The sequence below is a fragment of the Peromyscus californicus genome, unplaced genomic scaffold (genome assembly GCF_007827085.1).
Source record: "Peromyscus californicus insignis strain IS unplaced genomic scaffold, ASM782708v3 Scaffold_7__1_contigs__length_154581171, whole genome shotgun sequence".
In the NCBI taxonomy this organism is placed as follows: domain Eukaryota; kingdom Metazoa; phylum Chordata; class Mammalia; order Rodentia; family Cricetidae; genus Peromyscus; species Peromyscus californicus.
Genome location: NW_026294595.1, coordinates 96,414,988 through 96,487,076, shown reverse-complemented (window position 1 = coordinate 96,487,076; position 72,089 = coordinate 96,414,988). Strand labels below are relative to the sequence as shown.

Genomic DNA, 72,089 nt, shown 5'->3' with positions numbered 1-72,089 from the left:
TCCTAATACATAAGTATAATTAATTTGCTGTGCTAGGGATAAAACCAAGAGCTTCTGCAAGCCTTGCACTACCACTGAGCTATGCAACCCCCAACTTCAGTGAATGAATTCAGTGAGAAGAATTCAAGCCTAAATTAAGCTAAATTAAATGATGAGGAAAGAACCCCTATGAACCTAAAAGGAGCAGAATTTTTTCTGAAAAAAATATTTAAAGATCAAAGGCAACAGAACTTAGTGATTGGACTGATTAATTTTATGTATCAGCTTGACTAGACTGTGGTACCCATGTAACTTAGTTTAGTCAAACACCAGTCTAGTTGCTGTGAATGTGTTAGATGTGATTAATGCTTAAGTCAATAAGCTGAGTAAAGCAGACAGATAAAGCACTGTAATATATATGGATCCAGCCAGTAAGTCCAAATTAAGACAAGACCCTCAGGAAGGAAGACTTGTGCCTCCAGACCATAGCATCAGATCTCCCTTACGTCTCTATCCTGCTTGCCTGCCCTGAAGATTTTTGGATAGTTGTGATCTAAATTCCTTAAATTCTCTTTTTATACATGCATCACATTGATCTGTTTCATTCGAGAGCCCTAATATAGTGACTGAATGTATTGAAGCTCTGAGTAGGAAAGGTTTGCTTTAGGAGACTGAGTGATGGTGACACTCACTGAGATGTATAAATCAAAACCTGAGAGCTATCCTTTATTTCTTGACCTCTTTGACCCCCCTTAATTCCATTTGTGACCCAGTTTTGTAACTCTTTCCATAACTGAAATTGAAAAATTACTACTACCTGAATCCTAAAGAGTTTTGTAACTTCTCAACTGGTATTCCATCTTCATCTCCTTCTCCACAATCCATCCCCTACACAACAGTTTGCTTGCTTAAAAATGTAATTTATGCCAGGCAGTGGTGGCACACACCTTTAATCCCAGCATTTGGGAGGCAGAGGCAGGTGATCTCTATAAGTTCGAGGCCAGCCTGGTCTACAGAGTGAGTACTAGGACAGCCAGAGCTACACAAAGAGAGAAATCCTGTCTGGAAAAACCAAACAAACAAAATAACAACAAAAAAACTAATGTATTCCAGGTGTGGTGATCCAGGCCTGTATCCCAGCACTCTTGATGCAGAAGCCAAAAGAGCCCAAGTTTCAGGCCAACCTGGACTACATATCATGACCCTGTCTGAATAAAACAGTAAATAATATTACTTCCTTCCAAGTAAAACCTCCTTAATGACTTCTTGTTTATTTTTAGAAAAACATCAACTTCTTGGCCTGGGAATGTAGCTTAGTTGGCAGAGTGCTGGCCTAGCATGCACAAGACCGTGAGTTTAATCTCTAGCACCACATAAATGACGTGGTAGCACACAGGAGATGGAGGCAGGAGGATCACAAGGGCAAGGTCATCCTGAACTACACAGTGTTTGAGGCCAGCCTGGGTTACATGTGACCCCATCCCAAAATGACAGTTCAACTTTTTTCATGACCAATAAGCCCTCGCACAGACTATCCTACCTCCTTTCAGACATATGCTGATCTCTTTCTTTTTCTCCTTCTTCTCCTTTTCCTTCTTCTGCTCTCCTTCCTTCTGACTCCCGGCCCCTCCATCCTTTATTCACTTCATTGCTGAGGCTACTCTTTTCCTCTAGGAGCTAGCGTCTCTGCTGTTTCTTCCTGTGGTGCTCTTCTCACACTCTGCATGGATAGCCCCTCCTCCTTCACATCAAAGCTGAATGTTACCTTTGCAGAAATTCCTTCTGTGAGCTGAGCATGTAGCTCAGTTGGTAGAGTGCGTACCTGGCATGCAGAAGGCCCTGAATTCAGTCCGTAGACCATAGAGTCTGGTGGCACATTTGCAAAGGACCTTCCTGTTCACTCTCCACCTCATCATTCTGTTTTCTGGTTTGTTGCAGCATTTATTCTGTGATTATCTTGTTTTCTATATGAAGCACAGGGTCTTGCCTGTTTCCTTTTGTTGTGAGGTAGCAAAGGGGGCATGAAACAAGGTCTTAGACTATGTAGTCCAGGCTAGCCTGGAACTTCCTAGGTAGTTCTTGACTTCCACTCTAGATTCATCCTCCTGCCTCTGTTTCCCAACTAGATGGGGTTGCAGGCCTGTATGCCACCACATGTAGCACTTTTGTGTTCTTTGTTGTTATATTCCTGGTACCTAGCACATAGTAAATGCCCAATAAGTTCTCTTAAAAATGACTCAGTGACCCCTCTTAAAGAATACAGGGAAAATTGTTTGGCTACACTGTAGTCAGAATTTTTCCTGTGTCCTGCCTCGTCCGCAACCGCTCAGACCCAAGTAAACACACAGAGGCTTATATTAATTAAAACTGCTTGGCCATTAGCTCAGGCTTTCTACTGACTAGCTCTTACACTTAAATTCAGCCCATTTCCTTTAATCTATATGTTCCCACGTTTTCCGTGGCTTTACCTGTGTGCCATTACATGCTGCTCCCTGAACAGCAGGCTGGCATCTCCTGTCTCAGCCTTCCTCTTCCTAGAATTCTCCTTTTCTGTTTATCCCGCCAATACTTCCTACCTGGCTACTGGCCAATCAGCATTTTATTAGACCAGTGTACAAAAGCATCCCACAGCATTTCCCCTTTTCTGTTTAATTAAAAAGAAAGGTTTTAACTTTAACTTGGTAAAATTACGTATAACAAAGTTATCAAGCAAGAATTACAGTTACAATATCTAGTCTATTTTTATTTGGCAAAATTAAAGAAAAATTCTATATATCCTATATTTATGAGTCTAAAGTTTTATATCTAATTTATCTTTTATCATAACCAAGGAAAATTGTAACTATCTAGTCTTCAACTACATCAAAGACCTCAGAAGGATACAATGTTACCTAAGTAAACAGAAAGAGCATTGTAAGCAACTTCTAAAAATCTAGAAGACAGAGACAGCTGCCTGCCTGGACAGTTCTCAAAGTTCTTCTGTAACGTTGGGTCATCCATCTTTAGCCCATAGGCCTAGTCTCTCAGTCATTTTTTTTTTCTGTGTCCTGTAGAATGTTTGACAGTTTCTTCTGCGAAGCAAGAACCTGAAGGACCATCTCGCCTTGCAAAGTTCACTGGTCACCTTCCTATGGGTTCTGCATGTCTAGTTTATACAACATATCATCAAGCAGTCAACACAGAGGCACTTTTTTGCCCAGTGGCTAACTTTTGCCACAAAGAAAGCAAACTCCATAATGAGTTTCTTCAATACCCATTATCTTCTCCTAAGTAGATTGGTGCTGCCAGGAGCAGACATGTCTCAATGTCCAGAAACTCAAAGTTCTTAAAATATTTTAAATGCCATATACTGTGGGTCTTTGAAGTGTTTGAAGATTACCTACCTAATTGAATTATATCTATGTATATCTAGAAAACTTAACATGACTATAAGTTTGACTATCGTAGAAGACTAATTATTAGTCTGTATTTCTTAGTTGTCCATTACAATTTAAATGAGCTGCACAAACATATCTTAAACAAGAGTAGAAATATACATACAGTATAACAAAATTAACTTTAAATTTGTATCAGTAAACTAAAATCTATATCACTGTAAAACATTTTAAGCAAGTTGCTCTTTAAAAGTAGGTTTAACAATCCACCCTTTTATCCTATCATATCTACATCCTGTATTTCCATGTCATATCTCCCTTTCTTCTTTTAGAAAGATATTGACTATGACCAATAATAATTTGTAACCAACAACCTAAGTAAAGACAAACATCCATAATCCATTTTTTGGGAATGTGGGTATAGTTTTCTAGGCTACTTGCTACTGATAGAGGGCACTGGTAATCTTATGGGAACACAAAGAAAAGTTTAGGATTATGGTCAAGTCCTGACTGGAATAATTTGTGAGGCTGTATTCTCTGAGCCAGTTGCCTTGAAGTTGATTTTGGATGTTGGATGATCTGGGCCATGGTGTCATTGGAGACTTTTCAGGGGGTCTTGGCTGGTCAAACCATATTAGCCTGGAAGCAATCCACAGGTTCTCACCTTCTGTGGAAACAAAAGCAGAACCTCTTTTCCAAAGTAACATATCCTTAGACATAAATTTTGAAATCAGGATATCTTTAAAATATACATATTGATTTAACTCAGCAGCTTTTACAATCAAATGTCTCTCTGCAGTTAAAAATCCCAGAGACAACATAATCCAGATTCTCTGTGTAATATCCATTTTTACGTGACTTATTTTTTATATTACCTTTACTATCTCTTTAAAGACTTTATATAACTGTCTATATTCCTTTTCCTCTCTCTTTCAAGCCTACGTACATTTTTACACATACCGTAAACCATTTAGAGGTTTATTTAATCTGAATCTGACCTATTGTGAATCTATTGCTTTAAATTTTAGAATGACTAGGGCTGAAATGACAGTTTGGCTGCTGGCTCTGCCCACCTCAGCTTCCCAACGTGGTGGAACTACATTTACAGCCAGCTCTGGGAACCATGCTCACTGCTGACTCTGGGAAGCAGTGGTTCTATGTTTCCATCCAGCAGCATGTAGCACAGAAACATTTTTTTTTGTACTAGTAAAAGCTATATCCATCATGCACCATATTGCACGGCTTGCAGAAACCTCAGTGTAACTCAGTGGGAATCTGCCATGCTGTAGCTCCAGCCTGCATGCCCCAAACCCGCCACAGCCAGGGTACATATCATTGTACCTAGGCCCGCCATGGCGACATGAACTAGGAAGGTGCTCTTAGCTACATTTATAATCTCTTCTTCAGCTCTCTCACGTTTTAGGTGGAAACTCTTGCCCGAATTGGGCACCATTTGTAATCAGAAGTTTTCCTGTGTCCTGCCTGGTCTGCAGCCACTCAGACCCAAGTGAACACACAGAGGCTTATATTAATTAAAACTGCTTGGCCATTAGCTCAGGCTTACTACTGACTAACTGTTACACTTAAACTCAGCCCATTTCTGTTAATCTATATGTCACCACATTTTCCATGGCTTTACCTGCTCCCTGAACGGTAGGCTGGCATCTCCTGACTCAGCCTTCCTCTTCCTAGAATTTTCCTTGTCTGCTTATCCTGCCTATACTTCTTGCCTGGCTACTGGCCAATCAGTGTGTATTAAACCAGTATACAAAAGCATTATTACACAGCAGCTACACAAATATTGACTAAATGTCTGCTATTCTTTGGATTGTTTTTGTATTCCAATTCTGTGTATTTACAATATGTGTAAATATACAGTGCTATAGGGTGTGGCATGCTCTTCTAGCCACTCAAATGCTCTGCTTTCATTGAGCTGGCCACTTGTGCAATGCATATAGGAGCACATGAAGTTACTTTCTCCTTTTCTGGAAATTGCTGTAATATACAACAGCCGATGAGATCCTCAGAGCCATGTCTGCTGTTTTACCATAGCAGAGACTTTAAGCAGATTAATGAAAGCTATTGGACCTGTAGTTCAGACTCCCTTATGCCATGGACCTCTTCTCATTTTCTAACAAGCCTTCCAAGGTAGATAGAGTTGGGACCTGTCCCTATGTGGAGTATAAGCAACCCAGTAACATCATCCAATGTGTGGCAACTCCTTTCCAGTGTTGACTCCCCAGGGAACACTATCTAAGCCTTAGTGTCATTGTCTTCACTTGAATCTGGACCCTTATGGTTTCTTTTTGAACTACTGAAATGTATAGAAACATACCCAGTCCTATGCCATAAAGTGACTTGAAACATACCTATATTTCTTAGAGTGCTCTTGTAGATGCCAACTGCTCTTTAAGAAGTCTGGTTTTTGTTTTGTTTTTTTGAGAATGGGACTCATGTAAACCAGATTGGCCCCAAACTCACTAAATGTAGGTAAAGATGGTCTTGAACTATACAGGTCTTTCTCCCTCTATTGCTCAAGTATTTGGATGATAGTTATGCACTACCATACCCCCAACTCACATAAGAATTCTTTTTTAATTTTCTTTCTTTTTTTTTTTTTTTGGTTTTTCAAGACAAGGTGTCACTGTGTAACAGTCCTGGCTGTCCTGGAACTCACTTTTTTGTAGATCAGGCTGGCCTCAAACTCACAGAAATCCACCTGCCTCTGCCTCACAAGTGCTGGGATTAAAGATGTGTACCATCGCCGGGCGGTGGTGGCGCACGCCTTTAATCCCAGCACTCGGGAGGCAGAGCCAGGCGGATCTCTGTGAGTTCGAGGCCAGCCTAGACTACCAAGTGAGTTCCAGGAAAGGCGCAAAGCTACACAGAGAAACCCTGTCTCGAAAAACCAAAAAAAAAAAAAAAAAAAAAGATGTGTACCATCATTGCCCAGCACATAAGAATTCTTAATGCTGGGCTGGAAAGATGGCTCAGAGTTTAAAAGCACTGGCTGCTCTTCCAGAGGTCCTAAGTTCAATTCCCAGCAACCACATGGTGGTTCACAAGCATCTAAAATGAGATCTGGTCCCCTCTTCTGGCCTGCAGGCATACATGTGGCAAAACTTTGTGTACATAATAAAGAAATAAATAAAATCTTTTTTAAAAATCATAATACCTTGAGATCACCATGCTTTGAGGAAGTTCAAGTCAACTACATGGAAAAGCTGTAGAGGAAGGAAAACTTAGCCAGACCATGACTAATTCAGTTGAGTTGCCACACATTGTGAAGAAGCCATCTAGTATCCATCCTAATTGAGCCTTAGATTATTTCATCCCTAGTCACCATTTGAACACAATTATGCAAAATTCCAAGCAAGAACAGCCCAACTGACCTCATCAGTCTTCAAATGTGGGAGAATCAAATTATTTTAAACACCTCTGTGGAATTGTTATAAAGACATAAGTAACTGAAAGATTGATTCCCCCCAGCACATTAGAATTTGAAACTTGAGTTCCTAGAGCCTGGGAGTTGATGGCTGAAGGTAGGGCCACAAACCTGCTTGATAATTTCTCAAGCCACTTCACTTCATCTTTCCTTTGTTGAGGTTACGATGTCTGCTCTCTCTTAACACGGCCCATGCCTGTCCAGTGAATTCTTGACCTCAGCTAACAATCTTAATACACAGTAAGGCAGTAATAGCAGTTGAGACATCCGTACAGGCCAGTGCTTGGCTGTAGCTAGCAGGTCCTTAAGTGACCTCGAAGAACTGGGGCCTTTAGCTGGGCATAGTGACTGAAGCAGGTAGAGCTACACAGAGAGCCCCAGCCCAGGCTAGGGCTACGATGAGAGCCCATCTTAACAAAGGGGGAAAAGGAACTGGGTTTTTGTTTGCAAGAAAAACCTGCCCACAAGACCACTATTTTTCTTCCTAAGAGGTAACCTGAAATGAATACAGCTGAGGCCCAAAGCAGCAAACGTTTTTATTATACAAGCTGGCAAAGCTGAATCTGTAATTAGAACCAATAAACAGGCGGCTAAGAAGATGTTGGGACCAAATAATCAGCCCAACAGGAAGTCTCTAGAGCGGCAATGTAGCTGGCTGTATGTACGACCCGGACCCAGGGCCCCACATCAGCATGAAACATGTTCTGAATACCCTCAGTCCCACTTGGCTGGAAATGTTGACTGTGTTTTTAAAACGTTAACTGAAAAAAAAAAAAAAGTCAAATGCCGGGAAGGTAAGGCCAAGTAACAAAACTGATTTCTCACCAGAGAAAAGGTTAAGCTGACACAGGGACTTGTTTTTGTTTGTTTGGCATAGAACTTAGGACCTCATGGGTGCTTGCTGGTATACTCTTAATAGTGAGCACACCCTGTACCCCTGACCTGCAGATTTTAACAGATATTTATCTAGTAGACATAATAACATCCTGTTAACTGGGTATTAGCAATAACATTCTTTTAGTAGCTGGGTGTGGTAGCAGAAGATTGAAGGCAGAAGGATCAAGAGTTCAAGGCCAACCTCAGCTATATAGCTTGAAGCCAGCCAGGGCTATCTGAGACTCATTCCCACCCCCCAAAAGAAAACAATAATTCCTTTAGTAGAAGTATTCTTTAGTTCTATTCAGTAAGAGGTATCCAATTGTGAACTCTTACAAAAAATAAATAAAATTGATATTTAGACTTAAAAATTAGTATGTTGTGATTTTGTTTGGTATGAACCTGTTTCCCTAAGTGTCATCAATTCCAGATGCAAAAAAAAAAAAAAAAAAATTTCCAGAATTAGAAGTCCAAATTTTGAAATGTGGACTCATTCATTCATTCCTTTATCAAATAATTATTTGGTACACCAACTATTCTTGGTTCAAAAGCTATTAACTTAAAGGTTTAAACTACATGCAAAATTCAAATTAGGTTTAGGGGCTGGATAGAAGGCTTAGCCATTAAGAGGACCTGGGTTCAATTACCATACTTGTTATTTTTAGTTTTTTTGGCTCTTTTGTGGGGCCCGCTACCCAGCTCTCAAATAAATCACACACAGAGGCTTATTCTTATTTATGAATGCCCGGCCTTAGCTTGGCTTAGTTTCTAGCCAGCTTTCCTTAACTTATCCCATCTACCTTTTGCCTCCGGGCTTTTCCTATTCTCTTACTTCTGTACCTTACTCTTACTCCATGGCTTGCTATGTAGATGGGTAACTGGCCCCTGGAATCCTCCTTCTCTAGCTGCTAGATTTTAGATCCCTCCTCCCAGTTTTCTCCTTCTATATATACTCTCTGCCTGCCAGCCCCGCCTATCCTTTATCCTGCCTTGCTATTGGCCAGTTCTTTATTAAACCATCAGTTTTACATAGGTACAGTAACACAGCTTCACAGTTTAAACAAATGCAACATAAACAAAAGTAACACACCTTAAAATAATATTCCACAACATTTCCCCCTTTTTGTCTAAATAAAAATGAAAGGGTTTTAAACATAGTAAGACTATATACAATAACAATTATCAAGTAAGGATTACATTCACAATATTCTGTACTTAGCATATTCAGAGAAAATAATGCATTATCTATCCTATCTTAGTGAATCCAAAATTTTATACCTAGTTTACTTTTTATCATAACTAAGGAAAACTGCAACTCTATTTAGTCTTCAACTCCATCAAAGACCCAGAAGGATGTAATATTATCTAACAACAAAGACATCTGGCTACCTGGAGAGTCACTCAAAGTTACTCTACAATGTTGGGGCATCCATCTTCAACCTACAGGCCTAGAGTATCTGGCAGACTCTTTTATGAAGCAGGAATTTTGGACTGTCCTGTCTTGTTTTGGCAAAGTTTGTCAGTCACTTTCCTCTGTGTCCTGCAGAATATCTGGCAGACCCTTCTGTGAAACAGGAATTTTGAAGGACTGTCCTGCCTTGTTTTGGCAAGTTCAACAGTCTTTTCCTGTGTGTCCTGCTCGTCCAGTCTGCACAGCACATAGTCAGCAGTCAAAAGCAAGAACAGTTTCTCTGCCCACTGGCTAACCTTGCCACAATAAAAGCAAACTCCATAAGGAGTTTCTTCAATGTCCGTCATCTTCTCTGAAATAAATTGGTGCTGCCAGGATAAGATATGTCTCATTGTCATGAAAAACTTTAAATTAACAAAACATTTTAAATGCCATATTCTGTAGATCTTTGAAGTATTTGAAGACTATCTATCTAAAATATACCTATTTAACCTAGAAAACATAACATATCTACAAATTTGATTGTTATAAATGACTAAATACTGACCTGTGTTTCTTGATTATCCTGTATAGTTTATAATAGCTTTAAAAATTAGAATCTTACATTTTTAAATAAACTGCATAGGTACCTTAAACAAGAATAGAAACATATATACTATATGTTGTAACAAAAATAACCTAAATTTTTATCAATATTCCAAAATCCTTTAAAAAAGAGTAGAAATATATATACAGTGTAACAAAAGTAACTTTAAATTTGTATCAATATTCTATATTCCTCTAAATGATAACAAACATCCATAACCCACAAAATAACCAAAAGCCACCCACACCCCCTAACTCCTGGGAATGTGGACGTAGTTTTCTCCATACTTCTTCCTGCTGTCTGTGGATGAAGCATCTTTAGAGTCCCAGAGAGAAAATTTTAAGATAATGACCAAGTTCTGGGAAGACAGCAGTTACCTTTACTGATAGATATCACCTATTAAATTTCAGGAGGTCTTGCCTGATCAAACTTGATCCATATTAACCCTGAAGAAATCCACAGCTTCTCATCTCCTGTGGGAAGAAAACTCTAAAGCATTTTTGATTTCCATTTGACAAATTTGTTGACCTTTTAAAAGTTAAGGCATTCCTAAAGTATCTAGATTGGTTCAATTTAACAGTCCAGTTCACAAACCCATGTCTTTTAGTAGCTATTGTTTGCTTAACAACAATAAAAAAATTCAAAATCAATACAATAACATATAGAACCCAGATTCTCTGTGTATTTCCCATCTTAGATGGCTTTTTTCTTTTACTCTCTAAGACTTTATTTTATAAACTATTCATTTTTTTCTATGACTATACCCTTTTTCTTTGTTTCTTAAGCCTATGCACATTGTTAAACACATTGTAACTTGCTTAGAGGTTTTTCCCTCTGGACCTGTTTTATTGCATATCTTCAGCCTTTTTTGACCATATGAACAAACCTTAGACTACTAAGCTACACCTGGATCCTCTGCGTACTGGGCTCTCAGCTGGCTCCGCCCACTTCTCAGTCAGGAAAGCTAAGCATGAAACTCAAGCCATTTGACCAGGAACTGCATTCGACCTTTCTAGAGCTCTAGAGTGCCAATGCTTGCATTGCAGCGGGCGTTTTTAGTTTTTTTTTTTTTTTTTTTTTGTTCCTATTTAACGTACTAGCTGCTCAGTGCCTCACTGACCAGCAGAAACGTCTGGCTGAAACTCTTAAAGGAGCTGTATCCCCCCCCTTTATTTTTTTTAATTTTTTATTTTTTTTAATTCAGCTTTCTTAAGCCCTGCATGGAATAAGGGCCCACATTGTAACGCCAAATTGTTGTTTTTGTGTCTTTTGTGGGGCCCGTCACCCAGTTCCCCAAAAAATCACACATAGGCTTATTATTACTTATGAATGCCCAGCCTTAGCTTGGCTTAGTTTCTAGCCAGCTTTCCTTAACTTAATTTATCCCATCTACCTTTTGCCTCTGGGCTTTTCCTATTCTCTTACTTCTGTACCTTACTCTTACTCCATGGCTTGCTGTGTGTGTAGCTGGGTGGCTGGCCCCTGGCGTCCTCCTCCTTCTCTAGCTGCTAGATTTTAGATCCCTCCTCCCAGTTTTCTCCTTCTATATATACTCTCTGCCTGCCAGCCCTGCCTATCCTTTATTCTGCCTTGCTATTGGCCAGTTCTTTATTAAACCATCAAGTGTTTTACACAGGTACAGTAACATAGCTTCAGAGTTAAACAAATGCAACATAAAAGTAACACACCTTAAAATAATATTTCACAACACATACTCACATAGCAGCTAACAATAAACTATAGCTCCAGTTCCTGGGGATCCAACCACCAGGCAGAGCATGGTACACAGATATACATGCAAGCAAAACACTCTTCCACACACAATAAAGTAATAAAATACTTTAAAGGGGGTTGGGAGGTTGAGGACGGGGGTGTGTGGCTCGGGTAATAGAGTACTTGCTTAACATGCACAAAGCCTTGGGTTCAGCCTAGATCTCTAGCACTGCCTAAAGCAGATGTGATAGTACCTATGTGTAATCCCAGCACCTGGGAAGTGGAAGCAGGGAATCTGAGGTTTTGAAAGGTTTTGTTTTTTTGCGACAGGGTCTGACTGTGTATGTAGCCCTGGCTGGCCTTGAACTGATGGAGCTCTGCCTGCCTTTGCTTTCTGAGTGCTTTGATCAAAGGTGTATGACAATGTGCCCAGCAGGACCAGAAGTCAAGGTCATGCTCAGCTATACAGCAAGTTCAGGGCCAGCCTGGGATACCTGAGATACTGTCTCTAAAACTAAAAATCGGGTTTGAAGGCTAGAGTGTGGCATTCTTGGCTGGCACGTTCAAAGTCCCAAGTTCAATCTTCAACACCACATAAACCCAGACATGGTAAGAGAAGTGGTTCTTGAACTTCCTAATGTTGCAGCCCTTTAATACAGTTCCTCATGTTATGATGACCCCAACCATAAAATTATTTTCATTGCTAATTCAGAACTAATTTTGCTGTTATGAATTGTAATGTAAATATCTGTGTTTTCCAATGGTCTTAGGAGACCGCTGTGAAAGGGTCATTTCACTCCAAAGGGGTTGTGACCCATAAGTTCAGAAAAACTATGATAGAGCATGCCTCTAATTCTAGCACTTGGAAGGTGAAAGCTGGAATCAGGAGTACACAGTTAATCAGCCTCAACTACATAGTCAGGTTTGGGACCAGCCTGGATTACAAGAGGTCCTGTCTCAGAAATAAATGGAAAAAAAAATGGGTTTGGAGGAGTCCAAGTTTGTATTAGCTACTTTTCTCATCACTGGGACAAAATGCCTGATAAAAGCAGTTTGGTTTTTTTTTTTTTTTTCTTTCTTTTTTTTTTTTTTTTTTTTTTTTTTTTGAGACAGGGTTTCTCTGTGTAGTTTTGGTGCCTGTAGACCAGGCTGGCCTCGAACTCAGAAAGATCCACCTGGCTCTGCCTCCCGAGTGCTGGGATTAAAGGCATGTGCCACCACTGCCCAGCCGATAAAAGCAACTTAAAGATTTGATTTGTACTCCAGGGAATACAGTCCAAGGCAGGAAAGGCATAGTGGCAAGAGCAGGAGGCAGCCAGTTACAGAAGGCTGAGCAGTGAAGGCTTGTAAGCAGCTTGCTTTTTTTTGTTTTTGTTTTTTTTTGGTTTTTCCGGTTTTTTTTTTTTTTTTTTTTTTTTTTTGGTTTTTCGAGACAGGGTTTCTCTGTGTAGCTTTGCGCCTTTCCTGGAACTCACTTGGTAGCCCAGGCTGGCCTCGAACTCACAGAGATCCGCCTGGCTCTGCCTCCCGAGTGCTGGGATTAAAGGCGTGCGCCACCACCGCCCGGCTTTTTTTTGGTTTTTCAAGACAGGGTTTCTCTGTGTAGTTTTGGAGCCTGTCCTGGAACTCACTCTGTAGCCCAGGCTGGCCTCGAACTCACAGAGATCAGCCTGCCTCTGCCTCCCCAGTGCTGGGATTAAAGGCATGTGCCACCACCGCCCAGCAGCAGCTTGCTTTTTTATTCAGTCCAGGACCCTAGCCCATGGTATGGTGCTATCCACAGTTGAGGTTAATTTCACCTAACCTGTTAATCTAATCTGCCTAATCCCTCACAGGCACAGGGCAATTCTAGAGCCAGTTGACAGTATTAATCATCCCAACGTACTATGGAAAATATATTCACTATGTGCATGTATGCACCATTGATAACATTTTCAGTGCTGAATTTTTCTGTAGAATTGAACATTGTAGCTCAAATCCTAATTGATCCTAATAATAAAAACCTGGGGCCAGATATCAGGATAAATGCTGAAAGATCAGAGACAAAGGAACAAGCCACAGCCACCTCTTACCTGGCCAACTCCTCAGCCTGAAAAGAGGCAGAGTGTTATCACTTCCTTTTTCCACCTCCCAAGTGCTGGGATTAAAGGTGTGTGCCACCAATGCCTGGCCTCTATGGTTAACTAGTGTCAAGCTTTATTTGTTAGAGCACAAATTATCACCACAGGACATTTCTTTCTCAAACAGGAAAACAAGTGTCTAAAACTCCTGCGCCCTTTACTTAGTCCTTAAAGACTAACCTGTTCGGTGTACTCTCGAGGACTGTTTCTCAACCTGTGGGTCGTGACCCCTTTAGGGTCACATATCAGATATTTTGCATCAGATATTTACATTATGATTCATAGCAGTAGCAAAATTACGGTTATGAAGTAGCAACAAAATAAATTTATGGTTGGGGTCACCACAACTTGAGACTGTATCCACTGCTCTAGGGTAACTCTAAAATCATAATAGTACAGTCATCTCTGTGTGAAATATTGGTTTGGTTCTATGGATTCTCAAATCCTTTATATAAAATGGCTTAGAACTGCATAAAACTACACCATCCCCTATACTCTGCAAATCACCTCTGTATTATCTGTAATACCCAAGAGGATGAAATTGTCATGATTATACTATATCATTTAAGAGTTAAAGATGGAGCCGGGCAGTGGTGGCGCACGCCTTTAATCCCAGCACTCGGGAGGCAGAGACAGGCGGATCTCTGTGAGTTCGAGGCCAGCCTGGACTACCAAGTGAGTTCCAGGAAAAGGCGCAAAGCTACACAGAGAAACCCTGTCTCGAAAAAACCAAAATAAAAATTAAAAAAAAAAAAAAAGAGCTAAAGATAAGTCTACAACCTTGGTACAGGGCATTATTTTTTCGAATATCAACAGTTTGACAAAGTGAATATTCAACTAACAGGTATAGAGGACTGGCTGTATTCCTAGTCTAACAGATTTACAAAAATAGAAAAAAATTTGGTTTTTGGAGACAGGGTTTCTCTGTGTAACCCTGGCTGGAACTTGCTTTGTAGACCAGGCTGGCCTCCAACTCAAGAGATCTACTTGCCTCTGCCTCCCAAGTGCTGGGATTAAAAGTGCACCACGCCCAGCTAAAAATAAATTGTTGTGCTTTCAGACTGGGTTGTAACTCAGTGGTAGAACACTACTTGCTAAGCATGCTGGATTTGATATCCAACAATACAGTACAAAGGAATGTCTTCTTCCCTTGGGCTTTTTTTTCCCTTGTTTTGAGACGAAGTCTTACTATATCTATATAGCCCAATCTGTCCTTGAACTTGGGATAAGCCTTTTACCACAGCCCCCCAGTGCTAGGATTACAGGCATGTTCAACACTCCCAACTCAAGGAGTCTTGTTATTAAAGCTATTGAAAAATGAATAACATCTAAAATGAATCCAGGCTTTCTTGGCTGGTTTTTAAAGTGAAGTACTAAAGTTGTGATTCTTGTTTGCTGGGTGAGTTCCAGCTATTTGGAAGCTGAGGCAGGAGGATCACCAGTTTAGAATTGACCTGAGTAACAACAGACTCTTAACAAAATTCCAAAATTATTGAGTCATTTGAAAAAAAAAAATGTTTTATTTCTGATTTGATACAGAAACAGCTAATTGACTTTTTACACTTTAACCCCAAATCACAATCAATCTCCAGTACCAAAAATAAACTGCAGGGGACCAAGCATCTGCCTCAAACCCTCACACTTTTGGGGATGCTAGAGAGCTCTAAACTAACTTCCCATTTCTGTCTACCGAGAGGAATTTCTTCTAAATCCAGACAGTAAGCCATGCCCTGCCCAAATCTGACCAGTCTGTCAGCTATGACACTAGCAGCCAGTGAGTGCCTTCAGCAGTTGAAGAAAGGGAATACCCTTAACTTATACATTGCTTTGAAAGGTCTCCTGTAGCAAGGGTTGTGAAGATCTGGGCCTGAAGCTCCTGCTTCCACCCGCCTCTCCAGATACTGGCATTCCAGGCATATGTAATCAAGCCAAGCTTTGTGTGGAGTCACAGAAGCCCTAGCTGGCCTTCTCACTCCCTAACAGACTCTTACTACTCCTTTGCTTGAACCCCTCCTGTCATTTAAAACTGTTTATGGCCTGCCTTCTGCAGTTCTTCTTCACCCTTTTTCCATCAGTAACCAATAATGATCTCCAGTGCTAGGCACTAAACTTACAGCAGTTATCAGTTGACTAAACAGTAAGTAGAGAACTTTATTCCAAGTCAGAGACCAAACCCAGGGCTTGTACATGCAAGGTATGTACTATATCCCCAGCTTTCCCAATAATATTTTAAAAGTAATCTGTCTTTAGGAAGGGTAGTACATTCAACAAATATTGTAAAATATCCGTTTATATGGTCGTTACTAAAAGCTCTGAGGCTCACTTTCTTTTAAGTGGGATTCTGGCATGTCAAGTCCTTTATTATCTACTCTTTATCATCTACTCTGTTCACACTTGTTAACTAGTTAGTACTTTGCACTGCTGAGGTTTAAACCCAGGGTCTCACGTATGCTCGGTACCTACCCCATGCTGTGTCCCCAGCCATTTCCCAACTGAACATACTCATAACAAACAAGTTCTCAACAACCATGGGTACCCTTTCATTGACTTACCCAATGCTTTGGTTACTGCACTCAGTGCTCACGTCTTTAAGAATTCTTGAGTTCTTTGGTGGTATATTTACCCTATTGTACCTTCTGCCTCCAACTTCGTAAGACTTTGTGTACAATTCTCCCATCTCTATTTTGAAGACAGGGTCTTACCCAATAGCCCTGGCTGGCCTCCCCTTCCTGGTATATGTGTGGTATGATACCAGTTACCATTTCAAACACCACCCCTCCGAAGACCATTTCCTTTGAAATCCCCATTCCTGCTGTTGACTGCTTTGTACTTTATCAAGCTCACTGCCCAAAGCTAACCCCTTCTTTATATGGATTGACTTCAGATGTTTTCTTTCATTGTGGCTCACAGAAACTGCTAAGACTATGATGGTGTAATGGTAATTAAGAGACCTGCCCTCTACTCCCAGCTGTGACCTTTATCTGCATAATGAAGAATTAATTTGGAAGCTGCAGTTTCCTTCTCGTTTTAAAGCTGGATGCCTTTAGGCCCAGTTTATACGGTTCTGTATTCCTTTTTATAACAGTATTTTGTAGACTACATTGGCGTACAAGGAAGTTTTGTATATATGTACAACCATGGTCATCCAAGAATACCAGCACACTGCAGTGCTGCTTGAGTTTGCTCTTGGTTCCCAGCTCTGTCTTCACCTTGTCTCTGTATCGGTTTGACCTCATCTACAACCCACTCTGATCTTACAGCGTGTCCTAAGGTCAGAATCAAACAGAATGTGAAAACACTGACTACTTACAAAACAAAAAGGAAGAATGCTCAAAATTCCATTGTTTCTGATGGCTGATAAAATGTCATCAAAGAAAAGTACTTCCATAAAAGTTTTATTTATCCCCACAACAACCCTGTGAGGTAGGGTGATCAGGGCATTTGAAGATGAGAAAACTAAATCTACATTACTTGTTCACGGCTATACTGCATAGTAAATAAGTAGAAATTAAATTGAGATTTTTAAATGTCCACGACTTCATATTGATTCATGTGGAAATAAGTAGAGAGAATATTAACTCCTCTCTACCTTAATACCAAAAGGACACTACCTTGAAAAATCCCATTTCAAAAGATGAAAGTAGCATTTCATTGCTCATTTCTACAAAGATTTATAAAATAAAAAAATAGTGAAATATTTTAGTTAATATATATAATGGTCTCATTCAGGGACATGTCCTTCAGCTATGTAAATGATCAGCTATTCAGAGTTCTATAAACACAAATTCTTTAAAAAGTATGAATGACAAAAATGATAATGAGCAGTAGCCTCAATCTTCATTATTCCTCCTCATATCTTGAATAAGTTCTGTGAAATCTGGTCCCAGCATTTAAAAAAAAAAAAAGAGAGAGAGAGAAAGAAAGAAAACAAACAAACAAACAAAAATCCTACCACAGAGAAAAGCCTGGTGAACTCTTGTAACCTATTCTCAAACCGAACTATTTAGAACAGGGATATACCAAAGTTGTCTATTTGAATCACTGGGAGAACTTTAAAAACACACAACTCCCAACCGTGTGAGAAAGCTTCCCAGGGGGTAGGCTTTAAGAGTCTGTAGTTTACAAGTTCCTTAGAGTAATTCTGATCAACAGGCAGCTTTGGGAATCACTATGTATCTTAAAATAATAGTATGAAACCATAAACTAGAATAAACTTGTTCTCTTAAATGCTTTTTAAAAGGATCTCAAACCATGTTTGTGGACTAACCTGATTTACAATCGAATTTCAGTTCAAGACAACAGAGAGACACTTTATGAACATGTACCCTAGTAGTGTGACTTGGATCTCAGTAATTTACGTAGCATTGAATATAAGGTACTGAGTTTTGTGGTTCTAACTGAAAACTTTTTAAGGTATTTTATACAAATTCCTAGCAGGTTTTCAACTCAAGGGAAGACATGAAAAGCAATGCTATATTCAAATACATTAGCACTGAAAAAAAAAAAAATCAAATACAGCCCATGAGAGGAATAAGAAATTGAATGAATGACAACCTAAGGCCTCTTGGCCTTACATTTTTGTTCCCAGTCCACTCTTCCCCTATAAGGGGAAATAAAATAAACATTCTTTCCTAGTTCTTGGCATAGTTATTCGGTGGGTAACTATTCTAAGTTAATTTAGACATACAAGATTTAAAGAGGTAACAAATAAATACCTAGGAAGACGAAGAAGTCAGGTCACAAAACCTTAACTAGCTAGTGATGTAGTGTATAACACCATCATATCAGTACAAGGAAAGGAAGGCTTCAGTGTCCTTTATGTGACTGACACAAACGCGGAAGAGATCTGATCCTTATGAAGAATCTGTGCTTGCTGTAAGACTTGTAGGAATAATGAAACGCCTTCTTCACTGATGAGATGAAGTCTCTCTTACAGGCAAGTTGACAACACAATAAGAATGAACTCCATTAGAAGGCTGAATGAAAGTAAAAGCTAGCAGAAAAAGTCATTGGCAAAAGGTAACTTAAAAAACAAAACAAAAAACCACTGTCAACCCTAAAAAAAAAATTACCCCCAGAAATATATATATATGTATATATATAAAACAATGTACACATCCATATCACTGACAGTTACAAGAAAATAGCCATTTATAGAAGTCACACAATGCTTTCAACAAGTCCCAATACAATTTTGGGAAACAAATAAAGCCATTGGATAAATAAATATACATACTAGCAAATATAAAACAATTTCTGGTTACGAATTGTCATCAATTCTCTTTTAGGACCCAGAGAAAAATGGTAGTAAATCTGGTCAGGACTACATATATTACATGGGATTAAAAAATACAACCAATTAAAACATCCTCTAACAATGATACAAATATTTAAAAGAATGTCTTAAAAGTCAAACATTCATAACCGGAAATAGCACAATTTTAATAGGTCCTAAGAGTTGTAATGTGTACACAGGTAGCTTGCTGTGCCTCGTGGATCCATGGCCCCTGCATTTACTACAGTCATGTTTACTGTGTGCATTGACAGCTGGGCACATCTCAATTCAAAAACTATACACCTCCCACTACCTAAATGGAAGTGTTCTACAGCTACCAACAAAGATATGACTGGAAGATAATCTACTGAGATGGGAAGTAGCTGGCTAAATTGTTTATTTGTAATTTACACTTTGTGTCAACAACTTTAGAATTACCCAAATAAAGCAATGGAAAAAATAATAATTAATTTGGTCTCAACTCTCAGGTCATATAAACTTTCCCACAACGTATTTTATCATTCTTACTCAGCTGACTTAAAGGAGCTCTCCTTGAATGCGCCTGCTTTATTATCATTTAAGTGCCAACAGGCACAATGGTATAAGTGTTTACATTTCCCCTTAAAGATGTGGGAAGGGCGCTGAGACTGTATTCATTTAATCAGGAAAACTTTCAACAATTATGCATGTCAAAAATTTAGATCTTGTATAGGTTTGGGGTTTGCTATACTAGCATAAAAATGATGGGATCAGGAAGAAATTAACTAGGTTCACAATTTTGAGCAAGAGCATATGTAAAGGTAACGTATGTACATTTTATTTCAAGAAAGACATAAGACAAACAGCATAAAGATGCCCAGGTGCCCTAAAGATAAATACACTTCAAAGATTCTCATTAAAATGAATCTGTAGTATTGTTCCTGCAAGCAAAATACCTTTTGTAAAATAAAAAAAAAAATCAGTATTCTGAATTGCAAATGCTTTTGCTTTTTTTTTTTTTTTGCAGAAAATCTGCCATGATTATTTTTTTTTTTAATGAATAAGGATTTTCCACAAAACAGGCTTGCTCTACATGCTAGGGTTTTAAACAGTTCAGTGACACATATGCTAACTACATACACAACAGATAATATAGTAAGAAAACACTCAACCTGATGAAAAGTTAAAATCTTCATTAATACACTGAAAACTGACAACTCATGCCTTTAAAATCAAAAATACAAAAATTAAATGTTTTCCTAAAAAGATTTCCTTATTTTAAGGATTCATTTGAAAATGAAGCTGCATGTAATTTGTACAGTAAGTTGTACAAGTAAACAGGTAATATACATAAAAAATTAACTGACATACTCCTCAATTATCAGTTGTCCACCTTTAATTTCCAATACTGTACTTTCTTAACAAGCATACAAAATATCAAACTTCTCTTTAGAAAAAGTGCCGTTCTTTGACATCCTTTACACAAAAACAGTCTGAGCCTGCGGCATGTTAATGCAGTTGAGAGGCAAAGCATACTAACTCTTACAAATTCTACCTTCCATAAAAAGCCCCCTGAAAAGGAGATTACACGCCACTATAAAAATATCAACCTCTTGTGGTAGCTGCATTAGAGAACCAAGGCGTGACGACTATTTTCATATAGCATAGAAAACCACTATGAGCATATTAACTGCACTGGTGGCCGGGAGTGTACTGTGCCACAGGATTATGCATAGCTACTGTTAGGTACCAAGACTGTTATACAGTGTTTTAAACTGATTGTAACCGAGAGCATAACAGAGGTACTAACCAGCCCATGCCAAGTAAATACTGAGTCACTGTGCTGAATACTTCATTCCTGGAGAAAACCAAAGGCAGCAGTAACTGAATCAAGCCCAACAGGAGACTGAACTCGTTCTCCTCAAAGGTTAGTGAGCACAGTGAAGTCTGAGGTATACCTTTATCCATTATATGTGTGCCATTGCAAGATATTACCATCTGGAATACATGTCATCACAATGGTTCAAATCGTTTGAATATTAGTCATTCATATATTCTTACCTACCCAGTCTCTTGATTTTTGAAGATTTCACCTACAGTAGAATATTACAGAACAAAATATAAATGCATGTTTTTTTTTAAATGAAACTTACATGGACTAAAAGTAGAGAATATTTTTAAACAAATATACAATATGCAGGCAGACAAAGCAGGAAAACGGCCATTCAAATGTATATTTAAAAAAAAAAAAACAACTAAAAATTGACTATTTCCAGAAAACTATGAAGCGCCTCAACTAAAAGGAATGCATTATGAGATTCTAATCTAATACAGGTCAGAAATGTAAAAAGGTTATAAACCTTAACAGGAAAAATAAAACAACTTTTACTGGCCATTCCTGTTGAAATGAGAATAGTAAAGTAACAGAAGAGTGGCTACAAACCCACTGAGAGCACCGAACAGAGAAAGTGAGAGTCCACTTTCACCTGTTATGATCATAAAATCCTGTGTACACAGGGCAAACTGCTGGTGGCAGAAACAGAATTCTTGATAAACTGCAGATGTCCTGTACATAAAAAGTTTCACTGGAGTCGTACTAGTTCTACAGACGCTTCTGTTTTAGCCTACCCACTGTATGTGTTCAATCTGAGATAGTCTCTTTCTGTAACCCTTGATTATTATTGGGCACCAAAGATAAGAAAAGCAAGACGGGGTACAAAAATGCAAAATTTCAACAGTAATGGCAATGTTTTTGTCTTAGTCCAAAGGGTCCTGCATTCTCTCTCCCCCCTCAGTGATCTGACAAGTCTCTGAACTTAATCTGGGGGCAGCAAATCATGCAAGCGAAATCTGTCTCTGATGTGAGGTCGGACATCTTCATTCTGTGTGGAGAAAAGATTATTTTTGAAAAGTCACATGATTTCTAAGGTATGCTCCTATATAACACTATGAACACTCTTCACAGAGGAAGCGGACTACTACTTCACTTCATAACACATTATTTTGCTTGGCAAATACAGTCAGCTTCACATCTGTACTGGCAGACTTTTTTCTTTGCCATTAATCTCTAAACAATACAGAGCAAAAAATTTACTTAGCATTTACATTGTACTAGGTATTACCAAGTACTTCAGAGATAATTTTAAGCATTTGGGAGGGTATGTGAAGGTTCTATGCAAACACCACACTAAACTCTCTAAGGGACTTGAGCACTTATAGAATCATGGGGGATCCAGGATCTAATCTAGAAGGGTTATGGAGGGGTGACTAGGTATTAGAATACAATATAAAATAAACACAGAATTAAATTTAGACTTAAGCTTTTTTCATTGGGGGGGGTGTAAAAAACATTTAAGAAGCTAAACCAACAGGTATGCAAAAGGGTTACACCACTAAATTCTACATGCTACAATTGATTGACTTATGGATAAGAAACCAATTCCTAGAATAAAGGTTTAGTGACAAAGCATTACTTCTAAATGTGAATTATGACAGTAAAATGCATCAGCTTATAGTAACTGTAAACAAATGGGGAAGCTATGAAATAGTGATAACAAAGCATTCAGTCTATAAACTTTGAAATACTGATAGGCCTTATTTTAAGAATTTCTCATACAATTCAAAACTGCTCATGGAAAACAATAGTTGGCAGTAAGGATCAGGTTTAGAACCTACAGTGAGGCTACAGAATCGCTGAATTTATTCTGAGTACTCTACCTTCGCCCAAGGGAGGAATATTATTTATTCTTTGAGCACCCCAGCCACCAGCCCAGGATTTCTCTTATAAAGCCCAAGGAGGAGGAAGCCTTTTCTGATTCCTTGCTATCTCCAGTGCTTCTGGCTTCTCTGTTATTTTCCTCATATATCACTTAAAGAAGGAAAGCCTTGCTGTAGACATCTTGCCCTGCTGGGCATGGCAGCACTCAAGAGGCAGGCAGATCTCTAAGAGGTGGAGGTCAGCCTGATACATATAGCTAGTTCCAGGCCAGTCAAGTCTCTGAGTGAGACCCTGTCTCAAACAACAACAACAACAAACCGATCTTGACCATTTTGGTCCATTTCATTTTACTAGCCACTGATAAACTTCCCTTGAAGACCAGCTGAATCATGGGAGGCTTGGTGCCCTGAGGCAGAACCTTGGCAGTTCCAGCTGATAACACACTTACTTCTCTGCTTCCAATCAGAACTACTCATGAGTATCCCAAATCATGTGTTCACCAGGAACTCCCAGGTCACTAGCCTATTCTCCAAAGTGATCTTTTTGTCTCCCCCAACCACACTCACAGCTGAGCTCTTCCACATTGCGGAAATATTGAGCAGAGTTTTTAGCTCTCATGTTCCAGGTTATTCTTAACACCAAGCAAAAAAGCTAGAGGAAGTTTGTAAAAGGTTTGGGCTCCCTGAGGCTAACTGATCCAGTGTCTGCACCTCACAATGGAAGGTCAAGCTCACTCTCATGTTACCAAGAAGAACCCTGCAGGTCCTCCGGCTGCTTGCTTTTGTACATTTCATGACAGGATTACAAGTATTTGCAGACACTTTATCTTTTCAATATGCAAACAGAAATAAACTGTAGAGAAGACTTTTTTTTTATACAAGAGTTCCATTTAGTCCCAGGCTGACCTCAAGCTCACCATGTAGGTGAGAATCACCTTTAATTCCTGATCTTCCTGCCTCCACGGTCTCAGTGCTGGGATCAACTGACCATCCTTGTGCACCATAACACTCAGACACTTTTGTTTCAATAGAAGAATGAGCCTGGTCCAATTTCTACTGCATATTAAGTTTTATTAAAAACAACAAAACCAACCAATCTTTTTCAACTTTTGCCACAATCTTCTACCAATTAACTTATTATTACTATTATTTGTTGCTGTTCTTTTTTTAGGGAGGATCTCTCTCTCTCTATGTAACCTAGACTGACCTCAATCTGATGATTCTCTCTCATTAGTCTTCCAACGTTAACTTTAAAAGCCAAAACACAGAGAGTTCAAAGATGGCCTGGACTACATAGAGACCCTGTCTCAAAACCAACAGCACCCAGTGTGAGTTCAATATAGTTTAGTTAACAAAAACAAAATATATAAATAAATAAATAAAATGTAGGATATACTTACCAGTTCTACAAGCTTCTCCAGAAATGGAATCAATTTTAGGAGTTCATTGTCATTTTTATCCATAAACCAACTTTCTATAGGGATTCCATTAGAAAGCTAAAACAATAAATATGTAATTAAGTTCTCTTTAACTATATTAGCCTGCTTTGGAAAACGTAAGAAAACAGACTTAAATAGCTATGGGTATAAAAGTTCCTCTGGAAAGAAAGGCTACTAGGGTTTCACTGACAACAATGCAAGGGAGGTTAATGAATAAATTGAAGCTTACTTAACTGATTGCTCAGCATCATTTACTTCCTCAGTGAGTACAAAGGTAAACAATAAAAAGGTTCACTAAAGCAAACTCTACAATATTCATTCAAGAAAGTTACTAGCACAATGCTAGTCACTCTGGAGTAAAGAGATACTACCAATCTAAGCACTCTCAGAGAGCATGTGTGCATACTTTTACAAAAGGACCACGACCATCCTACTCATTGTTTTGTTTCTGTTTTCTTTTGGTCTCTCCTTGTTTTATTGAAACAGGGTCTCACTCTGTAGTCACTGTTCTATTCTTTCAAAAAGAGGTCTTGAGCTGGGCGATGGTGGTGAAGCACACCTTTAATCCCAGTACTCGGGAGGTGAGGCAAGTGAGTCTCTGTGAGTTGGAGGCCCACCTGGTCTACAGAGCGAGTTCCAGGACAGCCAGGGCTACACAGAGAAACCCTGTTGCTCTGCTGCTCAGGCAGGCCTTAACACCTGTGCTTAGGCAATCCTCCTACCCCAGTCTAACCATTTTTATGCTATCAACTCATGAGTATAAGTAGAAGTACAAATATAGGGTGGGGAAAAGCATTAATTGTAACAAAGTAAATACTAGGCCAGGCATGGTGGCCTTTAATCCCAGTACTCAGGAGGTAGAAGCAAGCTGATCTCAAGTTCAAAGATGGCCTGGACTACATAGAGACCCTGTCTCAAAACCAACAGCACCCAGTGTGAGTCTTTCCAGTAATTCAGCTGGTAGAACAGAGCTATAGAAATATTAGCAAAACAGAGAAAAATGTTGCTAAAACCACCTAAGAAACCAGGTGGTTGGTGGCGCACGCATTTAATCCCAGCACTCGGGAGGCAGAGGCAGATGGATCTCTGTGAGTTCGAGGCCAGCCTGGGCTAGAGTGAATTCCAGGACAGGCTCCAAAACTACAGAGAAACCCTTTCTTGAAAAACCAAAAAAAAACCCAAAAAAACAAAAACAAAAACAAAAAATAAAACAAAACAAGAAAACCCCTAAAAAAATATCAAAATGCTACTGAACCGTGTACTGCCCTCTCATTCCATCTGCAGATTTACTTAGATTTTTCTTAATTTATGTTGTACTTCATGGAGAAGACAAGTTTTCACAAGCACTTATCCATTTGACATTTCTAATGCTAAGAACACAGTAAAAAGGAAATGCTATTTTAAAGTCATGTTCTTCTTGGCAGCAGTTGTCTTCCTTGTACTTTTTCCAACTGAGTTTCTTTAGGAATCTTCTTCCTACCTGATAGGCAAAGGCTTGCGGTGAGTTGTCAATTATTATAGTTTTGGAAAGATCTCTTCCAAGGATATTTAAGTCCTTTATATAGTTTCCTTGTACACAAACACAATGTTCTCGGAAAAGCCGGTGCCTAAACAAAAATAAAACAAATTTTAAAACATGCACTGAAAAATATTCATATACCATAAGCTTTCTAAGTATTCTTTTCTCTCAGGAAGCAAATTCAAATACAAATATTTGGCCTAAGTTGTAGCATAGTTTCAATAAAAAAATTCTTAGCATTTATTGAGACCTTTTTAAAAACACCAAATATTATGATAGTTTAAACTATAATGTCATACATTAAAGAAGGAAATTCAAACTTTGAAGGTGTTTTCGTAATTTCATTACCCAGAAAAGCTCAGCTCAGATGCAGCATTTGGTTGTCATCGAGGTCCTGCTTTTTAACCAATTTTCCAGATGGTTGACTGAGGCACAAGTGACTTGCCCAAGGTCACAGTAAGTCTGTGGTTAGCCCGGTATTGGAACCCAGGATCCTCCTGGCTCCCAGTCCTTTGCTCTAACCAGTAGACCACACAGCCTCCCTATCCCTGTACATGCCAGAATAGAAAATATAAGAAGGTATGTTTTTGTATTGGAGTTAAAATAATTTTTTAGTTTTCTTAATAGTTTTTAAGAAAAGATGCTGCAGAGGCCAAAACATTCCATCATTTCAACTTTCCCCAAACACTTATTTGTGTGTGTGTGTGTGTGTGTGTGTGTGTGTATAAATAATATCGATTCAATGAAAAGGGACTGAAAAAAATTCAGGTTCAAGTATTATAAATGTAAACTAATAACCAATCTTACAAACTAAATAGAAAATTCTGTCATTTAAAAGCTATTAAAAGATGTATAATTCTTAGATATTATAATAATTATGCAATCTGAATTTACAATCAAGATATCATTCTCTAAATATTACTAATAATTGATACAGGTTTTCTACCTTGAAATACATTCATGCTATATGCCTTAATAACTGAGTTTGTCATACTGTTTAATCTTTAACTAAACAAATTTTCATGAGCAATATACTACTCATGCCTGTACTTTTTGTTTCATAATTCCAAGAAAGGTGTGTTTTCAGCTGGGCGTGGTGGCCCACACCTTTAATCCCAGCACTTGGGAGGCAGAGGCAGTTGAATCTCTGTGAGTTCTAGGACAGTCAGGGTTACACAGAGAAACCCTGTCTTGGAAAAACAAAAGAGAAAAGAAAAAGAAATAAAGAGTATTTTCCACCCATACACTGTTACAGTTCAACAACAACATTTAAAAAGCACACACAAACTCATCTTAAAACTCCAGTGCTGGTGGCAGTGGCAGTGAGGGAGTTCACCTACCCAGTTACTAAGATAATTCCCTACAACACTTCAACAAATCCCAATCATTTACATTTTTTCCTCCTTATGTTTTTGAAAATCCAATTAAGCAGAACAAACTGAAATTCCTAAGTGTGTAGATCTTATCAATCTAGCTATTATAACACAATGTAACAGCATAACTGACTATTCCCCCAGGAAAATGAAAGCTGCAAGAGGGCCAGGATTGTGCTGCTTACAACTGTTGCTAGAATACTAAAAATAGTGAACAGAAATCTTTTAACATGAATAGTCAAAGCAAAATCTAAATTTATATACTTTTATTAAAGTTAGGTACAGTGAGCATATTACAGTATACTGTGAATAGAAAATAACATTTCTTATTATCTCTGTAGCTTATTTGATCCTTTCAATTAAAAATTAAAAATCACAGTTTAATAAAACTAAGTTAAGTAGTCACTGGGGAAAACCTTTCAATATAATTGCAACTATCCGCTGGAGAGATGGCTCAGTGGTTAAGAGCACTGGCTGCTCTTCCAGAGGACCCAGGTTCAATTCCCAGCACCCACATGGCAGCTCACAACTGTCTGTAACTCCAGTGCCAGGGAATCTGGCACCTTCACACCAATGCACATAAAGTAAATTTAAATAAATTATTTAAAAAAAAATAACTGCAACTATTCAATAAAGGTTCTTTTGAGTTTGTTTGTTGAGGCAGCATCTCACTATATATATAGCTCAAGCTGGCATGAAACTCAGAGATCTGCCTATCTCTGTCTCACAAGCTCTGGGGTTAAAGTCTTGGGCCACAATATCTGGAAATGAAGTATCACTGGTAGTAAACTAGGTTTCAGATTTATTACTAAGATTATGGGAGATAACTCTCAAAAGCAATATCCAGCTAAATAGCTGCTACGAGCCTCTTACACCCTTTCTCTATTCTTCATCACTAAGTCAGGATGGAGAAAGTATGAAAGTGTCTTCCTTTACAGAAATAATGGAACTGATTTTCAAAATCCCCCAAGGCATCCCTGCTAACCAGGAACACACTTCATCTGCGGGTGAATGTCATACACAAGGAACAGAGTCCAGATCAGGATAACCTGAATGATGAAGGCAATTTTAATTTTCAGATAGATGCATGTAACATTTTCTTTACATGGGAGGAGGTAAATCTATTCTTAAGGAATCTTTTCTACTCTATTCCTACTTATCTGTTCTACCTCAAAGGCAATATAACAAGCATTATCTCAGAGACATATGGAAGTAAAACAAGCTCACAGTGAAACCTTCTACACCACCACCCGCTTCACCCGAATCCCCAAAGAAATGAAGATATAGATGTAATAGTCAGTAAATATATTTGACTTTGGGACCCTTAAAGGAATGTCTGTCTGAAGTCACATAATTAGGAACTCTTAAAGAGTTGTGGGACTTAAACTCATTTACCATTCAACACAATAAATCTCTAGATAGCAGCCAACTGAAAATGGCCATTAAAATTAAATAAAGTCAAGGTAATTGCATAGATGAATGTGACAGACATTTCTATGATTTCTTAATTAAATTTACCTGACCAGTTGCTTTTTAGGATCTAGAATGTTCAGTAACTTGTCTGCATACACCTTCTTAGAAGCAGTAAAAAGAATGATCTACAAATTCAGGGAAAAGAAGTAATCATTATACATGGTCTAATATGGGTACTATATTGAATAAAATAAAAATACATAGGTAATTAGTTTAAACACATTTACCTCATACATCTGAGACATTCGTTCAAGGAATTCCCTGAAGAATGGTCTTAATCTCACATAAACCTGAAGAAAGGCAAAGAGAGTTTTCAGCAAATAAAGATAATATAAAAGTTCCTCCTATTTTAAAGTAACAGAAATATTTACTAAATACCACTCAAACCAAACATATTCCATGTACCAGAAGCACTTAAGATGGTCTTTTAGAGATAGTAATCATTGATGGTTTCATTTTTAAAGCAAATACAACAGTACTTCATTGAAACGTAATTTCAAAATCACTCCAACTAAAAATAGATTGCTCTCATTACAGATTTTGATCCACCAATCAGCTCCATCTTCCAAACAGGTAGCATCCATCCAATTATGCTGCAGGCTGTGAGTCCAGCTTTAAGCTGACCTGTCTCAATGACCTTCCTCAATAATTACTTAGAACGTATTCTAAACAAATACCTGTTAAAAATACCTCTATTTAATTTTTATATTAATACAAGTAATAGTCAAGAAGGTGGTATCTGGATTGGTGAGTTTAAATACCTCCCCCTCCCTTTTAAAAAGAAACCAAACTTACCCTTCACATTTAATGATTCAGATATAACTGAGTTTGTAAGTGTACAAAGACAATAGTTCTCAAAGCTTACTGTTCAAGGTTATATATATATATTTATGAGTGAGTGAGTGAGAGAGAGAGAGAGAGAGAGAGAGAGAGAGAGAGAGAGAGAGAGATAGGTTGAAACAGGGTTTCTGTGTAGTCTTGGCTGTCCCAGGAACTCACTTGCAGACCAGGCTGGCCTTGAACTCAGAGATCCACCTGTCTCTGCCTCTGCAGTGCTAGAATTAAAGGTGTGCACCACCCAGGTATATATTCTTATCTCTATGTCCAGCTTCTTTCCTAACATTATTGCTCTTATAATATGCTGCATTATTCAGAAAAAGCACACAAATATAAGTCATAAGTAATCACTGAAATTACTTACAAAAGACTGTCCACTCCTCTTATATTCACTTGGTGACTAAATTTTATAAAAGTTTTTTTGTTTGTTTGTTTTTTGGTTTTTGTTTTTCAAGACAGGGTTTCTCTGTATAGCTTTGGAGCCTGTCCTGGAACTCACTCTGGTAGCCCAGGCTGGCCTCAAACTCACAGAGATTCGCCTGCCTCTGCCTCCCGAGTGCTGGGATTAAAGGCGTGTGGCACCACCGCCCAGCTTAAAAAGTTTTGTACTCCACTGAAAGGTAACTACTGATTTCATATATTGTAAATAAATATTTTTGTTAAGCTGAATTAATAGATTGTGACTTTGTAACAAACCTGTGGTGACTACACACCTAATGCAGACTTAGTGTTCAATTCTGCCATCTACATAAAAATGTTCCTTTGTGACAAAATGCCAGTTCTGGGAATGTTTTATGGTAAAACAGGGAAAGCATGTAACAAAAGAAAACAAAGAAAAGGACATTTTCCAATCACTTCCATATTAGACTGAGACTATAATTGCATTATGTACCCTACTAGTATTTCTATGTTTAAATACAACACACAACTTGTAGTTTGGTATGCTTTCAAGATGAAAGGTAGCACTAAGAACAGAAGAGTATATTGCTAGTGTTTTCTTACTCTGAGAATACAAAGGGTAAGAAGAGTTGCCTGTCAAAGTTCCTATTTGCAGAACAGATAGATACACTATCTTATCAGAAAGGTGTCACAGAAAGATTCAACAACAGATAACATAGTAGTTAATGGTGAAAAAAAAATAGTGGTCAGGTCTGTAATAAGGCTACATAGAGCTGTACCATGTGATACAAAGGCATACAACCATAAATAAAAACAGTCGAGATGAGGTACAAGCCCAACAGGGTCTATGTCAATGCGATCTATTAGACATAAACAGACAAATATATGAATCAGCAAGCCATAAGTTTTGTTCTAAAAGAAATAATAAAAGTTATGTATAATATAGTCTCTTTTTTGTTCATCTATTTACTGGGGCAAGGTGTGTTTGTGGTGTGTACATGGCATTGGTTAGAGGACAACTTTTGAAAATCCATTTTCTTCTCTCATCATGTGGGACGCAGGGAGCAAACTCAGGTTGTCAGGCTTTGTGGCAAGTCTTTACCTGTGGAGCCATTTCATTGGTTCCAAAAATTTAATTCTTGACATTAACATTATTTAACTATATTAGGTCACAAAGACAGACACAGGCATGCCCCTAATCCTTCAAAAACTATCCCACAAGTAACAATTAGCTCCATTTTCCTTCTCCAAACTTCAGTCTTATACAGGATTCTATTCTAAAGTACCCATCCCTCATTTTCTACCAACTATTCTTCTTCAAACTCACAACTTTTTGCTCTGTTGACGGGGTCTTACTCTGCAGTCCAGAGTACTCTGGAACTTACTATGTAGCCAGGATGACTTGGGTACTATGGTGATCCTTCCTGCCCCAGCCTTCCCAATACTGACATTACAGGTGTGTGCAACCATGCCCAACCAAATTTAACTCTTAACTGTGTGAACTCTCAAAGACCAAAAGACTGATTTCACTCTAGTTAACATATGTTCTTCCAAACCTATAGCAATGCCATTTAGGTTAAATTTGTTTTAAATAAACCGAATATATTTTGAAAACTATATAAGTTTAAAAATAATGCCTAATTATAGTAATAAACAATTATTATCTGCAAGACTAACAATCACTCAAAAGTGGAGATATGTGAATAAGTACATTTTGCCAAATTTTTAAAAATTAAAAATATTGGCCGGGCGGTGGTGGCGCACGCCTTTAATCCCAGCACTCAGGAGGCAGAGCCAGGCGGATCCCTGTGAGTTCGAGGCCAGCCTGGGCTACCAAGTGAGTCCCAGGAAAGGGGCAAAGCTACACAGAGAAACCCTGTCTCGAAAAACCAAAACCCAAAAAAAAAAAAAAAAAAAAAAAAAATTATAATCTGTTGGGTGGTGGTGGTGTATACCTTTAATCCCAGCACTGGGGAGGCAGAGGCAGGCAGATCTCTCTGAGTTCAAGGCCAGCCTGGTCTATAGAGCTAGTTCCAGAAGGACAGCCAGGGTACACAAAAAAACCCTGTCTGGGGGGGGGGGGGGGGGGAGACACGACAACAAACAAAAAGAAACAAAGAAACAAAGCAGGCAGAGTGGCACACGCCTTAATCCCAGGGGTCCCTGTGAGCCTAGCCTCGTCTACATAGTGAGCTCCAAGAGCTACATAGTGATACCCTGTTTCAGAAAAAGAATAAGGAAACAACAACAACAACAACAAAATACATTCTTAGAATCTATTAAGAACTGGTTTTACTAAAATTTAAATTTATATAGAAAAATATATAGTAAGAAACCAGTACATACATTAACAATACAATACTACTACCTGACAACGAATAATAGCTTATTTTCTGCATCCTCTTTGGTAGCATGTCAATGAAAACTCTTAACTGTATGTTTATGGTACTAACAAAACACAATAGACCACACTTATTAAAAGTCAATTACATAGAAAAATACTTATAAATTGATTATAAACACTAAACAGTTAAGTCTGGTTAAATTCAAATTTAACTAATTTCTATTAGTTTATCAAAACTTCACCTGTTATTTTAACAATCAAACCAAGAAACAAAGCAAAATCCTACCTACAGCAATTTCAACTTGTCAGAGTAAGAGAAAATTACTAGTCAACATTTTTAGGAGAAATATTTTGCATGATTTACAAGCCCAGATTAACATTAAACACTTTTTTTTGCTAGACGATGGTGGCACACACCATTAATCCCAGCACTTGGGAGGCAGAAGTAGGAGGATCTCTCTGAGTTTGAGGCCAGCCTGGTCTACAGAGTGAGTTTCAGGACAGTCAGGTTTACTCAGAAAAACCCTGTCTTACAAAAAAAAAAAAAAAACTTCAATACTTTTTTTTAAAGACATCCTTTGAACTTATTGATATACTATGACTATAATTTAAAAAAAAAATAGTAAGTCTAGGTAGAAGTATAGTTCAAGGTTTACATGTGTGCTTGGCTTAGACAGGGCCCTGGGTTCTTTGGCTAGCACCAAAAGAAACACATAGTCGGTAGAACTCATTAGAGATAAATGCCTTTGACCCCACTACTCCAGAGGCTGAAGCAGATTTCACTGAGTTTAACACCAGTCTGAGCCACATAATGGAATTGTATTTTAAAAAAACCACACCAACACACAAATATACATCAGAGAGAGAAAGCACACTAGGTTTTCTCCAAACAAAAAGATAATCTGTGAGCGCTACTTATTTCCAAAGTTATAAAGGTTAAACAATACATGTAAAGCACTTGGTATCATGATCACTGAATTTAATGTGACAAAAACTGATAACTATTACCTACCTCTTTATTTAAAAGTAACCACTCACCAGTATTATCTTACAGGGTAGAACTGAGCAACCACAAAGAGAAAGCCTTACAGCTACCACCTAGTCTCTTAAAAGAAAAATATTACTGACTCCACTAACATTTTCTTAGCATTTGTACCAAAACACAGAATGGCCAAATCTTCTCCAAGGATAGAAAGACTGCTCAAGTAGGAGCCATGGAGGCCTCAACTTCATAACCTATTAGATTAATTTAATCATCATTTGTTTCACCTAGCTGTAATAAGAGGTAGAAATGGTATCTGTAGCGGAGTCAACTTGGGGATAAACAGAGAAGGACTAAAACATCAGAACCAGAATTTTCCCTAACTATTAAAGAGAATTCAATCTGAAAAGGGGTTTAGAGTCCAAATAGGATAAACTGAAATTTAATGTATTCATGTACATTATTTTTAAGTTGTCAATGAAGCATATTTATGATGGGAAAAATGGCCATTTATTTGTACATAAATTTAGGTACATAAGTACATACATAAAACTTTTAATAACATATATTAAAAAAAACTGCAATTACTTTGAGAGCAAAAAAGAAAGTAGCCATTTAAGTAACAAAATGTTGCCTTTAAAAACCACTCTAGCAAACACCAGAATGGTAGCCCATGCCTTTGATCCCAGGATTCAGGAGGCAGAGGCTGGTGCTATTAAGGCCACCTGGTCAACAGAGCCAGTTCCAGGCCAGTCAGGGCCTCATAGTGAGACTTTGTCTCCAGTGGTAGTAGTAGTAACAATAATAATAACAATAAAAACAGCAATAATAAATCATTCTAGTAAGCAATCAGGAAGTTGAAGGATTGTGAGTTCTAGGCCAGCCTGGGCTACACAGTGAGACCCTATCTCAAAAATAAAGTTAAATAAAATCACTCTCAACAATCATTCTAAAATAATGAACCCTCCAGTTTAGTGCACGTTATAATCAACTCTCATCTCTACTATGTTTAAAGTGTTTTCAGGAACTTTCTGGTGTAGAGTCCATCTATTCTTCCCCAGTATTACATAGCCCAAGCAAGCCTCAAACTCACTCTCTCTCTGCTTCAGTCTTATGAGCTGTGATGACAGGCATGCATCACCTGTCTGGCTGTATAATCTGCTTTTTTAAATGAATTATTCCTATTGAAGATACTTTAAGAATTCCCCATAAAATATATTTTCTAATTTTTGATAAGGAGAAAAGTATAAGTTTAACTTACATCATTTTTTAATCTAAAAATTAGTAATAATTACAATGAAAACATAGTGCCCATGATTACTTACTAAGAAGGATGGGAAAGTTACTTTAAAATTATTCTAAAGTGTTGTTTTTAACACTTTCTACAAGTAAGTTACTATCCAAATACTGCTCTCTCCTAGCTAAAAGTGACATCAGTACTAAATATTCACAACCCCAAATATTATATACAAGGCATAATTATGTACAAACATACATATTTATATACAACAAAAATAAGTTTATAAAACTAAGCAACAAAATGCCTCTTTAATTATAAAGTCAGAATTTGCAAAAGAGAAAACATAATCAGGTATTTTTACAACAGAATTCTTCACTTAAATATTTTTCTTCTTCATGAAGCAAAATAAAGCTGGTTTTTCTAGGAAGAGCTAGAAGCCATGACACTTCTAATTCTCTTTTTGTGGTATGAAAAATACCCTGAACTATATGATTTTCAAGAAAACAAAGTAGGAAGAGGCTGAGCTTTGCTATCCAGGCTCTCTACTGGCCTCTTCCCCACAACTTTCTCCATAAAAGCAACCTCTACCAATAAAAGAAAGCATCCTTTACAAGTAGCTCCCTACAGCATCCTAGCTCCTTGAGTGCTTACCATAGTCTGATTTCTGGACAGCTGACCCAAAGTTTGTTGATTTTACTGATCCTCAGAAAGCCACTGACTGGCTAAAGTCTTAATGGTGAATACAGTCAAAAAATCAGATGCCCCTGCCTTACTGTACAGAATGAGGAGATGGACAACACAGTTGCGTTTGGTGCACTGTGGTGAGACATATGAGGTATCTTCTTTGTCTTCAATCAGCCACATTTGGGCTGAGTAGCTCTATTACATCTTCAAAAATCTGAGCTCCAGTTCTTGATGGAGACAGAGGAAGGTCATTGAGGAGGTGTTTCAGCTCAAGAGCTAAGTGAAAAATGTCTTTTGATTCAGTTCTGCTTGTGGATAGCAGTCATCTTCTGGATGGAAGAGGGAGTGAGATGACCTAGAGTCTTGAATTGGTGGATCTGCAGGAACAGAAACTAAATACAGTGGAGACCTCTTAACTGAGTAACACCATGAGATGGATTTCCTGACAATGTGTCAATATTAAACTAACTACAAGTTTAAACGTGCATTGGGAGTGATCATGCACCTCTTTTTTCCAAATGAAATGCATCTGTACCATTTTATGAATAAATCCTTTCTTAACCATTATGCGACAATTTCTAGGAAAAATGTGTATTAAAAAGTGCAGCAATTCAAATACTCTGTACCTCCTGTGAGTCTAATACCTCACCGTCAAGTCAGCTCTTTTCATATTTCCATATACACAACCCAGTCTGTCCACTTCATCTAGCATCAGGAGGAACATGTCAGCTTTAATTTGAGATGGAGCTTTTGTTTTTCCCTCTAAGAAATGGAATACTAAATTTAGACTTGAATGATTTATCTGCCTCAAAATTCTAAGGCTGGTATTATCTGAATTTATTCCCATTTACCAAAATAAGAAGAGTATATGTCATAAAGTATGGCAATCTAAGTATAAGTATAGTTTCTACCTGAAACTTCCCTCAACCTTAAAAAAGCCTATTACCAGTTCACTATGAATCTAAATTCTCTATATAAAAGCACGAATTCTGATGAACATTTAGTTACTTCTACTAGGATTTTAAGTGTATAAATTTATAGTATATATATCCTCCCAAAATTATTATGTCAGCAAATTAAGACCTGTTAGCCAAATACAACCTACCACTTACTTTTTAAAATATTAAGTTTTACTGCAAGACAACCATAATTTTTGTCTATTTTTTGAGACACTGTCTCACTATGTAGCCCACTCGAGCCAGGAATTTGTAATATATATAGCCCAGGCTGGTCTCAAACCAATGATCTTCCTCCTTCCAGAGCCTCCCCGTCCTGGGATTACAAAGTGCTGGATTACCGGTATATGCCACCACTTCTGCCCAACTCTTTCTCGTGGATAGTTTGTTGCAGCAAGAGCTATAAAATCTAAAACTCCTGATTTAGATAATTTGTTTGTTTTTTATTTTGTTCTTCAAGACAGGGTTTCTTTGTGTAGCCCTGGCTGTCCTGGGACTTGCTTTATCCGCCTGCCTCTGCCTCCCAAGTGCTGGGATTAAAGGAGTGCGCCACCACCTCCTGGCTTTGATATTTTTAATGATATTTAACAGAATTTATACTTGAAACTGTTTTGAAATGAAAAATATAAAACATAGAATTGAAATTAGATATAGATGAACTAACAAACTGAACACAAACCAAAAATAAATTCAAAGAGGATACTTTATCTCGCCTTTATTTAGAGTAAGAAGCCGATTTTTACTCACACATACACACACACACACACACACACACACACACACACACACACACACACACACAAAAGAGGGGGGTGCTATGGAACAGATATATTTAAGAACATATAGGTAAGTGTCATGGATGTGCTATGTAAATTTCACCTCAATAAGTTATTTTAAAAGAAGAGTACATACAGTATTTTATGGGTTTCCACCTTTAAGTGGGCCATGTTACATTACAGTGGTTAGATATGTAAGTTACATCTTACCTAATAATGTGGTTTCTCCAAAATCTCTTAGCTCATCCCAGACCCTTGTGTATATTCTTCTTTGCCAGTAGATGGAGACAACACCACTGAAAGTTTAAAAGACATCATTCCCTGTTTAAAGGGAGCTTGCTGGTCTGAAAAAAACTGGGGGGAGCCCTAAGCCAAAGACTTCTCCATTTTTAAAAAGCTACGTTAAAACCAGAAATCCAAGGGAATGTACCCAATATTAACTACGGATAGCTCAAAAAATTTAGTAGAGGGGAATTATATATGTCCTTCATAAAGTAAATAAATCATAATACTAAAAATGCAATCATTTCTATAGCTTCTAAAACTCAAACTTCCTGCTCAATGCTATTTACATGACTGGGTCACTTTTTATTCAGTTTCAGAAAGTGTAACGCAAAATATAGTGAAAAAGTTTTTAGAATTCTATAAAGGTAGGTATAATATGTTGTATAGCTTTTCTAAGCATCACTTAATATGTCCTGTTATAAGCCTTTTATTCAAACACAGTCAATTACCCAGATCTACAGGAAATAATAACTCCTAAAAAGAAAAGCAGAAATGGTGGAAGCAATAAGAAAATTTTCAATATATACCCATACAGAAAGGAGCCAAATGAATCTACTTCCCACATTTATTTATTCCACTACTCAAAAAACAAAAACAAAAATCTACACACACATAAAAAAAAACTCAGAAGCCATTCATAAGAGATAAATTTCAAATCAGGAAACTTAAGAATTCTCAAGTTTTACTTTTGAAGTCCAAAGGCCTAAAACCAGTTGTCAAAGTCATTCCAAATAAGTAACTAAAAACCAAACCACAAAGAACGAACAAGGCTGCTGAAATGAAACAGAACACTAAGTATTGCCACGTTACTTATGCTGGCCTTTAACACTCCCGTCCCTTAAGTGGACTAAACATGAGGAAAAAAACAAACAAACAAACCAAAAAGCAAAAAACCCTTAAACCAAGTAATAATTCAAAATAGAAAAATTCTTAAATCCATTATTTGATGCATGTTTCCCTCTTCCTCTAATACTGTATTAGGACTAATATCAGATCACTTTAAAAGGAGACCAATATACTATTCAGATATTAAAATACCCATCTATATTAAATAGACTGAAAATCATTAGTAAAATAAATCCTCACAACTCATAACTACATAAAAGTGTTTGGCAAAGTAGCCCAAAACTTCTACTTAACTCTGAAATTTTACAGTTCCTGCAAGACAACTGAAATCTACCAAAAGACCTTAAGCACTCTGCACCTGTCCACCAAGAGCACATCCAAACCAAGGACCTGGTCATTACACACAGGGCAAATAAATGCTACAACTTCATAAAACCCGAGATGGCTTGGCTTCCTCTTGACAAGAAACTTTTTGACCTTTTCCAATCATTCAGCAGCTGGTGTATATAAAGGTCACGCTAATACAAATGGGAACACACAAAAGGACTTTGCAGTTTTCAAAGTATATTCATTTACTAATTAAGCTAATCCTGTGATGGGAAATTTTAACAAAACTATGGCCAACAGATAATCCACAGTAAAATCTTAACAATATTCTATTTTGCACTGTAACCTGTCCATCAACAAAGATGAGAGAAATGCTTGTACCTAAGTTCTTTATATAAAGCAATAGCTACAGGAGTCCTTGAATTCTGTGATTAATACAAATCAGGTACACTGAACTGTAATTTTATAGATAACATTACTGTAGTAAGTAAAAATGACCAACAAGGAATGAACTTTCTTTGTATTAATTAGATTTATGGGGGAAATTCTTGAATTCTGTGATTAATATAAATTAGATATATTAAACTGTAATTTTACAGATAACATTACTGTAGTAAGTAAAAACGACCAACAAGGAATGAACTTTCTTTGTATTAATTGGATTTACGGGGAAATAAAGACAAACTGCCAGGCATTAACCTGGCAAGTTCTCCCTGGAGATCTGTGTCAGTGTCCCTTGCCTCCACCTGCTGGCAAAGAGTGTGAAACTAGTAGAGATCACGAGTCAGCAAAGTTAGTATTTCTTGGTTACAAATGAATGTTGTTTGTGTGACTCTCTAACATGATGCTACTTTGTGTTAATACACCATTAAAATATTGATAAAAACTATTAATAAATCTATAGAAAGACATACTGAACATCACAATTTTTTTTTTCTAGGCTCAGAATGTTACCTAATAGTTTAAAAATTTAGTTTTCAAATGTCTTAATTACCTGATAAATGACATCTTGGAAAAGGACTGGAAAAGTAAGTGCTGCATCTTCCAGCTCATTCAGACTACAGTGCACTAGTGTTTCATCCTTAAAACAAACACAGAGGAAAACAGAACATTAAAAGAAATGTCAAAAGACAGTCCTATGTGGAATCTACATGTTGTATGTGACCCAGCATGTTAGGACAGGATTTTTTCTAGAGTCAGCGTTCTCAGGTGTAATTTTAGAGCATAAACAGCATCAGCATCCTTAGGGAACTATAGCTCTGTTCCTGATGACTCACACATTCAGTGGCTGTGATAAACTTCTCAGGTACCTCTAAAGCATACTAAAATTTGAAAACCACTGCTCAGAGTTCTGCAATTCAACTTTTTGTTGAAGAACATTTGTTATTCCTTTTGTAATCTAACTTCTTTTTTTTTTTTTTTTTTTTTGGTTTTTCGAGACAGGGTTTCTCTGTGTAGCTTTGCGCCTCTCCTGGAACTCACTTGGTAGCCCAGGCTGGCCTTGAACTCACAGAGATCCGTCTGCCTCTGCCTCCCGAATGCTGGGATTAAAGTGTAATCTAACTTCTATAAAAAATTGTCATTTAGTTTTTTAAAGACAGTCTCACTATATAGTCTAGGCTGTCTTCAAATTCATGATCCAGTCCTCTTGTGTCACCTCTTGAGTGCTGACATTACAGAACCCTGTGCTACCACCATCTGCTTATACTAACTACATTTCTTTGAAATTAGCTCATCCAAGTTTAGAATCTAATTATTTGTGTTTTCTCATTTAACTCATCTTCAAACTTTTCATTAAAAAAAAATCTTAATTTAGGATTAGATCTTATAGTACCTAAGTATATTTCATCTACCTTGACTAAACAGCCAACAAAAACTTATCATCTTGAATATCAAATCCTGATTTCTGACTGAAAATAAGAAAAAGAGAGCTACTAAGAAAAAAAAAAAAAGTAAGTCAATCCATTTCTCAAAACCTGAATGTTAAAAAGGACCAGGAATTGCTGGGCGGTGGCGGCGCATGCCTTTAATTCCAGCACTCAGGAGGCAGAGCCAAGCAGATCTCTGTGAGTTCGAGGCCAGCCTGGTCTACAGAGCAAGATCCAGGACAGGCACCAAAACTACACAGAGAAACCCTGTCTTGAAAAAACAAAAACAAACCAAAAAAAGGACCAGGAACACAGTTGAGTTGGAAGAGTTTTCCTACCATGCACAAATCCTCTATTTGATCCCCAGCACCACATAATCAGATACGGTGACACATGCCTATTATCCTCAACACTTGGGAGATGGAAGCAGAAAATCAGAAATTCAAGGCCATCCTTGGCTATATGATGAGTCTAAGGATAGTTTAGGCTAGTCCAAGGATAGCTGAGGCGATCTCAAAAATAAAATGGACTGCCAGTAACTACTCTCAAATTTTTCAATGAGCTTAGTGAAGATCAACTAAAATTGCCAGGCAGTGTTGGTGCATCTCTGTGAGTTCGAGCCCAGCTTGGTCTATAGATCAAGTTCCAGGACTGTCAGGGCTACACAAAGAAACCCTGTCTCAAAAAACAAACAAAATGAATCAACTAAAATTAAACATGAATATTCATATCTTATAATAGCTGCTTTTTTTTTTTTTTTTTTAGTCTCTAATTAAACAAATGTGTATGTGGATATGTGTGCGATATATATTTGGAGCACGGGGCAGGGACAGGGGTCAAATCCAAGGCCTTGCACATGCTAAGCAATCTCCCTACTACCACTGGGCTATATTCCCCACCTTATTTTTTTTTCTTACTACATGGTTAGCCATAAACTCACAATCTGCTGGAATTAGCCGTCAATTGCTGGGATAAGCGCCAAGACACTTGGCTCCCTGATAACCTATTTAAACAAAGTAAGTCAGGTATGGTGACATGTACTCTCAAGCACTTGGAAGGCTAAGGTGAGAGGACCGCAATAAATTCAAGGTTTGAGACCAACCTTGTCTATAAAGCAAATGTTAGGCTAACCTGTGCTACACAGCAAGTTATTGTTTCAAAATACCACACCCCCAGAGACAGAGAATGAAAGTCAGGTATGGTAGCAAACTACTTTAATTCAGTACTTGTAAGGCTAAAGGAGGAATAAGGGTTCAAGGCCAGCATAAGTTACAGTTACCTTGTAACAATGACAAAATGTGTATAAACGTGTGCATGTGTATCACATCTCTCCATATGGAGATATATATGGAGAGAGAGAGAGAGAGAGCGAGTGCACAAACCAGCATTTCCAAAGGCTCTTGGTATCTTAAAGCATTTTCTATGATAAGTCATAATTATATTAATTCTTTACCTACTTCAATAAATTATTCATACTCAGCCACTTACATTTCCCTCTATATTTAGCCTTCATGTTGGAATCAAAAAATATGGCCAAACTTTCATTATTACTACACTAACTCCTAAATCCCAAATGTAGCAAATTAATTTCTTCCTCCATCTTGCATATCAACTCCTGAACTCATCATGATCAGTTTTAATTTTTTTCTTTTTCTTTGCAGTTAGCCTCTAAAAATACTTTAGGATCCTGGTATTTCTTTTCTCTCTCTGACTCGTAAAGGCTTATGATTATAAAGTATGAAGACATAAATATTATGTAGTAATTTAAAAATGTGCTAGGTTGTGGTGGCACAGGCTTTTAATCCCAGTACTCAGGAGGCAGAGGCAGTGGATCTCTGAATTGCAGGCCAGCCTAGTCTTTACAGAGTTTTCTGAGAATTAAATCACATTTCTAATTATGGGATACCAGTAATATGCTAAACATAAAATGCTTTCCAGCATAATGCATTAGACATACCTTTTGATAAGAACATAAAACTGTAAGCAAACAGTAAATGTTTTTTATATGTATATACATACATACATACACTGAAATGGGTGGGCAAAAGATGAGAAGTTCTTCTGGTATCCAAAAGGTATTAAAAACATTCAGTTTTTTTTTTCAGATGAAAGTCTTGCTATATTGCCCAGACTGGCCCCAAACCCTCACAAGCTACTCTTGTGTCTCAGCCTCTTCTGTAGTTCAGGCCACAAAGCATATAAAGTCACATATCCCATACCAGGTATGCAAACTAGAAATTTTTTTTTTTTTTTAAAAGATTCATTTATTTATTATGTATACAGTATTCTGCCAGCATGTATGCCTGCACACCAGAAGAGGGCACCAGATCTCATCACAGATGGTTGTGAGCCACCATGTGGTCCCTGGGAATCGAACTCAGGACCTCTGGAGGAGCAGCCAGTGCTCTTAGCCTCTGAGCCATCTCTCCAGGCCCCGCAAACTAGAAATTTTTAAATCACATTGAGAAAAAGGGGTTGACTGGTAATTAAATAATCTATTTTATTGGTAATTAAATAATTTTAAAAGGTTGACTGGTAACTGAATAAATTGAAAAATAAAAATAGAATAGGGATCCAGCTCAGCTGGTGAATTTTAGCACGCAAAGCGCCCTGGGTTTACTCCCTGACATCAAACACACCAGGTACAGTGGCACATCACAGACCTTAGATTCCAGTACTTGGTAGGAGGAAGTAGCAGGTTCAGAAGTTCAAGATCATCAGCTATAGGTGGAGTCTGAGGCTAGCCTAGGCTACAAGAGACCTGGTCTTAAGAGGGAAGGAGTAGAAAAGAACATGTTCCTATAGTTAACTTACTGAAGATAAATTCTATTTGGTCCTTCAGGAAAACAAAATTATAAAAATAAGAGGAAACCTAAATTCTAGGCATCATTCTAATAGGATCAAATAAGAAATTGGCACTGGAGAGATACTCAGTGACTAAGAAACCTTGCTGGTCTTGCAGTTACAACCATCAATAGCTCCAGTTCCAGGGGATCCAGTACCCTCTTCTGGCCTCCTGGGGCACCAGGCATTTACTGGTGCACAGAGATAGATGCAGGCAAAATACTTACACATGTACCTCTGTGCACCAGAGATAGAAAAGAGAGAGAATTTAGTTAGTTAGGCAAAGGATATAATATAATGTATAGCACCTGCCTTGCATATGTAAGACCCTGGATTAATTCCCAACTCCTCAAAAACAAACAAACAAACAAAAAAACCCATCAAACAAACCACAGGATTTCAAGAATGTGGAGGAAAAATCTCATTTAAATGCAAAAGTAAAAATCTAATTGATTTTCAAAATATACCAGATTCCAACCAAACTAGTGTAATGCTACGATCTGTAGAGTCTCTAGCTTTAGACTTAAATAAAAACATTTCAAAAATATTAAAATATATTTACAGTAAATATGATGACTGTTTACTCGATTATACTCTTTCTGGCACTTTGGACTGTTACTTTAAGAAAATTTTAACCCTTATTCTTTGTACCTGTAAAGATAACACACTCACCAGATCTAAGACCAGGGAGAACTCTGGTGTGCTTCTCGTTTTCAAAGGAAGAGCGGGTTTCCTATTTAGTTGTTCTTCTGTCAGAGGCGGAACATGTTTGATGAAATAATAGCTATAAATCAAATTTTAAGAAAATTTCAACATTCTGTTTCATATATATCAAACATTACTAAATTTAAATTTTAATGAGCTTGGGATGTGCTCAGCTATTCAGTGCTTGCCTAGAATGTGCAAAATCTTGGGTTCAATCCCTACAGTACAAAATAAAACAAAAGCAGTCTTGTGATGACTGGTCTTGATTGTCTACCCCACTGGATTATTAGATTGGTGCAAAGGAACTGTTATGTCACTCAATTTTAAACTGTTGTAACTAGATTCAAACACATCTTAATATGTTAATCTGAATTAATCCCAGTAAGAATAATCAATACGTTTCGACTACAAGAAATAAGTTTGGTTTCTTTGTTTTTTTTCTATCTCTTATCTCCTGAAGTAAATCTGTTTATTCCAATAGTGCAGCAGTTCTCAACTTGTGGGATGCAACCCCTTTGGGGGTCGAATGGGTTGCATATCAGATATTCACATTACAATTCATAACAGCAGCAAATTAGTTATGAAGTAAAAAAGGAATAATTTTATGGTTGGAGGTCACCACAACATGAGGAACTGTATTGAAAGGCAGCAGTGTTAGGAAGGTTGAGAGCCACTGCTCTATAAAAATCCAGGCTTCAGAACTGCATTGTATGTTTATTAGCAATTCCTAAGCCTAATTTACTATTGATATTGTGAGCTGTGTCATGCTTTACAACACATTTTGAACTCAAATAAGAAAACGGCTTGAGCCAGGTGGTGTTGGTGCACGCTTTTAATCCCAGCACTTGGGAAGAAGAGGCAGGCGGATCTCTATGAGTTCAAGGCCAGCTTGGTCTACAGAATGAGTTCCAGGACAGTGGGGGCTACAGGAAAAAAACCTGTCTCAAAGAAATTAAACAGACAAACAACAACAACAAAAATAAACAAACAAACAAATAAATAAAATGGCTTGAATTTGCTTGTTTCCATAGTATAAATAAGTATCACAGGCCAGGCACAGTGGCTCACAACTTTGATGCCAACACTTGTAAATTTGAGGCCACCCTGGTCTACATGTCAAGTTCCAGGCCAGCCAGAATTAAATAGTGAGACCCTACCTAAAAATAAACAAAAAAGCAATAGGTCAAAAACATAAAGCAAGAAATGTGCATTAAAATGATGCGTAGGACAACTTCATTTATTTAAGTATTCCAGTATATAACGCAAAGATTGCAAATTACTTTTGCACCAATCTAATAGGATCACCAAGAAGACAGACACCTCTCTGTGTGTCTCAGGGTGTTTCTTTCCACAAAGGTTTAAGCATGGGCAGCACTGTCCCATGGGCAGAGGAGAAAGCTAGTGCACAGAACATTCACTCCTCTGCTTTCTGACAGCAGACACAAAGTAATCAGCAGCTCATCCACCACAATTACCATGGTCTCACTGCCACATTCCCTGCTATGAGGGACTGTAGCCTTAAGATACAAGCCAAAATAAGACCTTCCTAAATTGCTTCTTGTCAGCTATATTTGGTCACATCAATGAAGCAGTAACTAATTCAACACTTCACATAGTAAACTAAATTTAGAAAACATGTAAGTAAAAGTACACAGAGTAGTGTCTCCAAAACTTACTAGTAAGTATCAACACCCACAGGTCAAGCTCATACCACGGGATTATTCCCCATGTTTAGACAAAAATAACCCAAGTTAAAAAAATGCATTTAATATACCTAGACTACCAAACATAGTACTAAGAAATATAAAGCCTAAACAATGCAGAGGATCAGCTGTCTGCCCTCGTGAGTATACAGAACGATTGGGAGATGGAGTTCTCTGCCCAACATCATGAGAGAGTATCCTGCTATGTACTGCCATGTGGTAATATATTGTGTACCCTAATAAACTTGCCTGGGGATTGGAGAACAGAGCCAGCCACTGGATTACACAGAGAAGCCAGACAATGGTGGCACACACCCTTAATCCTATCAACTGGGAGACAGAGATCCTCTGGTCCAAGGCCACACTGGAAACAGAGCCAGGCAGTGGTGGCACACACCTTTAATCCCAGTACTGGGAAGCACACACACCTTTAATCCCAGGAAGTGATGTCTGGGCAAAGAAAGGTATATAAGGCGTGAGTAAACAGGAAGTCTCTCTCTTGAGGCTAAGGATTTCGTAGAGGTAAGAACGTGGCCAGCCTTGTTGTGTTTCTCTGATCTTTCAGCTTTCACCCCAATATCTGGCTCGGGTTTTTTTTCCCCCCCTATTTATAATAAGACCGCTTAGCAATTCATGTTACACTACCTACTTGGGAAAAAGTTGAAACTCAACATGGAAAGTAAGGTTTCTACTAGAGAAAAATCATTTTTCAGTTTCATCATGAGCTGAAAATTGTTCAAGAAAGAATATTTGATAACCAGAAAACAACTCACGGGTCAAATACTTCCCAGTCTTCCTCATAGGTGGCCTCTGCATGGGCTGATGAGTAACCACTCTCTGGAGTTACTGGTGCTATTTAGGAAGAGGAAAAGGAAAGATTACTTTCACTCATCTAAAACTTCCCACAAAGCACACATTTTTACTGTTTCTATACAAGAGCTTCTTGAGGTCCTGTATATTTTGGATTAAAGATATAATTAATACAGATGACTTAAAAACAAATTCAGTAGAACAGATTTAACTCTATATCCAAAGGAAATTAATTACTGCTATCAATGACATGGCAAACTACAACATGGCTAGTAGGATTAAGATGTCTATCAGCTAAGAGGAAATCTACTATTTATTATTAGAAAATAATATTCAGCAACAAAAAAGTATGCTAATTAGTTTTTTGTTAATTCAACACAAGCTAGAGTCCTTTTAGAAGGGGAAACCTCAATTAAGAAAATGCCTCCATCAGATTGTCCTTCAGGCAAGTTTGTGGGCATTTTCTTGATTAACAATTAGTGTAGGAATGTCCAGCCCACTGTGGGTGGTGCCATCTCTGAGAAGGTTTATATTAAAAACAAGCTGAGTGAGCCAAAAGGAGCAAGCCAACAAGCAAAGTTCTATGACCTCTGCTTCATGTCTTGTCATGAGTTCCCAATAAGCTATGACATGAAATAAACCTGTTTCTTCCTAAGCTGTCTTTTTTTTTTTTTCTCCCAAGACAGGGTTTCTCTGTGTAGCTTTGGCTATTCTGGAACTCACTCTATAAACCAGGCTGGTCTCAAACACAGAGATCTGCCTCCCGAGTGCTGGGATTAAAGGCATGCACCACCACCACCTGGGACCACTTTTGTTCATGACATTCATCACAGCAATAAAAAGCAAACCAGAACAACCATTTCTAATTGGACAGTTTACATGTGATAGTACTAAGACAGTGAGCCATGCACATACAGGTAGTCAATGAATACCTGCTGACAACAAGCCAAATATATGTAAAATCTAAGACCCATGAACACTCTTTATGCAGTTCACTAATCCAGACATTCAGAGCAGACATGCAACTTGAGCATTGTGTTAACTAAAATGAGTCAGATGCAAAGAAAAGCATGTGAGCTCACTATGTGGCTGTTCGGAGAGAAGTTGATCAACAGGCACTAAGTCTCAGTTTCAAAAAGAAGTTCTCATGTGCTATTGTACCCAGACAGTAGATATAATAATGTACTATACATTTTAAAAAGCTAGGAAAAAAAAACCTGAATGCTTTTTATCATTAAGAAATGTCAAAACAGCCAGGCGGTGGTGGCGCACACCTTTAGTCTCAGCTCTTAGGAGGCAGAGACAGGCAGATCCTTGTGAGGTCGAGGCCAGCCTGGTCTACAGAGTGAGATCCAGGACAGGCACCAAAACTACACAGAGAAACCCTGCCTTGGAAAAAAACAAAGAACAAAAATATAAAAAGAAGAAGAGAAATGTCAAAACAATAGCCAGGCGGTGGTTGCACACACCTTTAACCCCAGCACTTAGGAGGCAGAGACAGGCGGATCTCTGTGAGTTTGAGGCCAGCCTGGTCTACAGAGTAAGTTCCAGTACAGCCAGGGCTGCTACACAGAGAAACCCTGTCTCGACCTCCCTTCCCCACAAAAAGAACTATCAATTCACAACTTTTTTTTTCCCCCCAGGACAGGGTTTCTGTGTAGCCCTGGCTGTCCTGGAACTGGCTATGTATAATAGGCTGGCCTCAAACTCACAGGTATCCACCTATTTCTGCTTCCTTACCCTGCTTCTGTTCTAAGATATTAATGATGTGCTTGTTAATCTCAGCATTAAGTTTGGTGTATGTTACTTTTAATTGATCAATTTAAATCATATCTTTCCTCTATTTTGCTTTTTTTTAAACTTCATATTAGCATTACTGGGTTGTACTTTATAGAAATTTCATAATTTTATTTATTTTACTTGATATTTAGTGATGGAGATGGAACCCACCCCTCATCATATGCTAGGAAAACCACTCTACCAAATGAGTCACATCCTTAGTCCCATAATTCACTTCTTAAAATGGCTAAATACAACAAGACATGGCAGACACACCTTTTTCCAGCACTCAGGAGGCAGAGGCAAGTGGATCTCTGAGTTCAAGGCCAGCCTGGTCTACACAGCAGGACAGCTGGAGTATATAATGAGACCCTGTCTCAAAAACAAATAAACAAAAAATGGCAGAAAACAATTTCATCTTGTACTTTTTATGAACATGTACCACAGTAGTTAGAAGTAATAAATTCAGATATCATGTGTCCCACATTTTAATGGCAACTAGCACAGAAATTAACAATTATGTTAAAACTTTGTAAGGACCTAAGATTAAGCTGCAAAGCTTGGAATAGGGGAAGATCTCTTCTGGGCAAGGGGGCCTCCATTTATGAATCAAACAAATGTAAAGGTTTAAGACTGCCTCTCTCTTACACAGGGACTTCAGTCTTAAGGGTCTAAGGCTATTGTGTATAATCACAGAATTTGGGGACAAAATTTGTTCAGCCTTTTTTGTTTGTTTGTTTTTTGTTTTTCGAGACAGGGTTTCTCTGTGTAGCTTTGTGCCTTTCCTGGAACTCACTTGGTAGCCCAGGCTGGCCTCGAACTCACAGAGATCCGCCTGCCTCTGCCTCCCGAGTGCTGGGATTAAAGGCGTGCGCCACCACCGCCCGGCCATTGTTCAGCCTTTTTAACTTCAAGGAAGAAAAACTTAAGCATTCAATCTGGCCATTTAAGAAAAAATATTAAATATTGTGTTTTTAGAACTATTCATAAGGTGTGTTAAAGGGGTATTTTCTTCACCTGTAAGAGGTGGGATATCCCGAGTAACTGTTTCTTCTGCTTCTTCTAAACCATTATTTATCGATGGCCTCACTTGAACTGCTTGATTTGAGTAAGCTGCTCCATTAGCTGATGTAGTGCTGGTAGTGATTTCATCCACCTGTTCCATGTCAAGTTGCTTCACTATCTCCTCGGCTTCCACAGCTTGTCCTGGGGAATCCGAGCCTGACGTTCCTGAAATTGTCCATCAGTAAACTATGAATCACTTCAAACCACAAATATTAAAAAGGTTAAATACGATCAGCACTACAATTTATTTAGATGACGACCATATAAAACAAAACCGAGGGAACAATTGTTTGAAATATCTATAAAAATCCCACTAAACAATGGGAATAAGATTATTACAGGCTTCTGTTGTTTTTGTTTTTCAATACTAGGCATTGAACGTAGGGGTTCACACATATTAGGCAAGCCCTCTGCCCCTGGACTACACCCCTAGTCTCTTTTTACTTTCTGAGGCAAGGTATCACTAAGCAGGACAGTCAGAGCTTGAACATTCAATCCTCCTGCCTCAGCTTCCCCAGCAGCTTGAGATTACAGACATGTGCCACCAGGCATGGCTACAATAATATTTATGAACAAAGTTTTCCTTAAGTTCTCAAATAGTTCGGAACACTTCATAAGTCAATAACAACCACGATTTAGAATTTCCATTAAAGTACTGTGAGTCATTTGATAAATACTCATTATCCCCAAACAGCTCTCGACCTTCACAGTTCAAATACACTAAACATTCTGTTCATGGAGCACAACTAAATTTTCAATCACAGAAAAGTCATCCAAGAACGGGCTAAATGTTCCCTTAACCATGAGAATCTTTTTACTAAAAGACCCAAGATTAAATAATTTTTAAAAGACATAGATTAATTTTTAAAACATAAGATTAATTTCTTGATACAATTACATTTTTAGTAACAAAGAATAGTTACCTAATTCTTCTCCCACTATGAAATTATACCAAGAGTTTCTTTCTAGAATCCTTCAAGTATAATTTTAAACAAAAATAATAAAATCAACGTCCAGTTTCTGAATCTCCTTATATGATGCTCTTCCCTTACTGTTTTAAAGTTAACCCTCTCCTAAAAGTATGTCTTTGCCTGAAACCCATCCCCAAAGTTTTCATTCTTCCAGCTCCACCATACATTTATCTCCATTGCTGCTACCAGTTAACTGACTTTCCACTAATAGACAAAACGAAGAATAAAGACAGAAGCACTACTACTTCGAGATTAATGTTTTGTGACTATGTGGCTCTTTGCTTCCATTTCCCATAGACTACTGCCCACATCCTCTCAATTACCCAAGTCCTAGTTTGTCATGTAGCAGAGTGTAACGCTTTGCCAACATCTATACTCTCCATCAGAGCTTCTTCCCCTCAGCCTCAGGAAAAAAATGTCTCCACTGTGTCTCAGGTCAATTCCTTATCTGTTCTCCTGATCCCAGATCAGCCAACAGCCTCTAGTAGTTCTCACCCCTCTATCTTCAACCCCTTAATAGACCTTTCTTTTCCTCAGGCATAAAGATATGCTTGGTCTCAAAGATACGAAACATTTCTTCGGACTATGTGACTTCTTTTCCTTTCATAATATAATTTTCATAGACTGCGACACTGTGCCACCTCTAACTGCCCCTTGTATTCTTCTGACTCGACAGTATAGAGCTACCAAATTCAAGTGTTACTCTCCATTTTTGTTTGTTTGTTCTGGCAAAAGAAACCAATACCCTTCCAGCTATCAAGCTCAGTCAGGTGTGTCTTTTTAATGTTCATCTCCATCTCCTCTATGACAAAATATACCAAGAAAACCAAAAAGGTTTTTTTGGTTTGTTTTTTTGGTTCTTTCTTTCTTCTTTCTCTGTATAGACTTAGGCTGGCCTCAAATTCTGAGATCTGCTACTATTTCCCACCTCAAAAAGATTTTTAAAGATCTAGATTAAACCATAAAAACTATAGTTTTAAAGTCTAAATTATAGTTAAAGCTTACCTATCTAAAAAATGATTTTTACTTACCATTTTTATTTGCTGGTGAAAAAAAGTTGAAGACAGGGGAAAATATGGTCCCCAGCAATGTAGTCCTTGGAGGACTACCTGAGGAAGGATTATCTTCTAATTTTCCATTTTGTTTTATATGTTGATTTGTCATTTCATAACTACCAGCTTCTAAGGAAGAAAGAGAGAAAAAAAAGTAATCCTAGAAAAGACCGCATTTCAGAGTTTGTGCTGTAAATCATTTTTAATGTATTTACATTATACATTAAAATTTAGTGTATTTACATTAAAATGTATTTAATGTAGACTAACATTAATGTTCTTAAGTGCTTATTAAAGAAATCCTGAGGCAAATTCCTTCTTATAAATCAAAACATTTTAATCTATTATATATACTTTATAAATTTTAACATTCACTTAGTGTTTTTCAAAGTTGATTTACACCTAAAGTTAAATAGACTGAAAGCTTTCAAAGCAGCACAGAACAACAGAAAATGAAAAAAAATCCTTGTAAGCATGCCAACAAGTTACAATTCCAATACTCAGACACAAGATTCCTGCTGTTTCATTTTGGGACATTAGCTATTTCATAAAACTTTTCCTGACATCTATTTCTAGTAAATGACAGCTAAATTAATATAGTTTGATCCACAACCCATTTTTGTACATAATTTCAACTAAATTGTCATAATGTTGATGCGTATACCTTTTCTTGGTGTTGGAAACTGAGGAAGCTATGCAAGCACACTACTACTGAGGTACATTCCTCCTAGCCCCAGTCCATGAATATTGAATAATAAATAATATAAATTTGGTATTCTGCCTGTATTCATTTTAATTCAAAGTAAAGAAATTTAGGAAAATAATTTTGAATTTCACTTGATGCTTTAAATTAATACTCAGTACAAAAACAGATTATAAAAACAAGGAAAAAATGGCTCTAAATGTTCTGTTGTTACTTTTTGAGATAGTATTTTGATTTGTTGTCTAGCCTGGCCTTGACCTCTCAATCCTCCTGCCCTTTGAGTGCTATGATTACAGGCACAGGCCACCATGCCTAGCCTCAAAGCAGGTTTTCAAATCAAAGGCCATGGCAGGTGAAGAGGGACTTCTGCTTACAGATAAGGAAAGAGAGTCAAAACTTCAACAAACCTCCATTGACTGGGCTTTTCCGTCTTACTCGAGACAACTGTTTGTTAGGCTTTTCTCCAGCTCTTGGTGTTGATGTAATCAAATTATTATCTATATCACGTTCAATTCTACTCCGTTTTGAAGGATTTTCTCTCTCTTCCTTAAGATATAATAGGAAAAAATTCATTGAGCATTATTCTGCCTTTCATTTTAAATGAAATATACAATACATAATATTTTTCTCCTGCTTTTCATATTTTGAAGAAACAAAATGCAATTAACACTGAAGAGAGATGGCAATGTTGAAGTGTTAATGTAGTTATACTACACGGTAACACCAGCATCCCCAGAAGCCAAGTTTTCTTTTTTTGGGGGCGGGTGGCAAGGCGGAGATTCAAGACAGGGTCTCTCTGTAGCTTTGGAGCCTGTCCTGGAACTCACTCGGTAGCCCAGGCTGGCCTCGAATTCACAGATCCACCCGTCTCTGCCTCCTCAGTTATGAAAGGTGTGCCACCACAGACAGTGAACCCAAATTTTCTAAGACTCTTAAATTTTATATACTCTTGAAACTCTGAGTTTTACAGTATGCTCTGAATTAATGATCAACTTTATTATTTATCTCATCCAAGACTTCTCACCGCACACAGTCACAGTAGTCAGACTTGGTGGACAGGCGTATAAACACCAGCACTTGAGAGGCTGAGGCAAGACTGCCAATTTGAGGTCAGCCCAAGACCTCCACTTAAGAAAAAACACACAGTAAAAAAGAAAGCACAGGTATAAAGAGATATAAGTATTTTTTTTAATGAATCTGTACTTTGGGTACAATCAAAACAAAACTTATTCAAAGGAAGGTATGGCTGTAAGAATAAGTCTCTTCCACAGATACTAACTGGGGAACCATGTGTGGATGGGGGTGAAGAGGAAGAATTTTTCCTTCTCTACTTACTAATTTATCTACTAAGCTTGGTGTGGTGGCTCATACCTTTAATTCCACACTTCTAGAGACTGAATCAAGACTGCTTGAGAGTTCAAGGCCAGCCTGTGCCACATAGTATATTCTAGTCAGCCAGTGCTAGAGAAACTGTCTCAAAAAGACAAACAAGGGAGCTGGAGCTCAGTGCTTGTTTTGCATGAACAAGACCCTGGCTTTGATCCCCAGCAGCCCAGACAGGTGTGGTGATATATGTTTGTAATCCCAGCAGTTTGGAGGTAGACGTAGGAGGATCAGACGTAGGAGGATCAGGAGTTGAGGTCATCCTCTGATACATAAAGAGGTTAAGGTGAGACTAGACTACATGAAACTGTTGTAGAAAGGAAAAGGAGGAGAGAAGATCACCTACTTATTATGGTCCTGGGCCAGTGAGATGCCTTAGCAGGTAAAGATTCCTGCTGCCAACCTGCCAATCTGAGTTGGATCCCTGGGACTCTCATGGCTGAGAGAACCCACAGTTATCCTCTGGCCTTCACACCTGTGCTTTGGCACATACACACCCATACATGTGCATATACGTGTACATAATAAACAAAATGTAATAAAAATATTATAGTATTATGAGTTATTTCATTCTAAGGATTACAATATTACAATTCAAGGTCAGGCATGGTGGCGCATACATTTAATATCAGCACCTGGGAGGCAGAAGTAAATGGATCTCTATGAGTTCAAGGCCAGCCCAATCTACATAGCGTTCTAGGACAGCCAAGGCTATAGAAAAATCCTGTCTTGAGAAACTAAGTGAATAAATACATAAATAAAATGTATTTTAAAACAAACAAACTAACAATATTACTATCCAAAGCCTAATATGAAACATTTCTTCAAGGAATCTTAGTTTCTCTTAATAGAGAATAATAGAATGCTGAATGCTAGGTGTGCATAATGCAGCGGACAGAGCAGGAAATACATAAATGTAACATGCTTTTTGTTTGGGAAAGCATGATGATATATATGCTTTTAATTCTAGGACTCGGGAGACTGAGGCAGGTGGATCTCTGTGAGTTTCAGGGCAGCCTGGTTTATATAGCGTTCCAGGGTGGCCTGGATTTTTGGTAAGACTCTGATTCAAAAAACACACACACACACAAAAAAACCACACAAAAGATCAGAGTCCATTATGATATTGAGAGTTAAACATTGGGTGTGGTGGCTCTTTACAATCCCATGACTCTGGAAGTTGAGGCAGGAGGACTGCTTTGAGTACCAGGCTAGCCTGAGCTTCAGCAGGAGGAAGGGGAAGCTGAGGGTAGAACTCAGTGGTAATGTGCTTCCCTAGATTGCATGATGCCCTGGGCTCAAACTTCAGTAATGTGTGTCTGCATCTATAATAAGTTGTTTTGCATATATAATATATAAAAAAATTTCTGTAGATCATAATTAGATCTATAAATATGGATTTACTGTTGTGATATAAATACTTCAGCATTTCACTAAAATTATGCATGAAAACTATGAAGCTTTCACTTCAAATATATATTAGAAATCTAAAGGCAGAAAGGCTATGTGTAAATAATTCCTGTGTGTTCTTGCTAGCAGTTTCAAAAAAGTCAGAAGTGGTGAGTCTTTGAGCCAGAATCTGGATTTGAAACACACTGAGGATTCCACTTACTTTGTTAAGGACAAATAATGGGAGAGAAGAGCCAAGGGTGGTAGCACATGGCTTTAATCCTAGCACTCAGGAGGCAAAGGCAGGCAGATCTGTGAATTCAAGGCCAGCCTAATCTACATGGGGGGTGCAAAGCCAGCAAGGACTACACAGTAAGATCCAGTGGTCGGGAAGCAGAGGCAGGTGAATCTGTTTGAGGCCAGCTTATTATACAGAGTGAGTTCCAGAACAGCCAGAGTTACATACTGAGACCCTGAATAATAAAAATTCCAAATGTAAGAAACAAAAATAGAAATGAGGGAGAAGTTAACAGTCATTTGCTGAAGCTGCAAGTATTTGAAAATATGATAATAACTGAAAAAAGGAGCTTTCAAAGGTAATTAAGGGGACAGAGATATGGCTCAGTTTAAGAACAGTGAATATTCTTCCAGAGGACTCTGGTTCAATTCGCAACACCCATATGGTAGCTAGCAACTGTCTATAACTCCAGTTCCAAGGTACCCAATGTCCTCTTCTGGCGCCCATGGGTACACGGTAGTGTACACACACACACACATAGGCGAATCACTTATGTACATAAAATAAAAATCTCAGCTGGGCAGTGGTGGCGCATGCCTTTAATCCCAGCACTCAGGAGGCAGAAGCAGGTGGATCTCTGTGAGTTTGAGGACAACCAGGACTACACAGAGAAACCCTGCCTGGGGGTCGGGGTAGGGTTATCTCAAAGAATTTGTTACCTATAACCAAATCTATCACTATGAACAAGCCAAAAAACTGTTATTTTTCAAATATACTTGTCCCAAAAAACAGAATAAACTCATATACAGTCATAATAAAATCTCCATCATAAATAATAAGTTCCTAAGACCAATTTTCCACTTTGTACCATCTAGTCTGAAAAAGATTCTGAGACCAAGCACTTGGCACCAATCCCAATTTCCCTGAGGCTTAGAAGAGTAACTGACTCCCTGAAACTGCTTAAGACAAACCCACAATATCAATGTAGAAACTATCCAAGCCATTCTTTCTTTTAATCATTGTTTCAGCTGCAGGTGGTTATTCTGTTCCTGCTATGCCCACTGCTCATCATATTATGCCAAATAAATCTGTTTTCTTTAATAATTCAAAAGAATGAAGAAAATCCTCTTTTGCTTTCTACAATACTATGCTGAAAAACAAAAAGCTAGTGGTACAGTGGCACACACTTATAATCCCAACACTCAGGAAGTTAAAGCAGGGACTGCCCTAAGTTCAAAGTTAGCCTAGGCTACATAGCAAATACCTCTCAAAAATACAACCATGACAGAAAGCTATCATTAGTTCAGCGGAATGTCTTAAACTTTCATTAAATACTTCCCATGTAATATTATTGAAAATAAAACCAAAATGTGTATAGCCCTTAAGATGGGCTCTAATAATATCAATTTCTCTTCTATATGTTTAGAGAAAACAACCTAAGTACGATGTTTTTTATGTAGATGTGAGGTTAAAGTATTACCTTGGGCGTGCTTCCTTTAATGAATTTTTTAATTGAAGACAATAAGCCAGTTTCATTCTTTGATGGTTTTTCTCCTCCTGAAGGCAAGCTATCCTCAACCTCTGAATATTTCCTTTTTGCTCTGGCAGTGCGCTGTGTTTGGATTGGACTGGACTGCTGAGAAGCCTTCCGTGTTCTCAGCTTCATCTTTTATGGGTGCCACATGTAAACCTGTAGGAGAAAAACAGCACAAGTTATTACCCAATATGCCCAGTTAACTTACACGATAAAAATCTACTTCTTTAAAAGAGGACTGAAATAAAAAACTAACATTTAAGTGAAAGGCACTGTATTTTATATATGTAATCTACCAAGTAACCTCAACAACATGTGGAAGATTGCATCCTGTAAGAGAAAATGGAGTCATACCAAAAAGAGTGCACAACCTTCCTCTACCACTGTGCTACCTCTACCTATGCCAAAATTATGTTTAGTCCTCGTTTACTCTACAAGTATTTATTGAGCAGTTAAACACACGAGATCTCAAGCTAGGTAAACGCTGAGGTGATAGTTAACAAGGTAGGGAAGTTCTGTCCTTTTGACCTTAAGATGCATTAGGGGTAAAACCTGTAATTTGATGAATGAATTTCATAAATATAAATATAATTTTAAAAACCAATAACCAGGAGAGGCGCAAAGCTACACAGAGAAACCCTGTCTCGAAAAAACAAAAAACAAAACAAAACAAAAACCCAATAACCATGTAAGAGTTACAAGAGAGACTGGATCACTTTGATAAAAGAGTTCAATCTTTTTTTTTTAATTTTATTTTTCTTTATTAAAAAATTTTCTACTTACTCCTCATGCTATCCACAGACCGCCCTCCTCCTCTCTCCTCCCACCCCCAGCCCTCTTTCCCAAGCCACCCCACATCCCCACATCCCCCAAATCGAGGTCTCCCATGGGGAGTCAGCAAAGCCCAGCTCACTGAGCCTAGGCAGGTCCAAGCCCCTTCCCACTGCACAAGGCTGTGCAGGTACCGGGTTCCAGAAGCCTGCCCATATACCAGGGACAGATCCCAATCCCCCTGCCTGGGTGTCCCCCAAACAGTTCGAGCCAAACAACTGTCTTCCGTGTCCAGAGGGCCTAGTCCAGTCCCATGGGGGCTCCACAGCCACCAGTCCATAGTTCATGGGTTTCCATCATCTCTGCACATCCTCCCATCATGATCTCGACATCCCTCACCTGCAGTATCTCTCCTCTCAAAAGAGTTCAATTTTTTTTCTTTTTTTTTTAAATTATTTTAATTTATTTAACTTTATTTTATAAACATTGGTGAAAAGGTGTCAGAGCTCCTGAAACTGGAGTTACAGACAGTTGTGAGCTGCCATGTGGGTGCTGGGAATTGAACCCTGGTCCTCTGGAAGAGCAGCCAGTACTCTTAACTGCTGAGCCATTTCTCCAGCCCCCAAGAGTTCAATTTTATCACACATAATAAAACTAGATTTATGGGCTGAGGTGTGAATTAATGCTACATACAACATGAGAGGTCCCAGGTTCTTCCCCCACCAACACATATACAAAGACACATAATTAAAAAGAAATCATGGGGAAGGGGCTGGAGAGATGGCTCAGCAGTTAATAGCACTTGTTGCTATGTGAAAAAGAATCTAAAATTGGTTTGTTCATATAGCAGAATTAATTCTTTTATTTATAAGTGGTTTTTTGAGATGGGATTTCTCTGTGTAGCCTTGGCTGTCCTGAAACTCAATCTGAAGACCAAGCTGGCCCTGAACTCAGAGATCTACCTGCCTCTGCCCACTGAATGCTGGGATTAAAGGCATGCATTTAAAATGTTTAAAAAATAAAAATAGGGCTGGAGAGATGGCTCAGCAGTTAAGATCACTGGCTGCTCTTCCAGAGGACCCAGGTTCAATCCCCAGTACCCACATGGCAGCTCACAACTATCTGTAACTCCAGTTCCAAGGGATCCGACACCCTCACACAGAATATATACAGGCAAAACACCAGTGCACATTGAATTGAACCCAGGTCCTCTGAACCACTGAGCCATCTCTCTCCTCTCCAGGTTCTTTTCTTTCTTTCTTTCTTTCTTTTTTTTTTTAAAGATTTATTTATTTATTATGTATAGTATTCTGTCTGCATGCTTGGCTGCAGGCCAGAAGAGGGCGCCAGATCTCATTACAGATGGTTGTGAGTCACTATGTGGTTGCTGGGAATTGAACTCAGGACCTCTGGAAGAGCAGCCAGATGCTCTTAGCCACTGAGCCATCTCTCCAGTCCTTAAAACTGTTAACAGACTGGATGAACATGGGCTAGCATGAGCACACAATACAGGTGCTGGAGCAACCTCTAGTGAAGGAAACAAAGAGTCCAAACCAGATTCTCTCCCTTAAGGTCTAAAACTGTGAAGGCTCTGGAGGGGCAGCAAGTCCAGTTAGACCCCACGGCACAAGAGAAGCTATCATTAAGGATAAGAAAAGAGTGGAAGATGCTCAGAACTGTCACTAGGATAGCATGCACTGGGTAACACGGAGGCACAGAGAATAAACAAAAGCCCAGAGCTGGTCAGGAAAACTGAGGAACTTCCCCACATTGCAACTATGATTCTAAGCTAGGCAACAAGGGAACTTAATTAAGCCAATGATACACAAAGGTACCCTCTGCAAAGAACTGAAACTCAGCTCTTGACTAGGCTAACCCAAACGCCTTCACTTACAAGTCCAGGAATCCAATTTTCCAAATATACTGTACCAGCATTTACTTTCTATTCATAATATTTAGTATTCAGTAAAATATTCCCAAAACTGGCAAAGTGGCAAGTTGAGTAAAAGCACTTGCCATGCAAACCTGGCAACCTATGTTCAAGCCCAAGAGACTACAAAAAGGTGAAAGGAAAGTTGTCCTCTGGCATCTACATGCACTGTGGCATGCTCCCCCAATACACACACCCTCATTCACACACAACAGCAACAAATGCAACCAACTGTCAAGAAATACCCCAAAACAAGGCTGGGGATATGGGGATAGAGTTTCGGCTTGGGGCAGAGCACTAACTTAGCATGCATATGGCCCTAGGTTGTCTCTAGAACTATAAAATGGAGGGAGTAGTCAATGCAACCAGAAGTTGACTTTTTTTTTTTTTTTTTGGAAACAGAGGGTTTCTCTGTGTAGCTCTCCCTGGCTGTCCTCAAACTCACAGAGATCCACCTGCCTCTGCCTCCTAAATGCTGGGATTAAAGACGTGGGCCACCACTGCCTGGCCAGAAGTTGACTTTTTAAGAACAGATCAGTAAATTGATAAAACTTCTAGCAAGAATAAGAAAAAGGATACAATTTATCAACATTGGGAATGAAAACTTGAAAATAACAACGGAGACTGTAGACTTAGAAAGAATTATGGAGAATTCCAAACATCTTTACGTTCACCAATTCAGGCAAAATGAACAAATCCCTCAAAAAGTCACAAGCAGGAGACTGTGCAACACACAACTGTAATTCCAGTAGTCAGGAGGCCAAGGGAGGATCAAAACTTCCAGGCCAACCTGAGATACAGCAAAACTTGTCTCAACAAAAATTCAAACCTTACCCAATGATAAACAGCCCAAGTAACCTCATATTTAAAATGGAGTATGTAGTAAAAACGTTATGTAAAACACAAGGTCCAGACAGCTTCACTACATAATCCAATCAACACTTCAGATATATTTATTTTATGTGTATAGGTGTTTTGCCTGCATGTATGTATGTACCAGATGTCCGAATCCCTGGAGCTTGAGTTACAGGCACTTTGTGAGCTGCCTGATATATGAGGGTGCTGGGAACTGAACTCGGGCTTCTGAAAGAGCAGTAACACTCTAAATCACTGAGCCCTTTATCTCTACAGCCCTCCATATAATTTTTCTCTGTAACACTTAAAAAGTAGAAGATTGGGAAATGATCAGGATTAGTAAAAAAAAAAAAAAAAGTCTAGTACTAATGAATGAAAGTAATAAAATATAAGAATGATACTTTAAGTCTAAGAACTTGAGACAAAAATAACAAAGCACTCTTTTTTTGTTTTGTTTTTGTTTTTGAGACAGGGTTTCTGTGTAGCTTTGGAGCCTATCCCGGAATCGATTTGCAGACCAGGCTGGCCTCAGACTCACACAGATATGCCTGCCTCTTTAATCCCTCTGCTGGGATTAAAGGCTGTAAATAAAGGCATGCGCTGCTATCATCACCATCATCACCACCACCACCACCACCACCACCACCACCACCACCACCACCACCCCCACCACCCCCACTACCCCCACCACCACCACCACGCAGCGCTCATTTTTTTTAACATTCCAACTAGATCTCATTTAGGATTATAAAAAGTTGGTTGCCCAGAAATCTAAAAACTGAGCAGTAGTTTGTTCTGTAGTTACTTGATGCCCAGGTAAACAGATTACAGAGGAGGGGTGGTGGTGCCGGAGAAAGTCTTCCAAAAGTTCACTAGAAACAGCAACGTAACTCTGCTAGTTTCTAAACTACCATCTAAAATTTCAGACTCACATCTATCTATCATGTTTGGAACCTCAAATTCAACTTACACAAAACTAAATTCATTTTTCCCATCCCAAAATATCTTCTTCCTGCTGTGTTTTTTTCTCCTATAGTCACCCACAACCAAGAAACCTAAACTCCATCAACCACCTAGTTGTGAAACCCTGCCCTTACTCCCTATCGTCAATTATCAAATTCTGATTTTTTTTTTTTTTTTGATTTTTCAAGACAGGGTTTCTATGTGCAGCTTTGCGCCTTTCCTGGAACTTGCTTGGTAGCCCAGGCTGGCCTCGAACTCACAGAGATCCGCCTGGCTCTGCCTCCCGAGTGCTGGGATTAAAGGTGTGCGCCACCACCGCCCAGCTCAAATTCTGATTTTTAACCTCTAAAATTAAATTTTCAGTCTTTCCCTTTAAATCCATCCTCTGAACTATAGACGTTTGCCTATTCCTCTTACCTGGATTCACCAACTGCCAATAAAAACTAAACTCACTGGCAAATATATCACCCTACAATATGTACTGCAGAGAGAGTGAGGAAGTGCGTGCGTGCGTGTGCGTGTGCGTGTGCGTGTGTGTGGTGCAAATACATCTAGGTGTTCATGTGTGATGTTCCTGTGTGGAGGACAGTGGCAGACATGAGGTACATTCCTCAGTCTTTCTCCAATTTAGTGAGACAGGTCTTACAGCACTTGGAGCACACAATCAGCACCAGCAATCCACCTGTCTTACTTCCCCAGGGAGGGTTCCAGGCGCCGCAGTCTGTCTTTTGTCCTTGTTTTTTGCTGTCATTCTCTGTAAAAGTTGCTGACACTCTGTGCCCTCTACCCACCTTTCTATCCTCTTTACCACAAATATTATTTCAACTAATTATCTAGTTAACTTCACTGTTTAAAACTCAGTCCAAGTATCATATAACCAATAAAAAAACCACCCCCACACCCATAAACTTCTGTAAACCCTGAGGTCATCTCTTCCCTTACTCCTACCAAATCACACTAAAATAATCTCCTACAACATATTCAATCAAAGTCAGTCCCGATGACAAGGACAGGAGATGTACCCTCATGAGTTGAACCCTTGGTGAGCTTGCAAAGCACTGCAAAGAATTAAAAACTCTTGAAGGCAACGATCTAATCTATAACTCCAAGAACCTGGCCCACACAACTCAGTCTTCACTGAACTCAACCATAATTTTTTTCCCCATTTCTCTCAAAAAGATCACAAGAGAAAATTGTATCGCTGAAACAATCAGAAGAAAGTTAAGAATGTTTGCTCACAAAATGGGGTCCCACTAGCAAAAAAGTTCCCCTTCCTCATCACAAAATTCCTGCTACCTATCAAAGCTATAATTATTTTTAAATTTTACTAATATCCTGTTCGTCCCTGAGAGTGTGTATGGGTACCTACACGACACCGCACACTTGTGGGGACCAGAAAACAACTTCCAGGATTGTGTTCTCTCCTTCCACCATGTGGGTTCAGGGGCTCAAACTCAGCTGGTCAGACTTGGCAACAAATACCCTTACTCTCTGAGCCATCTCACTGACCCCAAGCCATTTTTGAGGCAGCCAGTTACAATTATAAATTCTCTTAGTTTACTAGATTACAATAACGGTACAAGTATAGGGCTGGCTTTATCTAGGTGGTTCCTTCAACAATGCAGCAATTCACAATAATAGTAAAGTATCAATTCAGTCGATAGTTTGTCATGGAGGTCTGATGTTCCTCCTGATGTCTGTTTTTAGAAAATACCAAGATCACTCCAAGTTTGAGGCCAACCTGGGCTACAGAGTGAGAGCCTGTCTCAAAATATACATGCATACATATATACTAAATAAAAATGAAAGACGAGTCACTGATCTGTCCACATTCTTGTACTTATACAAGTCATCCTACAGCACTTTCATTAAACATCTGTTACACACTTAAGTCTTCAGAATTGGGCTAGCAAAAGCTCAGCAGGTAAAGGTGCTTCCCACCAAACCTGATGACATGCGTTTGGACCCCAGAATCCACATGGTGAAAGTCAAGACCTGACTCCTACAAACTGTCCTCTCACTGCCACATGTACACCACAGTGTACGTGCTACACACGCACACTCACATGCGTGCACAGAGAGTAAATGATGTAAAACTTTTTTAATTAAAAAAAAAACAACTCAGTTTTAAAACAATGAACTTAATTTTAGAAGAATTAAGGATTTGTTCTCCGCTAAATCTAAAATTCTATGATTAACTCTTAATCTATCTTAAAAACCATTATGACTCCTAATCATCATGACATCCTTGAAAGAAAAAGCTAAAGCCAGGCGGTGGTGGTGCACGCCTTTAATCCCAGCACTCGGGAGGTAGAGGCAGGTGGATCCCTGCGAGTTCGAGGCCAGTCTGGTCTACAGAGTGAGTTCCAGGACAGGCTCCAGAGCTACACAGAGAAACCCTGTCCCAAAAAACCAAAAAAGCAAACAAAAAAAGCTAATAGTAGTCTACATTCTAGTGAACCTAAACTGAAATAAATGTTCCACTGTTAGGTCTGCCCATTTTCTCTCCCCTGCTTACCTAAGCCACCAAAGGAATTCAGAAAGAAGAAACTTCTCTACCACCTAATAAAAATAAAAAAATAAGCCAGGCGGTGCTGGCTCACACCTTTAATCCCAATATTCGGGAGGCAGAGGCAGGCGGACCCCTCTGAGTTTGAGGCCAACCTGGTCTACAGAGTGAGTTTCAGGACAACCAGAGCTGCTACACAGAGAAATGGCAATTAAAAAATTAAAAAAGTAGAAAGTAAAATTTAAAAAATAAAAGAAAAAAAAAACCAAATAGACAAAAGGTCTACATAGAGTTCTAAACCAGCCAGAGATAGTGAGACCATGTACAAATGGCTATTAATAAAGTTTAAACACAATTATTTTAAAGTATTCAAGTGCCACCTTCTACTATACTATTTCATATTTCTTTATTTAAAAAAAAAATGAAGCGGGGTGGTGATAGCACAGATCTTTAATCCCAGCACTCAGTTGGCAGAGGCAAGTGAATGAGTTCGAGGCCAATCTGATCTACAAATGGAGTTCAGGAAGGCCAGGACTGTTACACAGAGAAACTCTGTCTTGAAAAAACAAACCAAAAGAAAAGAAAACAAAATACTTGTCCTACAAATTATTGCAGCAATTATGAAAGCCTGACTGTTAGAAATTCAACTCAAGTACTGTTAGTAATGTTCAATCTCCCTTTCTTTCAATCTATTACAGACAGCTACACATATCATGAAATACAGGATCCCAATATAGTTAACTTTCCTATTGTGACTTTATGTCAAGATTTTATTTGTTGCTGGACATGGTGGCTTATGCCTGTAATCTAAACACTTTGCAGTAGAGGCAGGAGGATCAGAAGAGGTTCAAGGTCAGCCCCTGCTACAGAGAAGATTCAAGTCTGTCTGCCCTGCCCCAAAACAAAATAAAGTCCTACCCTGAGGCCACACTTAAGTCTCACCATCCCTTACTGCTAGGTTCACAAAAGTACCAAAGGTCCCCTGGGGGCCTAAAAGTCTATGTAAATTTTATTCTCATCATGCTTGTTTTACCTAGACAATACTATCTCCACATATCTCCTGGTCACAACCAATATATAAAAATTTAACTTTCTTTGCTGGGCAAGGGTGGCACATGCCTTTTATCCCAGCACTCGGAAGGCAGAGGCAGATGAAATCTCTGAGTTTGAGGCCAGCCTGGGCTACAGAACCAAAAAAGTCAGTACTACACAAATAAACCCTGTCTCAAAAAACCAAAAACAAAAGAAAAAATTTAACTTTTCCCAATTCCACTGTCTCTGAATCCTCACCTATGTGTAGTTTAACAAGCTGTTCTATATGAGTAAAATACAATATTTTATCTAAGAATTTGTAATTTGTTTTGAGACAAGGTCTTTCTGTATAGCCCTGGCTATCCTGGAACTTGATCTATAGACCAGGCTGGCCTCAAACTCACAGAAAGCCACCTGCCTCTTCCTCCCAAGCATTGGGATTAAAGGTGTGTGCCACTATATCCAAGTGAATTTGTATTTTAAACAATGCATTTCAGAAGGAATCCCGTAAGACTGAGCATATATAAATTAAGTCAAGCATGGCAATTCTCAACAAAATCTCAACCACCTAGGTCTTTTTGTAAGATAGGTTCAATAACAATTTAATACAGTTTAAATTAAAAATGCATGTACTCAATGGCTGTGGTGATCATTAGTCCCAGGATCTACAAGGCAGAGGCAAGAGGATCTCTGTGAGTTCAAGGCCAGCCTGGTGTACATTCCAAATTTCAGGCCAGTCAGAGCTATACAGTGGGACTTTATCTTTTCTTTTCTTCTTGGTTTTTCGAGACAGGATTTCTCTGTGTAGCTTTGAGCCTTTCCAGGAACTCACTCTGTAGCCCAAATTGGCCTTGATCTCACAAAGATCCACCTGCCTCTGCCTCCTGGGTGCTGGGATTAAAGGCATGAGCCACCACAGCCTGGCTGGGACTCTTTCTTAAGAGACAAAACAAAACCATGTACTCATACAAACATTAGAGAATATGTATGGCTTAGGTTAGAGCATAAGAATGTCAGGGTAAATAAGAAAAAACTGAAGTCAAAATTGTTCATTCTAGCAAGTTTCATGTCTGTTAAATAGCCTAATTCTGGGACATGGTGGCACTAACCTATAATCTCAGTGCTCCTGGCTGAGGCAGAAGGATCTGGAGTTTGATTAAGCTTGGGCTACATAGCCAGACCCTGTCTCATTAAAAAAACAAACAAGTAAATAAATAAACAAACTCATCCTCAATGTAGCACAAATGACCCCCTGTAGTCGATCCAGTTTAAAATGGCTTGGCAACTTTAATCAATAAAAATTACTTAAGAGCATACCATATATGAGGTCCTCTTCACACATTTGACATTTGTGACTTAAACTATCTTCTTCCCCTTGTATTTCCATAATAACTTGATAAATTACAAATACAACCAGATGCTGCCTTTTTTCAAATTCTGGCAAATCACCATATTCTTTAACTCATCAATCAAAAGTATAGTGTATTGTAACCAAGATAACTTAATTCTACTTTATTCAATCTGCAGTTACAAATCTACTCTCCAGTACATCCTTTCCACACAGGTCCAAGTCTTTTAGAAGCAGGGTCTCATGTAGCCCAAGCTGGCCTCCAACTTGTAATATAACTGGGGGTAACTTTGAACTTCTGATTCTTCTGCTTCCATCTCCTGGACAAACCACTATAACCAGTTTATGTGGTGATGGGGATTTAGTTATTAGAACCCAGGGTTTCCTGTATGGCTAGGCAAGCACTCTACCAATTAAACTACATACCCAGCCAGATTTTGTTAAAAATCATACAAAAAAGAAGCCATCTGACCAAAAATTACATTCCTTGAATAGGCTAGGATAATTTGGAAAAGATAAAACTTTCCAGTCACCAATTTCCTAACAGTAGGAAAAAATAACACCACCAACTTAAATGAAATGTCCAAAGGGCACTAGCACATGTAGAACAAAATATTCTAAAACATACCTATCCTGTTTGGCATTCCTACACAATCCTACTATTGCTACACAGCTACAGCTCACAAGGGGCTATACCACTTGGCAGCTTTTACATCCTTTCAAATCATGCACACAAAAGTATTAAGAATGTAAGGACTAGGGCTGGAGAGACAGCCCAGAGGTTAAGAGTACTGGTTGCTCTTCCAGAGGTCCTGAGTTCAATTTCCAGCAACCACATGGTGGCTCACATCCATGTGTAATGAGATCTGGTGCCCTCTTCTGGCCTGCAGGCATACATGCAGACAGAACACTGTATACATAATAAATAAATCTTTAAAAAAAAATGTAAGGAATGTCAGCGCACACTTTTAATCCCAGGACGAGGGAGGCTGAGGCAGGCAGATCTCTTTGAGTTCGAGGCCAGCCTGGTCTACAAAGTGAGATCCAGGTCAGCCAGGGCTGTTATACAGAGAAACCCTGTCTCAAAAAAGAAAAACAAACAAAAGAATGTAGGGACTAATTGAATGTAGTAGTAACTAACTTGGGAAAATCCTGGAGACAGTCTACAATGCTGATTCTGCTACCTATCAACTAAATTTTATCAAAAAACTACCCCAAACATCTTAAAATACAAAGCCTGCACTAGACACATAACTTATTCTAATTCTTCTAAGTAACATAATTGACCCCATTTTTTAAAATAGCTTAACTCAACAAGTATGCAGTATGTCTACACTTCCACTGATGAACACCCTAAGTCAAGCGATCCTAAAAAGCAGTGAGGCTCCTTTCATTCGTAAGACTAATTCACATAAGAGCTACAATTTACCTTGACTTTCTTTATGACCTTGGGCTAAGTCTTTCAAATGAGAACTATAATGATGTTGCATGTGTCTGTTTATTACTGAAATTTAATCCTAACATGAACATGAAGAACTCGAGGCTGGATCTATGGAGTAGAAAAATACTGACTGATAAACATTAACTTATATGTAATATAAGCCATGTTTTAATCTTCATTTTTATTTATTTAAACCCCTATAATGCCTCAAATTCTACAAGACCAAAACACTGAAAAAACTGAGGACCTCTTTGCATTTAGAAAAACTGAGTAAAAAAATAGTTTCAAATTGCCATTTCGCTGCTTTTATAAAGATAACTGCTGGATCACAAACAAAAATGTGTGACTTGGCATCTGATGAATCGAAATAACAAGCAATCTACAATCTAAAAATTATGCAGATAAGCCTATCATTTCATGTCACTAATTTGTATACCGACGTAAAGGAGTGAGCTTGGTATTGCCTTACTAGCATTACAAAGATAAATTCCTGCCTTAGAGTAACATCTAAGTACATTCATCTCGGGAGTTTAGGGTAGTTTCCCCGCAGTATCTCCGTAGGTTTCCCTGAGGTACTCTTGAAGTGCTTAACATCATTCACACATTCAGCTACCACTAGGGTGAGAAGTAAATAAACACCATTTACTTATGCAATTATTTATAACAGAATCCTGGTCAAGAATGCAAAAGTAAACTCATACGGACATACCCAAAGTAAACAGCATGTTAAGTGTAATTAAGAGTCACCCTTAACTAACTACTATGGAAACCAGAGGTCTCCCATACAGGCTGGTTTTTTAACTAACACTCCAGATTTTACAAAGTAGTGATGTCAACTCAACATTTTACCAGTACAGACGACACAAGTTCCTGGAACCTCTCTTTCCAGATTCTCAAAGGATGTTTACAAGAGCTGAGCTAGAGCAACGCCCCCCAAAGCACCGTACAAGAATAAAATACCGAAAACATTACGTGGGCCCACAAGAAGGTTCGAAAAGGCAATCTAACTTAATTAGCCATCAGGACCACGGGGGTCAGAGACGAGGAACGTGAGATGGGGTTTGGGGGTGGGTAGCAAAGTGAAATCTAACCCCAGAAATCACAACACAGGCCTCAGCCTAAGAGCTGAAGCTGGCGGGAAGTGAGCTCCCTTTCCGCTCCCAGGGGAAAGTCCAGGCCAGAGCGGCTTCCACACTGTGGACGTACAAGGCGCCAACAGTGCATGCCTACGGACGCGCTGGAACCGCTGAAAGCTCGGCTTGGGAAGGGGAGGAGATCCCGGCAGACGGCCCTGGAAGAGGACTGAGCTTGGGAGCAACGGCAGCGCCTGGACCAAGGGAATTACCTTCACTGTGACGACAGAAAAGTGTCCTCAGGCTCCGGCGATGGTCCCGACTGCGCAATAGGTGGTGTCTTTCCCGCTTATCCCTCAGCAGCAACAGAATCGGCTCCTTCAGCCAGTCGCCATTTCCCGCCTACCGACCTGCTGCACCGCACGGACAGGGACCCGGATGGAAAGCGGCCTCTCCGCGCAGGCGCCCTGGCTTCCTCCTCCCCCGCCCGCCACTCTCCGTAGAGGCGGGAGGGAAGGAATGCGGGAGGCCTGGGCGGCGGAGGGGGAGGGGGCTGTAACTTTTACTTCCGTGAAGAGGCTGAAGTTTCTGCCGCCCGAGGGAACTCACCGGTGCGAATTCCTGACCCAAAACAACAACAACAGCAACAACAAAGACAAAAAGCGAGCCCAGGGCCCGGGGGCCCGGGGAGTTCGCCGGGACGCAGCTTCTGAGGGGGGCCCGGGGCCTGGGGGACGTTTGTACTTCGGGGGCCTCCGTAGCGGGCTGCAGGGTGGTCGCAGGGGGAGTAGGGAGGAAAGCGTTAGCAGCGGAGGCGGGGACGCCGGGGACGGTTTTCCCTCCCGCCGCTAACGGAACCGCCTAGGGCCGAGCGACGACGGGAGCGCGCCCTCGCCCGGGAGGCGGGGTTTAAGAACGCGCCGAGCACCCGGCGGCCAGGGTTAGAGGCTGGGCGGCGGTGGGTGGAGCCGGCGGGGAGGGGCGGTGCCAACGGCTTGGCGCGCTGGAGCGGGAGCCAGTCCCTGCCTGGTCCCCATGCTTCCAGCAGTTCTCGGGGACCCCCGAGGTTCTCTTTCTTGCTGCCTTTCCTAGCGGGAGCGGCTGTAGTTCTGGGACCTGTGACACAAACCCGTACCCCTCGCCGCCCCGCGATGTGGACGGTGATCCTGTACGTTGAAAACTCGGATCTTTCCAATGGGTTTCCACACGCCGCTCTGGGCTCCAAGCCCGAGAAAATGTAACTTATCTAAATCAGCCTTCCTAATGCTGCGGCCCTAGGTGACCCCCCCCCCACCATAAAATTATTTTAGTTGCTACTTCATAACTGATTTGGGTGCCGTTATGAATCGTCAATACCTGTTTTCCGGTAGTCCTAGGCGCTTGACAACCCCCCAGGGGTTGAGACCCACAGGTTGAGAACACTGATCTAGATCGCGCATTTAGCTTTGGACTGAAAACTAAGCCGTTTTCATTATTCTGTAAGAAGTGTTTATTGGAAACGTACTTTGTAAAAGGGATATAACAGTGAATTAAGGAAATAAGCCTCTGCAGTCTCAGACTTAACACTCCACCAAAGAAGACAGTTCTAAGGGTGTGATAAAGTGAGTTATAGAAGTGACGGGATTGCTCCAGCTACGGGGTCTGGGAGGTTTTTCATAAGACTTAACCAAGTGAGCCGGGTGGTGGCGCACGCCTTTAATCCCAGCACTCAGGAGGCTGAGCCAGGTACATCTCTGTGAATTCGAGGCCAGCCTGGTCTACAGAGCGAGTTCCAGGATAGGCTCCAAAGCTACACAGTGAAACCCTGTCTCGAAAAACCAAAAAAAAAGGGGGAAAAAGACTCCAAACAGCATGGGCTACATAATGAGAACCTGGCTCCAAAAGAAAAGAGAGGGAGGTGGGGGCGGGGGGTTTAAGACATCTTTGAATGCAACATGGATTGAGAGTCGATGAACAGCACAGAACAAGTTGGGAGTCCATATAGTCATAGGTTCCTGAAAGGCTAACCAAAAATCAAAAAATAATTAATGGTTATCTAATGCATATGTTGGAAAGTAATAGAATGTAAAGCAAACAAGTATCCCCATTGAGTACTAAAATTACTTTGTATACATATTTGTGTGTGTGTGTGTAGGCACGCATGCCACTGTTGAATGTGAAGGTCAGAGGACAGTTCTGTGGTTCGCTCCTGCCACCTTGTGTGATCCAGAGATGGCACTCATGTCATCAGGCTCTCGATCCTAAAACTTTTTTTCCCCTCTTTTTCTTTTTCTATGTGTATGGATGTTTCATCTGCATGTACGCTATGTCCTACATGTGTGGCTGATGCCCAAGGAGGCCAGAAGAGGGCGCTGGACTTGGGAACTTTGGAAGAATAAATAAAAACGCATACATAAGTAGTCTGAAATGGCATGTTTTATTTAAGTTTTAGAAGCATGAAAGGGTTCTTTTGTTAGTTTGGTTTTGGGGTTTTTTTTGTGTTTTTTTTGTGTGTGTGTGTGGGGGGGGGGGTTTCGAAACAGGGTTTCTCTGTGTAGCTTTGCGCCTTTCCTGGAACTCGCTTTGTAGACCAGGCTGGCCTCGAACTCACAGAGATCCTCCTGGCTCTGCCTCCCGAGTGCTAGGATTAAAGGCGTGCGCCGCCACCGCCGCCCGCCTAGAAGCATGCAAATTTGAAAACGCTACTTTTTGGAACTTTTAAATTTTTATCTTAAAAAGTTTAGGGGTGTGGAGAAATGGCTCCCTGGTTAAGAGCCCTGGCTGCTCTTACAGGCCACCAAGTTGAGGCTAAAGGCGCCATTGTGTCCATTATACCATCTTGGGGGTAGTGTTAAGACTGTTAAATTGGTTACATTTAGAAAAGTTGCAGGTGGTAAACCCAAATGTGCAGGTGGTAAACACAAATTGAGTTCCAGGACAGGAAAAAAAAAAACCAAAACAAAACAAAAATCCCAAAGCTCTGCATCACACAAATACAATGTCGGATACAAGAAAGAGAAACTAATTAGGAATAGGAAAAGGAATATCGGGTATGATTAAAACACAGGTTTGAAAATGCCATAGTAAAACTCATTATGTATGATTAGTCACTGAAAAAAAAAACTTTTGAAGGGGATTTTGTTGTTGCTGCTGCTGACTTTGGCTGAGTTTCTTTGCTGTTTTTGAAACAGTTTTGTGGGCTGGAGAGATGGCTCAGAGGTTAAGAGCACTGACTGCTCTTCCAGAGGTCCTGAGTTCAATTCCCAGCAGCCATATGGTGGCTCACAACCATCTACAATGAGATCTGATGCCCTCTTCTGGTGTGCAGACATACATGCAAAGAGAACATTGTATACATAATAAATGAATCTTTTTTTTTTAAAGACACATTAAAAAAAAAAAGGAACAGTTTCGTTATATATCTTTGGCTGCCCTGCAACTCAGTATGTACACTAGGCTGGCCTTGAACTGAGATCTGCCTGCCTCCTCCAAGTGCTGGTATCAAGGGTATGTATCACCACACTCAGCGTTGGCTTTGGTTTTACAAGACAGTGTCTCTGTAGTTCAGTCTGGTCTCAAACTCCATACTTAGCTGACGATGACCTTGAACTGACCCATCTGCTTCTACCGTGCAAGGGCTGAGATTACTGACATGTGCCATCATGCCTCAATTTTGAAGAAAGGTTTCTGGAAAAAAAAATCACATATGATGCTGTGTGATGGTCTTTCTGTATGCTGTGAATATATGTTGCTACCATTGAATAAAAAAGCTGTTCCGGCCTATGTCAAGACGAGTGATAACCAGGTGAGAAATCCAAAAGAGACACAGGGAGAAGAAAGGCAAGGTCAGGGGCAGATGCCATCCAGCTGCCCAAGGAACAAGATGTAGAAAATGCCACACGTGACCTTCATGTGACAGTCAAATTCAGGTTGGTCCCACCTCCACAACAGCTCACTGATACATGTGGAAATATTCCAGGACACAAAAAAATCTGAAATCTAAACCATTTTTAGTCCCAAGCATTTCAGATCACTTAACCTATATAAGAACTATTATTTATTTTTTAGTTGAATCATATGGTATATTAACTTCACAATTTATCATTTAATCAATGGTGTAATCAATTTATTAATGCAATATTAAATATTGGGATATCCAGGCTGTCATTTTGCTCTGTAATGACTGGAC

General features: G+C 39.0%; 1 protein-coding gene across 1 annotated transcript; it reads right to left on the bottom strand.

Moving 5' to 3' along the window:
* Positions 1 to 16,883: 16,883 nt before the first annotated feature.
* On the bottom strand, positions 16,884 to 68,335 carry Ctdspl2 (CTD small phosphatase like 2). The gene is made up of 13 exons (XM_052723604.1): positions 68,194 to 68,335; positions 55,946 to 56,155; positions 51,863 to 52,001; positions 50,732 to 50,881; positions 48,682 to 48,894; positions 45,849 to 45,927; positions 43,340 to 43,451; positions 38,950 to 39,036; positions 28,507 to 28,569; positions 28,325 to 28,404; positions 25,395 to 25,521; positions 23,876 to 23,971; positions 16,884 to 21,640 (listed from the first exon to the last, which is right to left on the bottom strand). The coding sequence occupies exons 2-13, from the start codon at positions 56,129 to 56,131 to the stop codon at positions 21,575 to 21,577; spliced, it is 1,398 nt and encodes a 465-aa protein (XP_052579564.1). The 5' UTR covers positions 56,132 to 56,155; positions 68,194 to 68,335; the 3' UTR covers positions 16,884 to 21,574.
* Positions 68,336 to 72,089: the final 3,754 nt, after the last annotated feature.

Excerpts from the sequence above, each read along its gene's own strand:
- Ctdspl2 (XM_052723604.1), bottom strand. The coding sequence starts at position 56,131 with ATGAAGCTGAGAACACGGAAGGCTTCTCAGCAGTCCAGTCCAATCCAA. Across the intron at positions 45,928-48,681 it reads GGATATCCCACCTCTTACAG|CACCAGTAACTCCAGAGAGT; the intron begins GTGAAGAAAATA and ends CTTCCTAAATAG. Across the intron at positions 28,405-28,506 it reads GAATGTCTCAGATGTATGAG|ATCATTCTTTTTACTGCTTC; the intron begins GTAAATGTGTTT and ends CTGAATTTGTAG.